This window comes from Maniola hyperantus, chromosome 12 (genome assembly GCF_902806685.2).
Source record: "Maniola hyperantus chromosome 12, iAphHyp1.2, whole genome shotgun sequence".
NCBI classification, from domain to species: Eukaryota; Metazoa; Arthropoda; class Insecta; order Lepidoptera; family Nymphalidae; genus Maniola; species Maniola hyperantus.
Window position 1 is genome coordinate 7,971,466 of NC_048547.1, and position 60,948 is coordinate 8,032,413.

The following is a 60,948-nucleotide window of genomic DNA, read 5'->3' on the forward strand; positions in this document are numbered from 1 at the left end:
AAATGTTCATGATTCTAGCGATTCATGAGACTGTTTGCAATAGGCAGCATAAATGGCCGTATTTTTTGTGACGTTGCTATCAAAAAATATGGGCATTTATGAAGCTTGATTTTTACAGTTACAGCTCTAAGAGATATACCTATGTATTTTATAATAAGTATTCATTTCAACTTGAAGCGAGCCTCCAAGCGTTCCTGAGATAAAGGGTTCTGTCTTGACAGACAGAAAGATTGCCAACAAAATTATCCTATAAGAATTCCTTTTTAGGTACCCTAAAAAGTTTTCGTTGTATTAGTCGTTTAATTAAGACTAGATAAGAGACAAACCGCAGTCGGGTTTTGTTATTTTTTACTTGTCTTCTTTATATCCATACTAATACTTCCATACTAATATAAATGTGAAAATGTGTCTGTTTGTCTGTCTATCTGCTAACTTTTCACGGTTCAACAGTTTAACCAATTTTGATGAAATTTGGTACAGAGTTACCTTACCTCGCGATGTAAGATAACTCTGTACCGAATTTCATCAAAATTGGCTACTTTTTATCCCTGAAAAGTAAAGAGTTCCCACGGGATTCATAAACGCCCATCCATTTAACTGATTTACATACATGAAATTTGTTACAGAGGTATAGCTTTGTCCCGGAAATTGACAAAGTCAACTTCTTTCCCCGGAAAATCAAAGAGTGTCCACAGGATTTTTAAAAAACCTATATCCAAGCGGACGAAGTCACGGACATTCTCTAGTTTGTAATAAAAATAAACTTAAATCCGTACCCACAATTTTTTTTTAAATTCTATTAAGCGCTCGATGCGCTCGATTTAGAAAACTTGTTATTTTCGTTTCTCTCTAGCTTGTTTGCTGTTTCTAATTAAAAGTGGTGCTTGGTTGCTTTGAAGTACAGAATACAACTTCACGGTGTGTGTCGAAATTTTTATTGTTTACTAGCAGTTGCCCGCGACTTCGTCCGCGTAAAATTTCTGGTTTCTCATGAGATCAGAAATTTTGACTCTGCAAAAGGCCTCAGTTACCTACTCACTCAGTCTCACCTGAAGGCACAGTACCCATAATACCTAAATGCCTATTTTCATATCTCTAAGTTCAAAAACATAAGATTTTCATATAACCTTTATATATATATGAAATCTTATATGAAAATCTTATCCCCCTTAGGAGTGTTAGAGACGTTAGGACGTCCGCCTTCTATTCGGAGGTCGGAGGTTCGATCCCGGGCACGCAAAACTTTTCGGCGTTACGTATGTGTGTTTTAATGAATTAAATATCACTTGCTTTAACTGTGAAGGAAAACATCGTGAGGAAACCTGCATGCCTGAGAGTTCTCCATAATGTTCTCAAAGGTGTTTGAGGTCTACCAATCCGCACATGGCCAGCGTGGTAGACTGTGGCCAAAAAACCTTCTCACTCTGAGAGGAGACCCGTTCTCTGTAGTGAGCCGGCGATGGGTTGATCTTGATGATGATGATGATTCTTGAAGTGTTTACCTACCTCCACGATAATAAAATAATAAAAATATAAAACTTGTTTGTTTTATAATATTTTTATAACCAAAAAAAGCTTCTAAAAAGAAACCTAAATAAAGTTTAATTTTCTATAAGCACAGTATAACTTATTTTATTTACGTGACGTAATTATTTATCTCAATCTAAATAATTCCAAATAAAGTAAACGCACCTAATGAAAATGTCTTTCTTTTTAATTAAGTTAAATTTTTCACGTCAGTCGACGCTGGAATCGTGACCAAATAACTAAGCAGCCAGTACAAACAGGTTCGATCGACAAAACAATTATTAAAACAACGTCGTATCTTCCGTGAATACCCAATTAGCTTTTAGCCGTTGCCTTGGGGTGAATAGGTAACTCGTGTATGGGAAACTACTGACCTTGTTTCATAACATTATATTGATTAATTATACACAGATTTGAGCTGTATTCAAACAAGGAACTCATTTTTATGTGTAGGCATTTTGTTTCTTTTTCATGGATACATTTTAAATTAGCTGCTTGTAGTTGGTTTGTTGGTTTATTAGTTTGTTAGTTCTAACTAATCTAAACTAAAATAAATTACTAAATCTCGATATGACCAGTTCTATTATTTCAAAACATTTTAAAAGATGTTTTGTTCAGAACATTAACGCCAATCCTTCTGTTACTGAAGTTCTACATAGTTTCTTCTGTATCTGTATCTTGTATAGTTTTCCAGTATATGTATGTATGCAATAAAGATTTCTAAATAAATAAATAATCGTAAACCTGCTGAGTAGGTACCTATAGATACAGTCAACCATATAATGTATCCCATCCAACGTTTTGATAAAGATGAAAAATTATTTCTTCCCGAATAAGGGGCTTCTGGCGACGATTAATCTTTCTACAAACCTATTGTTAATCTCGGTGGGTAGAACTTTTGTGTTCGGGCTGTAACTCAGAGCAATAGCTTTCGTAGCTTGCGTAGCTGTGATTTTTGTAAATCCTTTTACCTACCTCGTGAAAGGCAAAAAGTGTACAGTTGAATATAAATTCGCCAACATTTGTACACTTGATCTCAAAAATAGTCTAATATACAATTTTTTATGCATATCTTCGTTTTAGAATATCCTAAGAAAGAAGTAGAAACAAATAATTTTGACTTTAATGCCTATATTTTTTTAATGAAAATATTACACTAAAACTTAAAGCTTATTACTATAATAACATACATTCTCACAACCGTAATAATTTATGACCCAGTTCACACGTTCATATTAGCCCAACTACAATTCAATGCCAGTCTAACTTCATAGATAAATTCCATTTTACACTTTTTATCAAGCACTTCCTCAATTCCCACAGTTTCTCGGCTCTTTTGCACATTAGTAATATTTCCATTGAAATAATTTTTATAATTTTACCCAAGAGCTGGTGCTTATTTCGCTCAACGGTTGAGCCTTGCCGTTCAGCGAGGTAATAGCGCCAGTGTTTTGGGCACAATGCCCATAAATGACCATTTGGACGGCGTATATTTTTTGTAAATACAATTTTTTATTTTTTTTATTTTTTTAAGTGATTAATTTTTCTGTATGTTTTATAGACTAGAGATAGATTTTATTCTTAATTAAATTGAAATAATAATTAATATTTTGTATACGAAATGTTACTGTAGTTTTCTTACTATGTAATATGAACGAATTCATTAACCATTGCAGCTGAGCACAATATTTCACTGCTCTACAATTTCCGCGATGACACTTTTGTTGCGTATAAAATTAAATCGCTGTTCATTTAATATTGATTGTAACAGTTGTGTTTATCACGAACTGCACGAGGATAACTTTTTATTCAGTTACGTAAAACAATATTATAATATGAGGGCATTTTTAATATCACTTTTCCATATCTATTAGCATGCAATGCTTTTTATTACACTGATGAAAAATAGGAAAAAAACAATATTTGTTGAGTCGACGTTTAACAATAGGGTATTTTACCCTATTTTAAAAAGTGTCTTAATTTAATCCTAAATAAAGTCATAATAAAGTCAAAATTTTATTCGATTCACAGTTGCAATAAATATGTTATAATAATGAATAAGTAGATTGTTTTAATTACCTGGAGGCTAAATCTAGCATGAATATATTATAATCATTTCCATAAACACCTCATAGAGTTGGACTATTATTACCATAATCTCGTAACTACAGTACTAATTACAGTTGATTAAACAAAGATGACATAGTAAGTATAATTGATAATTCCAGTACTAGGTATTATTATTACATACTTTACTAGCTTATGCTCGTGACTTCATCCGCGTGGACTTCAAAAATTTAAACCCCTACTTCACCCCATTAGGGGTTGAATTATCAAAAATCCTTTGCCAAATTTCAACCCGATCCGTCCAGGAATTAGAGCTGTGCGTTGATAGATTAATCAGTCAGTTAGTCAGCCTTTCCTTTTATATATTTAGATTTGTACCACCACAAAAAGGAAAAAACAATACAAGATACAAAAAGCGGCCTTTTATCGTTTATTTGCGATCTCTACCAGGCAACCTTAGGATTAGAAAAATATGAGGAAATATGACTATTAATAATATTGTGATTATGAACAAGAAAAAAGATTTAAATGTGTTTGTCATCATTTAACAAAATATAGCAATTATTTTAATTTTTAGTCTACATAATATTATACTCATTTAATTGTTAACTTAGAAAGCGTATTCTACGTAAGTAGGTATAATGCGTCACAGGTTGACATAGCAATCGGGGTATGAGGCTGATGGACGCCCCGCACACCCGCACGTCACCCGCGCTCGCCCGCACTGTGTTAGCGCGGGGGCTGTGCACAAGCAACTTGACTGGTTTTTTTCTGCTGATCTTCGAAATAAGGCCACTTTTAGAAATATAGTGGAACAGTGATAGTGACATTTGTTTGTGGTCTTCACGGAAAGTTATTGTTGCCGCCAGGCAAACTTTAAATCCAAGTTTGGCTTCAGCCCAATTTTTGTGGGATATTTCGCAAGGCGTTTAACAATGTAAAGTATTGTATCAGAATATAACAGAGCAAAGTTCATGACAATGTGCAGTTGGAAAAACTATATTTATAAAATTAAAATTATACTATAGACTAGCTGATGCCCGCGACTTCGTCCGCGTGGAATTTGGGTTTTATAAATCCCGTAGGAACTCTTTGATTTTCCGGGATAAAAAGTAGCCTATGTCACTCTCCCGATTTTTATCTATACCCAGGCAAAAAATCGTTGCGTCGTGATTGAAGGACAAACCAACAAACCAACAAACCAACAAACCAACAAACCAACAAACCAACAAACCAATAAACCAACAAACAAACACACTTTCGCATTTATAATAAGGGTACCTACTAACCGGACATTATAAATGTAGAAGTAAGGAAACGCTCAAATAGCCGGTAATTTTTTTGTGTTATAAGTTTAGTGCGCGACAGGTCGAGATAGCAATCGGGGTATGAGGCAGGGGGACACCCCGCATACCCGCACGTCATCCCCGCGCCGGGTTAGCGCGGAGGCTGAGCGGGTGTGCGGGGCATTCCTTCCCCGATTACCATTTCGACCTTAATTTAAAGCTGTCGTTCTAATAATTTATTAAACGGAATCCAATCTAATCAAAATTCTGCAGCCATAGAGAAACCAGTTCATCATTCGTGGTCCAATAAATTTCAAGCTCAGCAGAATGTGTATCATTTATTGAGACCATAAATAAAATAAAATTTGCAAACTCTCCTGACTTCTTTTCACCTCTTTTCCATTTTGACGAAGTATCCATACTGATATTATTATAAATGCGAAAGTGTGTCTGTCTATCTGTCTGCCAGCTTTTCCGCCATCTTTCTAACTGATTTTGACGAAAATTGTAATCTGATAAATCCCGGGGAAGGACATAGGCTATTTTTGGTTCCGGAAGATCAAACAAAAGACAAACGAATAACGAGTTTAAGGGCATTATCTACTTTGTACAAAAATAGCTTATATGCTGGAGGCAGACTACTATGTATTTATCCCGAAAAATCAAGAGCTCTCGAGAGAAAATAAAATCCTAAATCCACGCAGACGAAGTCGCGGGTATCGCGGGTAAAGAATAAAAGACTAAAAAGAATAATATGCCTAAGATTAAAGGAAACCGAAGGTATAAGCTTAAGTATTTAGGGACGATTCTTATTACAGAGGTGACCATGGGGTCAACCTTGCTTAGTTTAAGATAAAATATTCTGCCGCGATGTCGTCGATATTAAATTCCGTATTTAAATTACGGCACGTTTCTTTTGTACTTAAGGATTCCTGTGCCTTCTAGGCCTCCGTATAATATAACAAATTTTGTCACACCTAAATTGAAATATCAAATAAGGCGATATAAAATATTGAGTTATGTACCTTTAAATCAGCCTAGTTGCCATACTCGTACATACTTAATGAAAAGAAGTTTAAAATATATCCTACTCATTTTTGAAAGCACTTCTGATATAGACGCATCAGTAATATTAATAATAAGTACGGTCTCTTGGATGAGAGGTTGCCGTATTACAAGTACAAATCGGTGCCGGTACTCAAGCGCGACGGAGTCTGGCTCTATTGGGCCCGGTCCATCATCACGGACAGGACTATTCTAGCGAATAAGCTTGACATCGTGGTGGTGGACCTGGCTCAGTCGAGGGTGTTTTGGTGGACATAACCATTCCGTATGACATGAACCTCGAAAAACCCAAGTATATTATAAAAAAACACGCTACGGATAGTTTGTCTGTAGACCCTTATACTATTTCAGTGTAATATGATTAATATTATTATTTTAATAAATAAAATAAGAAAAATCCGTGGCGTAGCTTAACCTGACGCCCATTTTTACGTAGAATCAATTACACTATGATGTTGTCAACAAGCTTATTGCGAAAAATCAGAAAGTTTATCAACTAAGTATCATCATCCTCTCATAACAGAAGCGTCATATTCAGGGAGAGTAATGATCGACATAAATTTCCTAGGACTCAGGCCTTCGTAACAATTTGAGACTGAGGGATCGAATAGTTTTTTAAATATTTAAACAGTTTTATTTAGCCATACTTTCATATATTTTGCCAAATCTTGTGATGGATTTTTGAAATTCTTCTGGACGGGCGGATGGAAGATCGCACACTTTTGTTTACATGACAATACATTGCTAGTACCAACTTTTAAATTTTGATGCTTTATGATCATCAGCCATTTTTCAGACTTATATATTATTTGCCAAGCATTGGCATTATTACTGAATTTCGAGTTCATAAACGTTAGTACTGATGCTCTAGGAGCTTAATATCATTATTAAAAACAGAATAAGTCAGAAGTGTTAAAGAAGTGTGAATGAGCTTTATAATATTCTAGATAAATTGAAAAATACTGAACACACCAAACCCACTAGCATAGCAGGGAGATGATCAAAGCTGCCAGCTTTACAGTATTGTTTAGAGTAGAGTAGGTATTATACCTAAATTATGAAAATTCAATAATTGTATGAGGTGGCATGACCTGATTGCGACATAATACATAATGAAATATTAAAGTAGATGTTTAAACAGCAATAACCTAATTTTGTAATTTGATTTTCAATTTGTTGAAAATTGATTAATACTATTTTAGCTATTTATAATCTCACAGGACGCATTAAAGTTTGGTCAGTAATAGTATTTAAGCCTATTATATTTAATTATTATTAAAATCTAAATTATAAATAATTTTATACCTATTGTGTTAGCTTTTTAAGGCTATTTTATATTAGCCGTAAAAGCTTTTCGCTTAGAACAATGGGTACGTATACACACAGGTGGCTACATACAGGTACCTATACTTAACTGTTGGTACGAGTACCTATTATATGCCTCAATATATTTAGAATAGATGCAAATACACAGTGTGAAACAAATACACCGCGTTAGCATACATTACTACCTATAGTAGTTTTAGGAAAAAAATCCCAAATTCATTTCACGCCTATTGTGCTGTACAGCTGCGCGATTGCGGAAGATTGACAGCTACAATGTCACGATCGCAATCACCTCTGATTGGTTGACGCTCGCTCATTATTGGCTACAATGCATTGTTGCAACAAGAATCACACAGCCAATCAGAACAATTGAGATTGTAATAATGATAGATGCCGGTTTTAGACAATCGCCCTACTGGTTTATAGCACGTATTCGGTCCACTCCACTCAAGAACATTATAATGAAGTATTTGTATTTCAAATTCTTGCTTTTTTAGGGTTCCGTACCTCAAAAGGAAAAACGGAACCCTTATAGGATCACTTTGTTGTCTGTCTGTCTGTCTGTCAAACCTACAGGGTAATTCCCGTTGACCTAGAATCATGAAATTTGGCAGGTAGGTAGATCTTATAGCTGACATTTGGGGAAAAATCTGAAAACCGCGAATTTAGGGTTAGATCACACAAAAAAAAATCGTGGTCATGAACTAATAATTAGTATTTACAACTTTCGAAGTGAGTGACTATATCAAATAGGGTATCATATGAAAGGTCTTCACCTGTACATTCTAAAACAGATTTTTATTTATTTTTATACATCATAGTTTTTGAATTATCGTGCAAAATGTCGAAAAAATACGACTGTAGTACGGAGCCCTCATTGCGCGAGCCTGACTCGCACTTGGCTGGTTTTCTTAGTTCTATGTAACTTCCTGCCTGTTATGCAGTTGCTGCAACTACCGCCTTGCCCCGTTCTGTGTGTTACAGGCTTAAGTTATTTCCTGTTGGTTGCCGTCGGGTAAACTTTGAATACAGCTTGGCTTGAGCCCAATTTTTTGCCGAGTGTGTCCTTTGCAGTGCGTTCAGCTATGTAAAGTATTGTATCAGAGTACAATAGAGCGATAATAATTTATGATACTTGAGGTTCCTAACAACTGATTTTCTTATTTATGAAAAATGCGGCGGCAAAAGTAGTTCATGCAGAGTTCGTACAATTTCGTGCTTCTATTTCTTTGCTTGAGCATCACATTCTAAATTTTAATGGTGTATCTAAAAAAAATGCGATAGTTTGTATACATGCGGACCATGATATTAACAAGCTTGTAAATTTTCATCTTTTTACGTAAATACTTATAAATATTCATATATAACAATTGCATAACACAGTTATTATAGTGGATGCCAAAATCAAATATTTACATTCCCTGTCAGGGTATTGCAAAATATATAATACTAATAAGTGATTCTCATTACTTACAACTAAATTAAGTAAAATATCATCTATTGGCCATAATAATAATAATACATCAATTTTGCATATTTCTTGAGTTATTCTAAATTTTTTACAATAAAATTAATATAAGAATAGAAATGTATAACCTAACCTAACCTAACCAAAAATAAAATTTTAACAAGATCAACATTTTATACTAATATATAATTTTATAATACCTATTCAATAAAAATTGACAGTAAAATAATAATAGTAAATGTAATATATTACATATTTATAAATAGTTAATTTTATGTTTTTCCAAGTAATATTATTTACTTATGCGAAAGAGTTTACCTTGAATATCCACTCAACAAGACAAGCCAATTTCACCGACGACGTGTAGCATAAACAGCTACAACGCGTAGCAGTTAAGGTACGTACGTAGCAACGTAGCAGCAACCGTAGCAATTAGCCTGCGGCATCAGTCGGTAAATATTAACACTGGTAATTATATCCTGTACCCGTAGTACAAGATTTTACGTCTCACCAAACCAAACCAAATTCGAGAGTCGAAATACTTCCGCGTATAATTACAGTAAACTGGATCTTAAATGCCTTGTTTTAAAGCTCAAGTTTGTCTACACTTCTACAGCCAGCGCTCCAAGCGGAAACATTGCGAAATTAAAATCAGTGGCATTGAATATTTGACTTCAATTCAAGGCTGTTTAGGTCCATTTTACTGTAACGCGAAAGTATTTCGACTCTCGAATTTGGTTTCGTTTGGTGAGACGTAAAATCTTGTACTACGGGTACTGAACGTCAGCTCCCTCGATATTCGTTACAGTGCTCAGTTGCAACCTGAATGCAAACTAATCCACTAGCCAAAAGCTCTGTGATAGAAAATCGACACCGATATAATATGTCTCGCGTAGGCCTAAATTTTCAATGATCACTTCGTCAATACACTCATATTATGGGGACTCGGCGCTGCTAGGATCACCATCATTATCGTTATCAACCGATAGACGTCCACTGCTGGACAAAGGTCTCTTGTAAGGGCTTCAACACGAAACGGTCTTGCGCCACCTGAATCCACCGGCTCCATGCGACTTGTTTGATGTCGTGTGTCCGTGTCCACCTAGTAGGGGGTCTACCAACGCTACTCTTTCCGGTATATGGTAGCTATTCTAGCTCCTTGTGACTCCAACCAGTCTATCGGTTATTTGTCTATTACAGTCGATATCAGGGAGCACGACAGTGCCCCGTCAAGACGAGCCAAACTAAAGGACGAGGCACTACCTACCTTTTCTAGATATTATCTACATACTTACATGGTTTCAACTTAATTAAATAATAATTTTGGGTCTATCTAAATCGCTAAAGTGAAACGATGGTCTCGTCATATACAATTTAGTGTAAAGAAACCTTGCTAGCTATTTCGTTTGGTTCACAATAAATTTAATGGAAAGTGAAATTTATTTAGCCACCCACTAACTTCGGGTTCGCTGACTACGTAAATGATCAAAAGATAACAATTTCTGTTTCGGTTAGTTTGTTGTCAAACATTATTTTATTATTATCATAATAAATGTTTAATTTAATGCTTATCCATATTAATATTCATACTTACATACCTACTACTTTTAATATTATAAATTCGAAAGTGTCTGTCTGTCACCTAGCTTTTCACGACCATCCGTTTTGACAAAATTTGCTACAGATGGAATCCGGAGCAGGACATAAGCTACTATCCCGGAAAACCAAAGAGTTTCCATCGGATTTTCGAAAGTCTAAATCCACACGGATGAAGTTGCGGGCATAATCTAGTTTTAAATGTATGATTAATTGTTAAATGTTACTTTGATTACTGACTACTTAACAAATAAAATTAATGATTATTAATTGTGATTATATAAATGTTAAACCAAAAAACATTTAGGTTTTCGCATACTATATTCTATTTCAAGTATACAATGAAGAGTGTACAAGCTAATTTATTAAACCATTAAAGCAATCTGGGCCAGGGGCAGTCATGGTAATTTATAGGAACATGAGAACATTAAAAACGCATTACGAAAGCATGACTTTGTGCGGAAAATCGAGCGGGCGGTATATAACCTCGAGTGAACTGCTACTGCTTAATAGAATTGTACTGTTTAAATTAACACGTTTCTTCCTACGCAAAGTAGGTATGCATAATAAATTGGTTTTCCTGTCCCGGCATCACTCGGGTGAATTTTCTGAAAAACCGTTTTTTGTTGGGGTACTTCATCAAGGAGAAACCCTTCATGCTAAAGTCCAAGTTTCTGGACTCAGTAGTTTGAACTTACTTTTTATATTTATAGAATAGCTAATTAATACCTACTCTTCAATAAAATTTGCATCTGCATATGATCTTTAGATTGCTTCATTACTTACCACTAGGTGAGATCGCACTCAATGGCTGACTTGTTACCTAACTGAACAAAAAACATTTGATTTTTGAAAGGTTTTTGCCTTTTCTTCTGATTCGTGGTTATTGTCACTTACAAATTACTCTTAGTAGAGTCATCATCATCGTCATAATCAACCCATTGTCAGCCCACTACTGAGCATCGGTCTATTCTTATGAGAAGGATTTAGCGCTCTGGCCCAGTGTGGCAGTGGCAGCGGATTAGCAGAATTCACACATCTTTGAGAACATTATGGAGAATTTACAGACATGCAGGTTTCCTCTCGATGTTTTCCTTCATCATTATAACCTTAGTAAAGTGGACTATTATTATCCCAAGAAAACTCTTACCATTATGTAATAAATGAAGAGTCACAACCCTAAACAATGAGACCATGTAGAGAGGGATTGTAATTGTGAGTGCTTTAATAATTTAATTAAAGTAAAACAAGGAAAGGAAACGGAGCAAAGATGTGATGATAAGACTCGTATACATAACTTCTCACTCGGCGATTGAACAAGCGTATGTTACTTACCAAGAGGAAGTTTCCCAGTTCACTGAACTTAGATGTAGCAGTAACAAAACAAACAGATTCAATGCAACCGTGACCAATGTACAGACAGTATTTACATGAACCTATAGCAGTTAATACTAGCAGTACCTACTTCTAATATCTACGCGGAAATACTCGAGCGAGAATAATTTTGCAATACCACAGTATTTAAACTGAGTGATTTCCATTATATATATAATTACTGTCTCGGCTGTACTCACGTAAAAGGACCCCGGATGGGTTAGAAACTAGTCGGGCTAATGTCGACTAAACACGTGAGTAAAGACGGGACAGATATTATATATAATACCACAGTAAGTAGTATTTCTACTTATATATTTTTTACTCATTACAGACGGTGCAGACACGCTTGATAGGAAGTGATGGTGTGGCCTCGGATGGGACGCATTTGCCTAGAAGGTGACTAGTTAATGTTGTTTTAAAGATACTAAGATTGTGATTGATAGGAAACAGATCGAAGAGCATCTGAGCACACTCCAAAATTATAACAATAATAAAGTTTTTTACTAACTGCAAAAGAACCCAGTATACCTACATGTTTATAAATTATACAATTATAAAAAACTAGCTGATGCATGAATTCGCATTTATAATAAGGGTACTGATTAAATAAAGTAAAGCAAAATAAACTACGTGTGCATAAACATATCCTTTAAACCAACAATAATCCAGCATGCTTTACAGCAATGATCAAAGGTTCTGAGGTTTGATCAAAGTCTGAGATTTAAAACCTCAGAATCTCCTAGGAGACTCATATACTGACTCAGGTGTTAGTACTTAGCAAAGCTATCATGGAGGTGACTGCAGTACTACATTATACAGTTTTTTTTTCTATTCAGATACAATTTAGCCCTTGACTGCAATCTGACCTGGTGGTAAGTGATGACGTGGTGGTGGTGGTAGTACAGTTGTTTAGATGCATAAAATAATTTCGTTGTCTCTTCAAATACTTTTATTTCCGTGATTTTACAAACTATTGTAACAAACAGAACTTAAACAGTAAAACCGTCTACACTGTAGATGTTCAGCTGCTCACAACCCATACCTATTTATTTGTGTGTATGTTTTATGTAGAAGGATTAGCGGAAGATATAATTTAATGTATAAGTAGTAAAAGCAGAAACTGACTAAGTGATATTAAAATAAGCATACAGCTCAAACTGCTTGATTTAGAAACTTGAATTTTCAGGCGTACGTAGGTACGTCCTCATATAAGTTTAAGTATCGTCATGTTAAATCTTCTTTATTAATTCACTTAAATAATAAATGTTTTGACATTGTATACACAAGTATTGTAGCAGGAACTGCTTCATATAAAATGTTCGTGATGTTTTGAATCCGTGCCTCGTCCGCGCCTCGTACGTGGTACGGCTCGTGCCCGCCACGTGTTGGCATAAATCATCCCTAAATCTTCTCTGTGTTTTGTTCTCATTATCAGTCATGCCACTAAACGTAGGTACGTTTTATACAAGTACGCTGGAAGACGTGTGCCATACAACATAACAGTTATTTTTGTACCTATTTGAAGCACCGCTCCGCTCGTACCGGGAGTTGACTCAAATTGACACAAAGTGTCAATTTTAATCCTAATTTAAATTTAAATTTTGTCTTCGTGTTGACTCTATGTTGACAGATGTATCATTACTAATATTTATGTATTCTGAGTATCAACGCCTATCAGCGCCGAAATGACGAAAATCAAGTTGCTTCAAAAACAGGTCGGCAATCGCAGTTCCAGCGTGTATTAATAAATGTCAGTAAGTCATATAGAAATATAATAAAGCTGAGTTTAAATTGTTACCAAAAATACTTCTCCGATCCACTTCGTGGATACCTAGACTGTTGCCCTGTCGCCTCTACAAAAAGCTGTCTAAAGTAATATCTGAAGAAAATGAATGCTATATCTAAGTGGTTAAGCTCAGCTATCATTCAAAATAAGTGGGCTCCATAAAACTCGTTATAATACTTTATTTCAGTTTAAGCTTCCTGCCTTTTAAATTATTTGTTCGTAAAAGCTGGAGTCGGTCCAAATTAAATTATACGCTGAAAATGTTAAGGCAAATTTATAAATTCGTACCTTTATATCTACTTCTTCATATTTTTTTTAATATGTTAAAATTAAAAATTTAACATCAGTTAGGTAATTTTTTGGTATAACTTCCTTATACTTAATTCTCAAAAGAAAATGTTACGTTACACTTTTTAAAATATAATTTATTGCGGGATTTTTATTTTTAATATAATATTATCTTTTATTATACCTAAGTCCTAAGTGTTATAATATAAATCCCATTATTTGTGATTTGTTTATAATTATTAGATAAAATGTGAAACTACTAATTATCACTTTTAATAAAATTCTTTCACCATTAGAAAGCAACTTTATCCAGAACTAACATAGGCTATAGATAGATATATATAAAGATACCTATAAAAGGATACCTATAGCTATATCAAACACCCGAGCAAAACCGGGCAAATCAGCGAGTTAACTATAACTAAAGTACAAAATAATATGTAGGCTTTAAGTATCTGCCAATGCTAAACCTCAGCCAGGTCTGTGTCGTGTACTAGACATATTAACATAAAAAACCCAACAAAGAAAAAGTACCTACTGGGGATTTCGGTTTTACTTATTTTCTGCAAAAATGCGTGATTGATCAAAGTCCAACCGGCTTCATTAATCTCTTTCATCAGTGAACGTGACGCCGACTCATTCCCAGAATTATGCTTAAATTGCTGATTTTTGATATCATAAAATCTATTATGGAAGCTGTTTAAAATCTGTTTGTCATAAATGCGTCATTGGTCATACTTGGTCGTGGATTTGTATTGATTTTCATATACGCGCGATGGAAATAAAATATTGACTTTACCACAATTCCACCATAGTCCACGCGACAGGTCGAGATGACAATAGGGTCTTAGAGAACTCTCCGAACACACACAGCCCCCGCGCTAACGCAGTGCGAGCGAGCGCGAGAGACGTGCGGGTGTGCGGGACGTCCCCCGCCTCCTACCCCAATTGCCATCTCAGCCTGTCGCGGACTATAATATGTACATCATGGGTTTGACCATGGTTTGACACATTTTACACAACCAACGCGTGTCAGTAGTGCCAGAATGGTAGTGCGTTTTGAAATTATAATGAGTAAATGTCGATGTTAGTGCTTACTATGCGTGTAATAAGCTAATAAGTGCTTCAATTATAAGGCAGTCTTAATTTTGATGATGATTCTTTTTGGTGTTTTTTTTTTTTTACTTTTAACTTTTAAAAATAATTTGCCTTATTATTAATATTAATTATGTAAAATGTATGCACATATATCGCAATATCGATATCATATTATTATCGCAAAATTTTATTATTGTTTCTTATAATAATATTTTAGAAACTGTGATAGCCTAGTGGTTAGGACGTCCACCTTCTAATCGGAGGTCGAGGGTTCGATCCCGGGCACGCACCTCTAACTTTTCGGAGTTATGTGCGTTTTAAGTAATTAAAATATATAACTTGCTTTAACGGAAACCTGCATGCCTGAGAGTTCTCCATAATGTTCTCAAAGGTATGTGAAATCTACCAATCCGCACATGGCCAGCGTGGTAGACTATGGCCAAACCTTGATGGGTTGATCATGACCATGATGATTTTAGAAACAAGATGAAATAAGATACTATAATAATTAAACTATGTTAGATACAGTTCCCGAATAACAAACGTAAATTGATTTTTATATAATATATTAGGTACTTACTATACAAAATTTCAACTACCTACCTTTACAAATTGGGCCTTGATAAAAATACATGGCTGACCCGAAAGCGAGTTTTGTAAGAGAAATAGAATTTTGAACATCGATCTCCGCTGTGGCCGCATAATATTATGTTTGAACACGAAAGAACTTTTTGTTAAGCCTTCGTGAAAATGTATACGTAAGCTCCAATATTATTATTGTTCTTTCCGAATTTTCCAGAAAGAAAATGTCTCTCAAATAAAATTATGCAAAACATAAAAGAAATAAAAATGGATATCTCAAACTTTGCCGCATATTTACACGTTGGTACCTCTATTAAAAAGTTTTGAAATTCATTAGATACTTTGAAAAGATTTATTGAAGTGAAAACTTCTTTTGCCACGTTGTGCGATTTTTGCATGGGTAAAACTACAAGGTCACGTCACCAACATGCTAATTATTATTGGCTATAGATTAATTAATCTTAGCTACTGGAAAATAATTTATATTTCTTCTCAATCGTTCACTCCATCTTAACAGCTTGGTTATATTTATTATATTATATGGAATTTTCCTTCACTGCTGCTCGTGCGATCTCCTTCCAGCAACTACGGTTGGTGCCCTCCACTCGACACGAGTTATTCGATGAGGCACCACTTTTCCTTGTAACTTGTCCAAAGAACTTGAGGATTCGGAACTGTACAAGCGAGGAAAGTCTTTGATTTATTTTCAGTTCTTTCAGTATGGATATGTTTGTATAATGTCCGGTGCGGTTTATTCGTCAATTTATATTGAATTGCATTCCGTTGCAGAGCGTTTTAACTACTCTATGACTCATATTATATAAATCAAAATATATCTAACTGTACAACTTCAAATATAGCTATAGCTTTAATTAAGAGATTAGGTAATTAATAATTATTACATACCTAATATTTGTTAATACAGTATCGCTTAAATTAGATGCCAATAATATTCCACTTCTTTTTATATTGGATTGGTAGGGAAAATAATAGAGAACTCAAGAACTGACAAACTAAACGATAATCACTAGCCATATTTTTATAAATGCGAAAGTGTGTGTTTGTTGGTTTATTGGTTTGTTGGAATTTTTCTTCAATCACTTCGCAACGGAGCAACGGATCGACGTGATTTTTTGCATGGGTAAGCGTTTTAAAGACCCATTTATCCCGAAAAATCAAAAATGTTCCCACGGGATTTTTAAAACCTAAATTCACGCGGATGAAGTTGTGAGCATCAGCTAGTAATAAAATAAAATAAAGGAAAAGTAAGAAATATTAAAAGCTGAGCGATATAGTTTTCGAACACTTATCCAACGTAAATGATTAGAGACGCATCTAAGGCTTCAACTCAGACAGATAAATTCTTTATTACCACATGTTAAGAATAAAAGCTAGTGGACGATCATGGTTTGTGAAATGCAGTCACTTACCGGATCCGAGAACGCGCTCCGATGATGGGGGCCCCCAAGATGCGCTGGTAAGGATTCAGGGTTGATGAATCTGGTCAAAGATGCTGAACTTCGCGTCTATAATTTTGGTTTTGTCGGCGATAGCCGTTCGCGCGGAGCGTTCGCAGTATGTGTGTCAACTTCGACTGACAGTTGACAGCACTGTAGTGTTGCCACTTTTGATAAGCGGCCACATTGGTAAACCCCGACCGATTGTAATAATGAAATGTAGTAAAAATTTGGAAAAGGGGGAACTGTTTTGTGCTAGGCTAATAAAATACCAAAAGTACGGAACACCACACAAAACATTTAGGTTATGCCCTCATGTAACATTCGCTATGTACTACGAAAATTGATTTCGTAGTTTGCTGTGCTACTGGCACTGTACTGACAGCAAGTGAATAGGTATCTAGTCTATTTCGTTGGTAAAATATACAGATAGGATCTGTGCTGGAGGAAGCATAATATGGCATGAGAATATAGCATACTAATTGTATTTTAGTAGGTAGATATGTATATTAAACCATAATATATATATCTTGATGGTAATACGCAAGGTAATACGGTAAGTCTTTGGACTTAATGTCCAAAGACGTAATCAGCTGGATTCCGCCTACGATGTTATCTGGTTTAAAGTACGAATATAAATTGAAAGTTGAAACCCATCGTCTATCAATATTCATAGAGCATCTTAGCTAGGCCTTACCATGCCGAAATTTTACGATGTATCAAACTATCAACTAGGGCACATTTCCGCGTCTCGACACTCCTCAGTAAACTCTGCCTGATCTTTATAAAAATCTATTTGTCATTCAACTTAGGTGAAGATTCAACTTAGAATGAAGAGCTTTTTGTTGCCCGAAGCTATTAGTAACGTGTGCAGCTAATGTTACGACGCAACTATTATCTAATCAGTGCTAATAGTGATATCTCCGACAAACACCCGGCGAAAATGAGCGTATTGGCATCTGCTACGTGTTCTTGCTGAAATGCCTCGATTTGAAATCGGCCTCCTTATGCCATCGTTACAAATCTCACAGTTGTTGTCAAGAAATTTTGCCAAGTTGTCAAGAACTTTAGAAACTAATATAATGCAATGTATGCGACTGAAGATGGGATGCAATGTTCAATAATGAAAATCACGGAGTACAAAATATAACATGAAAATACACAAGCTAACGATGACGATGATCGTCATGGATATGATTATTATAACGAACATCAAAAACTGAAAGCGAACTGGACACATAAAAAACTTCATTTGTACAGCTAAACGCTTGGTACCAGCACTCCACGCTTTCCTTTACATTGGTGGATGGTTTAATTTTCATTTACTTATTTCATTGAAAACATTTATATATAACAAAAGATGTCGACAAAGTCTAGTTATATTTTGTACGAATTATTGGTATCGTACAAAGAATAAAAAGTCTTCATACGTATTCGTAGTAAGACAAAATATTCTTTGTACGTAACTGGCTACGAAACACTGGTTTCGTACGCAGCCAAAGCGATTACCACTACAGTAAGTAGTTACGGAAGGAAATCGTTAATGTCGAGCTTCACGTATTATTGAATCGTCATTTCGCTACGAATGTCGCCGGCTTGCTCCGCTCACCACCTCCCCCTTTTCTACTCGTAGGTTCGCTTCAATCAGGATGAGGACCTCCATGCGGAATTTACCTATGAGAGATGAGTCGACAAAAAGCGGTCGATGAAATAGAACTTTTACCCTGTATTCAGTTATTTATTTATGTTAATTAGGACACGGATACAGTTTTATATTATCGATTACATATTAACTAGGTAAGTATACAGGTATATATAAGCGTCCAAGTCATTAGACCAAGTAACGCACCTTTTTATGAATCCTTTTATGTAAAATAGCCGGTTGTGTTTAACTTGCGATGGTAAATGAGGTAGAGAATATTGGTCCGTAAGACAAACACTGAGAGTAGAATTTTGGTTGTTTATTTATAGCATCGCGTGCTGCCTCTCCAATTAAGGGGCAGGCAAAGTGCGACGAGTGCACGTAAGCAGGTCGACGATATGACGCTAACACACGGCTTTCAAACAAGACTTTCCTTAGTTTCATGGGGTTTTTAGTGTTATTTACATTACACACGAAATACAAGTACATAAATACCAACATACCCTACTTTATTATAATACCCTGCTAATGAACAAAATACGCATACCTACCCAAGTTTATTCTTCTGTTTGGATTCGAATTTTTCTTTACAGTCATGAGAGAAAAGACTTCTACAACACTGATGCTGAACCTGATTGATGACTCTGGTTTAGAACTTGTGTCTGGTCGACGAATTAAATAATGTGAAATTCAAAAATATTTCATGTAAGTATCTACTTAAGTTTATATACGACTTCCGAAAGGCGCAGAAATCCTTTGTGATTGAGGATTAGGTACTTATACGCTTTTATAACATGATTCTTAAAGTATTCTAATAAATAAATTTCTTAATGACAAAGTTACATGGAAACAATCGGCTTTGCAACCAGCTGCCCACACGATAGTGTAATAATTACATTAGTAATATGTTTTATTGTATATTTATATAAATACTAGCTGATGCCCGCGACTTCGTCCGCGTGGAATTAGGTTTTTAAATACCCCGTGGGAACTCTTTGATTTTCCGGGATAAAAAGTAGCCTATGTCACTCTCCAGGTCTTTATCTATACCCATGCCAAAAATCACGTCAATCCGTTGCACCGTTGCAACGTGATTGAAGGACAAACCAACAAACAAACAAACAAACACACTTTCGCATTTATAATTCGGGTACTGATTATATTGCAGCAATATTATGATGACTATAACACGACTCATTCGCTTTCAAAATAGTTTTATTACAGACATTTTTGTGTTGTGAAATATACATAGAATTGAAATTATGAAGATAGATAATATTTTCTTTTATGATTGCGCGCCGGTAACTTTAGGGTTTACGTAGGCGGAACATTTTAGCGAGTCGCTTTGTTTCTGTTTGCGATGAAAAAAGCCATTTGTTGAACCTGGCTTGTTTTGCGAAACCATGCAATACTGAAACTCTATGGAATACGTATTTTCTGTTTGACGAAACTGTCAGCCACAGCATTTTTAGAATTTTTTTAAACAATTGATGATTACATGATATTTTTACTAATTGATGCCCGCGACTTCATCCGCGTGGATTTAGGTTTTTAAAAACCGGGATTTCCAGGGTAAAAATTAGATCGATCGATCGGTTCCGATCCGTTGCCCCGTTGCGGCGTGATTGAAGGACAACAGACTGCTAACAGACCAACAAACAAACACACTATCACATTTATAATACCTATGAGTAGTGATTTAGGTAACCAGATACTATTTACACCAGACTATTTTACGTATCAAATAATATACCAAACAAGCTAGCATGTTCATATTAATTAATCATGATTTATAGGTACCTACGAATTTATACGAAAAAGTTTACGTGTCGGTTGATTTTTATTAATGTAGGCCTACCTGATTTTGGCAATTAGACTTGCAAACACGAAACAAACAATGAAAACGCTAACTGACACAGCATAACAAATACGATACGGTAAAATGGAACTCAATTTACATTAAATTACGAAGAAAACTAAATGAACATTCATATTATCCCGTACAATAGTTTCACAATGTCGCTCTCACAAAACTAATTAGCGCTAAACCGGGGGTTTCAAATCGAACAAAACCACTGCAGTTACGTTTTGGAGATAGGTACTATTAGCATAATATAACTTTTTAATCGACTTTAAAACGTTTGTAGGGTTCCGTAGGGTTTGTAGGGTCAGAAGGAAAACAGGAACCCTTATAGGGTACTTCGTTGTCTGTCTGTCTGTCTGCCGTTCTGGTTCTTTTTAGAAACCTTCATTGCACACACAAATACAGCAAAACAATAGGTAGGTACAAGATACAGAGTCCCTATTTTTATATAATTATTTTACGGTCCATCCGTTTAACCGCTTTTGATGAAATTGGTACAGAAATATGTCGCATCCCGGGGAAGGATATAGGCTACTTATATATATATATATATATATATATATATATATATATAATTAAGTTTTTAAAAATCCCCTGGAAAATCTTTGATTTTCCAGGAAGAAAGTTGAAGATGAAGAAAATCGAAGAAAATTAAGAAAAAAATCGAAGATTTTCCACGGGATTTTTAAAAACTTAATTCCATGTGAAGGAAGTCGCGGTTTTTATATATTTGATACATATATATTTGGTGCAGAGATAGCTTGCATCCTGAAGACGGCTCAAAACTACTTTTTATCCTGGAAAAGCAAAGAGTTCCCACGGAATAAATTAAACCAAAACGTACGCGGTCGTCGTCACGGTCATCATCATCATCATCATAATCATTATCAAGCGGTAGACGTCAACTGCTGGACGTAGGTCTCTTGAAGGGTCACACCACGGTCTTGCGCTGCCTGGCGGTGCAAGACCGTGGTGACCTTCGCGGACATCACCTAGCAGTAAATAATGGGTTTGGAGCAACGGCTGTCGCGTAACACACACGCGTGTCCTTCCCCGGAAAGCAAGGTCTCTCTGTACCAAATGTCATCAAAATCGGTTAAGCGGATGGGCCGATGGGTAGAAATAAACACAGAATATGTGCTTTGCGAAATAGATTTAGCGAATAGCCAGACAAATTTTCAATCTCAATTCCATTGACAAAAATGTTACGGGCAAAATAGCCACTAGAATTCCTGCCCTGTCTGTGCTACATTGCTACAACTATTGCGTGTCTGGATTTTCCAGGTCGCACGAACGACGAACGTCAAAAAATAGTAACGAATGCTTACATTTTTGATGGAACGTCCACGAAATAAAAATGTAAATGTATTATAATGGAATCATCATCATCATGATCAAACCATCGCTAGCTCATGATTGAACTTGAGAAAGGTTTTGCCATTAAAACTCACGTAACTCAGAAAAGTTAGACGTGGGTGCTTGCGGTATCGAACCCCCGACCTCCCGAATAGAAGCATTAGTCTTAACCACCAGGCTATCTCGGCGTTATAATGGAAAAAAACCAGCCAAGCGCGAGTCAGGCTCGCGCACCGAGAGTTCCGTAGTACAGTCGTATTTTTCCAACATTTTGCACGATAAATCAAAAACGATGATTCATAAAAATAAATAAAAATCTGTTTTAGAATCCACAGATGAAGCCCTTTCATATGATACCCCACTTGATATAGTTATCTTACTTTGATAATTGAAAATACTAATTTTTAGTTCATGACAATTTAATTTTTTTGTGTGATGTAACCACAAATTCAGTTTCGGTTTTCAGATTTTTCTCCTAATGTCAGCTATAAGACCTACCTACCTGCCAAACATGATTCTAGGTCAACGGGAAGTTCCCTGTAGGTTTCTTAACAGACCTTGTGGTCATAAACTAATAATTCGGATTTTCGATTTTCGAAGTAAGATAACTATATCAAATGGGATGTCATATGAAAGGGCTTCACTTGTGCATTCTAAAACAGATTTTTATTTATTTTTATGCATCATAAGTAGTTTATGAATTATCGTGCAAAATTTCGAAAAAATACGACTGTAGAACGGAAACCTCGTTGCGCGAGCCTGACTCGCACTTGGCCGGTTTTTTTATAATATTCCTTGAAGTACGAGGATGGTTCTTACGGAGAGAAAAATTTTAAAAATTTGAATTGACTGTTAGGCGGAACGAAGTTCGCCAGGGCAGCTAGTTATAAATATATCAAAAACTATTGCGCCCAACAAAGAAACCATGCCATTGATTCTGTCCGGCTCAGTGAACTTTCGTAAATCATGATTTTTATATCTTTTTGCACATTCAATAAAACCTCTACTAAAAGCTGAAATATTATTTAAAATATTGTTTTCCATAGAAAATAATGTACTGTAGTTATCTATTTTAAATTCTCCTTTTCATCATGCTTGAGTAAGTAATTTGGTAAATATAATTATAACGTTATAACTTATTTAGTCTTCCATCAAATATTTATACTACCAAATGACATTATATAAATGATGGAAAATAAATAAGCGAACGAAATCCAATTACGTTTCCAATTTAGTTCTATCGTAGGTACTTACAAGATTCCAGTGATTGTTTGTTCAAAAGCCTCTTAATATGGACTTCATTGCTGATAAGATTTATACTGATCATCACTTCAAAATTTAATTTATTAGCCCGAATATAAAATTTTCAAAGGGCATTTATAATCACGATCAAATTTCCGAATCTCTTATCTGAAAAAATGTCTTCGAATGAAACTAAATCACCCGTGAAATTATTTTCCATCTTACCTAGTTAATATTATGTAAAGTGAGTGGTGAGATAGGTTAATTTGGTAATCGGAAAAGTGATAGTTACAGGATGTATTTTTGTAGTATTCCGTGGCATAGAACAGTTAAACTAGGTATTAGACATAAGGGAAAGGAGTCAATTTTAAACAAAATTAAACTGCATTCAAGTACTTTCATAGCTCACGAATCGAAAAGACTCATAAACGGAATTATATGCATAATCTAAATACAAAAAGGAAAAGCTGACTGACTGACTAATCTATCAACGCACAGCTCAAACTACTACACGGATAGGACTGAAAGACAGGCAGATAGCTATTACAACCTAGATATCCGCTAAGAAAGGATTTTTGAAAATTCAACCCTTAAGGGCGTAAAATCCTTATTTTGAATAGGGGTTTGTTAATCCATGCGTACGAAGTCGCGGGCATAAGCTAGTAATATAATAATTAAGAAATACCCTCATAAAAAAGGCAAAGTTGATTTCACGTCCTAAATAGGAAGTTTATTGTGATGTACCTGCCTATTTTACAAACATAAATCTGACATGGACTTTGAAGCTTTTCTGTTGTTGTTCAGTTGTTTGAGTTTCGACCGCACAAACTACAAAAGCGAATGTGCCGACAAATATTAATAGGTACCTGGTCTACGCGTATATTTACATAAGAAAAATTAAATCTGGCATGTGATATCTACTCGTGGGCTGGTGACATATACCTACTTACATAAATGCCGGATAGCTATAAAACTCTAATTTCTCGTCATTAATTAGAAAATACTATCTACTTACTAAGAATTAAACTTATTTAATAATAATAATAATTCTAATTTTATTAATGCTAATTTTCATCGTACATTACGTGACTTTGTTATAATAATTATAATTTTTTATATTTTATTATTATTAAATTGAATATATTACAATAAAACTTAGAGCTAGCCTTATCTAATTACTATAGAAATCATGCCCGCGTGGAATGGTGCCAAGAATACTGGCTGCATTTACGCGCTGGACAGCCAGACTGATCATACCTATTATAAATTATTATCTGCTAAAGTATCACACAATTTTCCGACATATTGTAGGCAGGTAGGTACGTGATGTACATATATTATATTTTTGTATTTGAAAGACAACTACAAAATAGGTATCTAACGTCATAAAGCTTCTATGATCAATGTTATAATTTTCACAACCTACAGGTACGCGACAGGTCGAGATGGCAAGCGGGGCATGACGCGGTGGGGCGCCCCACACACGAGCACGTCATTCACGCTATTTCGCACCGGGCTAGCGCGGGGGCGGTGCAGGTTTGCGGGACGTCCCCACCCCGATTGCCATCTCACCTGTCGCGTTACCTAGTTTATCACAATCGCATTTCTAATAGGTAATACCTACTCTAAAAATAATGGGGTCGAAGATTAATCGTCATTTCATTTTCTTCCTTTATGATGTCTGGAACATTTTAATATGCCGCGTACTTCAAATATCTCGGAAACGGTCGCATTCCTCGCCACTTGTCGAACTTCCAGCTTCCCTAATACGGGCAATCGATTTATCCATAAAGGCTGAAAACAACATAACGTGTGACCGCAGCGCAGCGCGACAGCAATAGCGGACGTATCACGTAACACGAGTGTACAGTACGCGGCAGAAAGTAATGTACATCGGCTATTAGAATGACCTTTTGGCTTTGTAGAGCAGTGTCTCTGTCACTTATACATATATTATGAGGTTTTGTCGGTCTCAACGACAGAGACAATGCTCTACAAATCTGCTATCACCTTCTAAAGGGTGATGTACATTACTTTCTGCCACACGTACTGTAGCTAAGTAGATACTTAACTGATACACACGATCCACACCTCTACCAATCAGGTTTTATAAAACAGATGATGGCCCTCGACTTCACATGGGTTAAGGGTTTTTTTTAAATTCTGTTTGATTTTCTGGAATAAATGTAGCCTATCTATTTCCGGGATGCAATTTATCTCGAATTCATCCACGTGGATTTTTTTAAGATCCCGTGGATGGGTGTCTCTAATTTTCCGGGACAAAAACTTCGTCACAAATTCCGTTCACGAAATGCAAGCTATCTTTGCACCAAACATCAAAATCGATTAATCAGATAGGCCGTGAAAAGCTAGCAGACAGACAGATATACGCTAAATAGTATTAGTACCTATGTAAGTATAGATTATGTAGATGGGTAAGTATTAAGCTAGTAGGTCTGGTAATTTAAATCTGATTACTATTATCACAGAAAATATGTATCTTGTTGGAAGTTATCAGTCTGTTATAAAATCGAGGTTATGAAGTAATGAACGCTACCCGCACCACTCAATTTTTCGCTCAAAGTCATGTTTCGGTAATGTGTTTTTAATGTTCCGATGTTTTATAAGTCATCATAGCTATTTCTGACCCAAATTGCTTCAGTGACTATTTTATACATTTTATGAATATACATTAGTAAAAACACATGAAACAATACGAAGGGTAAATTACCGACTAGAAATTTTTAGTTTTTAGTTGTCGTCATCGTTCGCGATGGACGCTCACAGCTGGACTTAAGTATCTTGAGGGGATTTCTGCTTCCGCTTGTGTCAATCCGCCCCGGAATTCGTTTGATGTCATTAGTTCAACTATAGAGAGGGAACACTGCGTATTCCAACAAAGAGCATAATGTAACTGGAACACGAGCGTCACATCGGTGAGTACGTCAAGCCGACCAACATTGCGCACTTGTGTAATGAATATAACTTCAAACACTGCTGTAAGCTAAGCTGATTCCCAATCATTCCCACTTTCGCGCTGCAGTGGGAAAAGTGTAAAGGAATGTGTCTCTGGTCAGTAATGTATCATTGTGATGTACTATAATGCTCAAAATCGAATTCCGAATTGTTTTAATACAATATGTTAATGCAGGTTGATTCGCTAACTCGTTGTTCAGCACTTAATGATAGCCACCAAGCTCATTTGACCATTGCTTCTTTGAGTGATATTTTTGTATTTGATAATTTATCGTAGAAAATCTTCAATGGATTAAAAATAAATGTTGGATATTGAGTTAGCGAATCATTCTACTGGTCAGTTAAATGAAATCCAAAATTCAAGATTCAAAACAAAATTTTAGCAAATGGAAAATAGGTATTAAGTATGACAAGTTTTATGAAAGCCACTTACTGTGAATGATAGCTAAGCTCAGCCACATAAAGTACCTTTCCGTTTCGTTTATAAATTACGTCAATTTTACAGCTTTTCTATCCACGCATTCAATAAAGTCACGTTTTCAGTTTGTGAATAGCTGGAATAAATTTTAAAGCAACGCTCTACAAGCAGCTGTGAAATAAATAAATTAAGTAGTTTTATTTTACCCTGATCCCATAATCTGATGAGAAACCCAAAATCCAATCAACTAAGTGTATTTTGGTTGCCATAAAAAATTCACAATCAGCGTATATTTACGCAGTGTCTCCGCGATTTAACCCTAGAATACTAAACTATCGTAAAAATTACGATGGAAAAATGACGATTCCTGGAAAAAACAATGTTAACGTCGTCGCTGCGCCCCCCACCAATGTGCCATGCACTGTCATTATGATCGGGTATCATTTTATGTGTTCACTTATAGCAAGAGTGTCGTAAAATTTACGAAAGTTTATTGATTACGTGACTGTTGAGCAAAGGTAAGTGTACTTAATTTTATCACGTAGTTATAAGAATTTTATATTGAGTACAGTTAATTTTTTGTTTAATGTATATCTTCATTACTATTTCTTACTAATTATATTTGATTATTTTGTTTCAAGTACTTTATAACATCGTTTTTAGATGTCTTGAAGACTTTCAGACTTTGAGATTAGCCGGTTGTTGGACGTGGATACTCGTGATGATGATGACGTGTTACGTTAGCAATAACTTCAGAAACAAGAAAAAGCAAATCTAGACGCGACTTTGTTTTGGGAATTGCTGATGCCTCAACTGAAAGACAGTACAAATATTCCTACTTTGCGGCTTGAAATAAAAGAGGTTATAAAAGGTATCTCAAGTTGTTGAATCTGTTCCTGAAGCGGCAACAATTCAAGAACCAAATTTAAGAAAAATATGTATCTTTGGTCCATCCAAGTCAAAAATGATAATAACTAAGTTAGTAAAAAAAGTGAAATTAAATAAAACGCTACTACTAAATTGATAGCGTTCATGTATTTTTAGGGTGTAGATATAAGATAATAGTGCGATAACATTGAAAAAACTCCAGAATTTGTTGCTAATACCGCGCTATTCACCGTGAATACAAAAACTTTACATTTTTGACCAATGAAAACATGAACTAGGGAAATACATATATCACGCAACAAACGCTGTTTTTCATTTTGCATGTCTCAGTGAACTTTTGTTAAATTCTTTTGTATTGTTTTTGAGTGCATAAATATGTACTTCTACAAAACGCGTTCAACATCATAATATTTTGTAAATTTCGTGTTATTGCCTTGTCTTTGTACCTCGATACCTTCTATATTCCGTTTCATTTTATTTTAATATTAGGTATTGATACCCTTAAAACTCTAAGGTCGATTAGACAAAAAACAAAAACATAAAAATTGAATCTTGAGCGTAGCGAGGAATTCAAAGGCTCGAGCTCAAATGAGTTTGCAATCGTGCGAAACACACAACTTTTCATTTCATTACGTTACGTTACGTTTCAGCTTTATTGAATAAACAATGTAATGAAGTTCGTTGAATTGTAAACTTTTTTATTGTTCTAAGAATTTTAAATTTGAATTCCGCACCAAAAAAAAAACTTTCTTACGCCCTATTAATATAGAAACTTCTTATTGAAATTTCCACGGCTTAGTCCCTCTTGTATCAAGCATCTAGCGTTTTCCTCGCTGTGCTGTGTAATATTTGATAACGAAATATTGTTGTTGTATGTTATTAAAATATATTTACCGTATAAGCAGCGCGTAGATTAACTTATCATAAAACTAAAAAAATTCATCATAAAACTTCCATAAAAATAATTGTTTGACAAAGAATGTTATAGCAAACACGAAAGCAAAAAAATTGTAAAGAAAAAGATAAAGAAAGCTCTGTCGTTGTGGGAGCGTTTATAATACAACACAAGAAAAATATAACATTATGTTAGGAAATGTTATGCGGTTAAATAATGTTATATAACTGCTGCTTTTGAAAGAGAGCAACATTTGAAGTTTTTTAGTTACCAGCCCCATCTTTTTAGACTAATACATTTTGAAGTAGTCTCTCAAAGAGTATTAGAAATTTAAAACGAAGGTAAAGTTTAAGTATCTTACCCCGACAGCCTTTCGTAAAACGGGATGACCCAGATCTTAATTCAGTTACGGGACTCAGGGTCTGTACCCGGCAATAGAAAATCAAAAATTATATAGGTACCTGTTGTAGCTAACAAGACGTCTTTGTTTTGCCGAAAATTAAGTATATCGTTATTTTCATACAAATATTTCTCTCTTTTAGTGTAAGATATTATCTAGGGAAAACAAGTCGTAACTGGATGGGTGACCAAATTTGAGATCTAAATTTGACCTTTTGCTTTTTTCGTGCCTCGGAAAGCAGGTTAGGCCCTCAGTCCCGGTAATTATCACTGATTTCTGTAAATAGCTATTAGCTGTAAAATCTAAGAATCGAAATTTCGTTCTCTTAATCGTGTTGTATGCGGGAAGATTTGGGAACCCACCGCAATATTATCCCAAGAAAACTCCTACCATTGTGTGATTTATGGTAAGGGGTAAAACCCCCAGCAACGAGGAATACTACACAGAGAGAGGTGTAAAACAATTAATAACAAAGTATATAATATAGGCAACGATAGGCATGCCTCAATTGACTGAACTTCGTTCTTAGAACTGTAGGTAGACCAAATACATTCAGAAATGTAGGTACGTTAAAATATTAGCGGTAAACGAAAAGTGACTAATGAACTAAAACAACAATATTTGTAGCTGATGAAATGATTTTTATTTTCACCCTAAGTATATACTTCTTTTGAGTAAGACCTTTCAACGCAACGGTTTAGTCTGAATTGAAAATAGTGATGAATGATACATTTCGGGACCTAAAAACCAAATATGCATCCCAGATAAAACGTATCCATTGTTATGACTAGGATATGATTCAACTTCGCGGCAGGATTTATCGCATTGGGTATCCGACAAGCATTCAAACATACTTCCTGATTTATTACATTACTTAGAAAGGGTCGAATGATTACGCAACTTAGAGAACCAATAGTTATCAACTAACACCTACAGGTGAATGTTATGAAACGGGTAGAGCCCGGGATAAACCAGCTTAGTAATATAGCTCTATAGAAAAAGTTGTCCCTGAAATCTTGATTAACCTATGAAAATATTGTCACAAAGTGTATTCAGTTTTCGCTGCTTTGTTGCCCCATATCCACAATTTTCAGAAGGCGACGACCTCGCCTTGCCTCGTGTTGCTTCCGGTAAGCTCCACTATAGCACATATGTGTATGAATTGTACATTTATGTGCAATACATACACTAAAGTGTTAGTTTTTTGTCCAGATACAAAGCAAACCAGACACGATGTATGGCGTGCAGCTAAACTGAAGAGTGTGGACGGCGAAAGCTCGTGTGGTCTCCGCTTACAACGGGTGTAGGCTTTCAAAAGACATGCTTGCAGAAGTATGGAATCAAGATTATATTTTTTAGCAAGTAAGTCGATTCTATTTCAGGCAATTTTTTAAATTTTTCTCTCCGTAAGAACCATCCTCGTACTTCAAGGAATATTATAAAAAAAGAATTAGCGTAATCGGTTCAGCTATTCTCGAGGATCAGCAACACATTTCGCGATTCATTTTTATATATAGATAGAAATCAAATTATTTAATGGACGTCAAAAAGAAATCGTAGTCGCGAAGCCCGAATTATAAAGTTTGTAACCACTAAATCAATAAGTACAATAATTCCTGTAACAAGTTACCAAACTCAATAACAACATAAATAGAAGCCAACATTGCAACTAGGTAATAGATTTCGTAAACTTATTTTATTTAATTGCTTTCCCTTGGGCTGGGGCAGGATTCCAAGTTTCTATTGACTGACAGGCAACTTAACTTACTTGATATTTATGGCTTAATTAATCTTATTATATATCAAATGTTTTATTAGAGAAAGACCTAAGCAAGGAGTTATCGTCTTTAAGGAACCAAAAGCTTGATTTGCTATAATCCGCTGAAACAGACAAATCTGTATGGTATACAACATGCAGCATGCAATATGCATACTTGTTGCAAATTCAATGTTAATTGAGGCTAATACCACAGAAATACCATTTTCCAACAAAAGCTTATTCGTTTTTCGAAAGGCGAATTCAAATACGCTGAAATTAAATATGTTATGTACATATTATGTGCTCCTTCTATTATCGTTACGCACTAATTCCACCCTAGACCTCAGTGTCTACAGTACCTACAGACCACTCAATAATAATCAGTAATCACAATATTCACACAGTCGCCAAGCATTGTCCGTGTGTGAATGGTCTCGCCACAGCTACCTGAAATTGCGCTATAACTACCACAAATTAGTGAGAATTGGTGGTCACGATGTAGTCAGCCGCTTGCAAGTTGCATGGTGAAAATACCTTGGAGCAGCAGTCAAACTTTATTTACTTTAACCCCCGGTTTTAATTATTCCGCATTGAAATCGGTCCATCCATTTGAGAAGAATTTACCACCGGAATATGATGGCCGCGACTTTATCCGCGTGGATAGGTTTTAAAAATTCCATGGAAACTCTTTGATTTTCCGAGATCAAAAGTACCTATGTCCTAATTTCCCAGGATGCAAACTACCTCTTTGTACCAAACGTCAAAATCGGTTAAATGGGTGGACCGTGAAAAGCTACCAGACAGATAGACACACTTTCGCATTTATAATATTAGTATGGATAAGGCTCAAATCGTTTAAATGTCCCTTTTTGTGCATCGAGGTTTAAAATATAGCTTTTGCCACTATTTTCGTTACAAAGAGAGATTTTCGTATGAATAACCAAAGTCAATAGGCAAGCCACGAGCACGGTTCGTTGCGGTCACCATTCAAATAAAGTTTGCGCTTTGTATGCAAAAGCCGCATCCATACAAAGCAATGTTTTAGTACAAAGTTTCTAACAAGGTCCCAATTGGTTAAGTCGTGTACTCCGGCTTCACCGTTATAAATGATGTTACAGAGGAATTGATTAGGTACGCTTTTAATATATCATAGGGTCACCAATTCACACAATTCAATTAATATTTTTATAATTTCTATGATAGTGTTTTACCTACACTTCTAGGAAATTTCTAAATAATTTTAGAAATTGCGGATCCAGCAGTTCCATCACACGTCTCTAGCAGCAAGCGAACCGTGGACGTCAGGGCGTCTCGGGCGCGATCTTAGAAGACGCAGATTCGAATCCTGTCAGTTCCGCAATTTTTGGCATAGGTGTGTATTTCAAAATTATTTAGAAATCAATTAGTTACCTTGTACCGACGAGCATTTTGATTGGCAATGACTTTTGCGTGGCCTCGCTTTACTCCTTGTAAAGTCCTGTCTACCTGAGAAAATTGATTCAACAGAAAAAAAATTAGAGTTTTGATAATGTGATTCAAACATATAGCATATTATTAGAGCATGTAAGGACGTTGGTCGTGCGCCTGATCTCTTTCCTGTATCCAATTGCCATCGCATCAGCCACTATGAGAGAAGAAAAAGTGTAACTGTGTTTGCGCACTCACATGACGTGTACTAATATTAGCGTAATCTCTATTGAAATTCTTCTTCTTCTTCGTCGTGACACTCTTGGCAGAGTGGTCGTGGTCATCACGAAGTAACATTTTTGGGGGCAGATGTTATATGCCTCACGAGCATTCACCACTTCTCCCTGCTGGCCGATGGTCTGCTGGTCTGGTGCATTCGGACCACAGTTCGCACCGTCCACAGCGGACTTGATTTGGTCCATCGCGTAGGTGACCTTGCTCGCCCTCTGGTACCCTCCAACTTTAATATTGAAATTATTGAGACTAAACTCCTTTAATTCTGAAAGGATACCCAGCCCATAGTGGGCCGGCAATGGATTGACATGATGATTGAGATTAGGCGACATAGCAAAAATTCTATTAGGAACTAGCTGCCCCGGCGAACTTCGTACCGCCTAACAGTTTTTAAATTTTTCTCTCCATAAGAACCATCCTCGTATTTCAGGGAATATAATAAAAAAGAATTAGCTTTGAAATCACAGACACGCTTCAATGTCATTTATTTATAAAGATGGGAGATATTATGAGAAAACTGAAACTCTCATAAAATAATCTGCTAAAAAAGGGATTACCATTATCATTCCCTATATTCAGTAGTATTTACCTACAAAGACTTAAACTTAGATGTCTCGCCCCCTCTTTGCATGGGTCACCTATCTATTGTGTTTAATACAATATACTTAATAATAAGTATTATAAAAGGTCCTCGTGAAATGTTTTTTTAATAATATTACGATTACAATGGTGAAAACTGCGTTAACAAGAAAACTTTGAAAATAGAATACACAGACTGAGGCTTTTTGTACCTATTGTAATTGGATAATCATTAGCATCATCATCATCAACCCATCGCCGGCTCAATACTGAGGGCTGGTCTCCTCTCGGAACGAGAAGGGTTTGGATGACCACGCTGGCCAAGTGCGGAATACATAATTGGATATTTAATACCTATTATATAAGTACTTATTTGTAGGAGAGATCTACAAATAAAGGTGTCTGTACCACGTACGTATCATTATTTAAAATAGAAAAATGAATGCAATTTTAATTTACAAACCTCTTCTTTGGTTTTCTTAAAGTATGGTATATCTAGCACTTTACTAATGTGGTGTAAATCATATCTTGAGAATAGAAAGTCCATGGTGGTAATCAATGGTCATCAATCAAACGTTTTCATCGCCCAATCAGGAGTCCCACAGGGTTCCAACTTGGGTCCTCTCTTTTTTAATATTTACATTAACGATATTACTGAAATTTTTCATAACAGCGATGTAAGCCTTTTTGCTGATGACTTAAAATTAACTCGAATAATAAAAGGGGATGCTGATGTACAATTATTGCAGGAGGATCTTTATAGACTATGTAAATGGTGTAAGTTAAATAAAATGTTCCTAAATGTTGACAAATGTCTTCACATTAAATTCACGCGAAAAAAGAATAAGATATTATCTGCATATTATATTGATGACAGGCGGTTGGTCGAAGTTGACTCAATTCGTGACTTAGGTGTTGTTATAGATAGTAAACTGAGTTTTATCCCTCATATTGACAAAACCCTGAACCTGGCAAATAGATCACTTGGATTTGTTCTTAGATGTACCAAAAACTTTAAGAAAAGTACTACTATAATAAGACTTTTTGACTGATATGTACGAAGCAGACTAGAATATTGTTGTATGATCTGGTCACCGTTCACTAAAGTCCAGACTAAAAGAATTGAGCGTGTCCAGGAACGGTTCTTGCGACAGCTTTCTTTTCGTTTTAGATTAAACCTTCACAACTATGAACAAAGACTTGCTTTTTTCAAAAAACTTAGCCTTGGGGATAGAAGAAATCTAATAGCCATGACATTCTTGTTCAAGCTGTTTAATAACAAAGTTGATTGCTCTGAACTGCTTTATAGATTTGCGATTAAAGCACCACGCATGAATTATCCGCGGCACCCTTGTAATTTGTTATATGTCAGGTATTGCAGAACTAACTTAGGTATACATTCCGCCAGTCCTCGAATCTCTGTTCTCTATAACAACAGCGTGCGTCTACAGAGTGAAATAGACATATTCTCTAATAGTTATGCTCAGTTTAGGCGAAAATTTCTAGATATAGTATTAAGCAATAGGTGCGAAGTGACGATTAAAAATAATTAAATAAGTATTTACATACAACAAATATTTGTATGTAAATAATAATCATTAATCTGTATTTAATATGTAATCTAATTTAATTTTGTTAATTAGCTTTAGGAAATGTATGATAAGTTTATGCATGCTGTGGTTGCCTATAATAAGCTTGTCATTTTGTGAATGTATTTTAAATAGTTAAAATTGTTTTTGTGACTGTTTTTGTAAATGACTAAGCTGTTGGTAAACCCATTAAAGAAAATAAAAAAATAAAAATAAAATAAGTATGTTTAGTATATTTTATATTAAATAAATTATATATGAAACTACATAATTTATTTCCGTAAAAAATCATAAAAGAAGTTGTTGGCGAACACTCGCGCTGTGGTTCTAACTTTACTCTCTCATCACAGATTTATAAACTTTGTAGCTATATGCTCCGGTTTACGGTAGGTACCTACATTTTGTTGTTACGGAACTAAAGTGGAAAGCAAAATGGGGGAGAAGCAGTGGTCGGGATTACCTAAGCTCTGCCATATTTTAGAGTAGGAATATTATGTACACTCTAAACAAATTAATTCTTCCAATTTTATTTAAATAGTATTTTTGAGTATTACTTAAAGGATGATTTTATGCCAGCACGTGGCGGGCGCGAGCCGTGTCTCATACGACGCGCGGACGAGGCACGAGCTTTAGTTTTAAGTACGTATTAACTAGCACCACTATATCATCTTACAAATAAAAATTTTGACAATCAGGAAGCGTAAAATTTTACCTATTTTGAATAAATAATTTGAGTTTGAGTTTGAAATTCAAACGAAGTCGTGGGCATCAGATTGTTTAATAATATTTCTGTATAATAGACATCAATGCAACCCGTTGTCATTATGTACCTACAAAGTCATTCTATGGATTGTTTTAACATCAAAGAATTTACTCGTTGGTGTTGAAAAAAATAAGTACCTACTTAGATATCAACGCGGCAGAGCCTTCTTTAATAACGAAAACAGTTGGTGAAAATTATAACTACAATTTTATCCCAGATGCTTGTAATGTTTGCGGTAAGTACGTATTATTTTGTTGATTCTATGTAAGAGACACTTAAGAGTCTCTTGGTACATACGATACGCTTGATCACTTTCAAAGAATTGCCATGTTATATTATATATGAAGGCTCATACAAAAGTGGCATGTGATGTGGTTTAGACATGGCGTGGAAAGTGGCCATGCATTGGACATGAAGAATAGGCATAATAATATTATGATGCTACACCTCGTGCGGAAGGATCTGGGAACTCACCACATTATTATCCGAATAAAGCTACGAGAATAATAGAAAGAGGTCACGACCCTCAGCAACGTGGAATACGATCCACAGAGACAGAGATACTTCGTACACCTTGGAAATGGCGATGCGCGTCCAGTGTCCCCTATGTATATTTAATTCCGTACCGCGTACGTACTTGATATATTACCTAATATTTATTAAATAGGCGACAGTGTGCACAACTTCTATGCCATATCTACGCCTTATTTCGACCTTTATTTCGACCATTACTTACCGCTAAGCGTCGTATTTTCTCCACGAAACTGATTTATAGGACGTCAGATATTAATTAACACGATAAGCATAATATTTTCCTTAAAATTTATTTATTTTCAGAGAATCTTTTTTTAGGGGAAAGTTAATTATAATAAGGCTTTTAATGTTAATGCCTTCTGTAAAAGATGAGACCAATTAACACAATATAATAAGCAATATATTTTTGGTTAGTGAAATTATTATACTTTAACCGTGAACAAATTTTAAATCAGTAGGTACCCTTATTATAAATGCGAAAGTGTGTTTGTTTGTTGGTTTGTTGGTTTGTCCTTCAATCACGTTGCAACACGGATTGGCGTGATTTTTTGCATGGGTATAGATAAATACCTGGAGAGTGACATATAGGCTACTTTTTATCCCGGAAAATCAAAAAGCTCCCACGGGGTTTTAAAAATCTAATTCCACGCGGACGAAGTCGCGGGCATCAGCTAGTGATGAATAAATTAAAGTATTTATAGGGCGTATTCATTACATACATTCAAAAATTAGTCAAGTGAGTGTTCGAACATGCATAAGTACTGTAGTAAATGTACACGTAGTCATGCTAGTGCTATAACGAAAAACTGCTTTAGAAACCTCATCATGATTATACTATCCCTATTCAGTCAGGTGTCACTCAATTTATTCCATTAACAACTAATATCACTGGTATTTGGCCTCGACGGGATCAACGAGATAGTTATCACGTGAGGGAGTTTGGCGTCTTGTTTTTCATATTCTGAAAGGACCCTTTTTTTTTCAAATATAATATTGCTCTATGTCATAGTAGCGGCACTATCTAATTCGCTCTCATAGCAGTAATGGGGTTCTATAAGTGTGTAAATTTCAAGTACAGTAGTAGTTTATTTTTAAAATGGTACATATATAAGAGGATAGACGGACAGACATACGCATGGATAAGACGAAACTATAAGGGTTCCTGATAAAAAGTAGCTCCAAACTGCGACTAGGTAAGTCCTCGTAAAATTTGCCTGTTTCATTATCCGTGGGATTAAAATATTTCCCCGAAAAAAAAATTGCCTACCCTGTGAAACTCTTTGATTTTCCTGAATAAAAGTAAGTAGCTTATGTTCGTCTCCAATGGAAATATTTACCAAACGTCAAAACCAGATAAAAGGATGGGCCATGAAAACGTAGCAGACAGACAAACACACTTTCGCATTTATAATATTAGTATGGATATGGATTACTTAGACGAATGTTACCTATTAACAAGGGAAGTGGTACTAAAACATTAATTTCGATAGATTTCGCAAGCGGAAAGCACATAAAGCTCAAAGGCAAATTGGATGAAACCGCAACCGCGAAAACACGTCTATTGACTTTGAAATATATTTTCACTTTGTGACAAAGTTGTAGTTACTTAGCTTGAAAAGGGAAATAGTTTCTACCATGCCTCTGCAGTATTTGACATTTTAAGTATTACACTTTGGAGATCTGAAGTATACATTGAACTCTGTCAGCATTCCTAATAGAGAGAGAGCCAGCGCGTGCCAGACCTTCGTTATTTTATAAAAGCTGAAAGTACCTCTGCGTATTGTCCCCAACACAGGGAGGAACGATTAGCGACTATGAAGTTTCGATCATGGGGGCTTTGGGTGATGACAGGTAATAATTTTTTATATTTTCTTCGGAATAGTACCTACCAGCGGCGAAGAGTCAATATAACACGATTCCTATCGGCTTCCCTTTAAGAATTGGCATAATATAGCGTAAGTAGGTACTATTCACATAAATTCGGTAATACGTTCGTAAATACAAAGGTTCGATCGTCACAAATGCTAATTTTTTTTTTGTTATTAAGTACTAATTTAAGTTAAAAACATAACAGCTAATGTAAGTAACATACACCTACAGTCCTACACCATACAAGCCGTAAAATATCGGATTCCCTAGTTAGATTTTTGCGTAGTATTTATCTCTTTCATTTCCCTAGCGAAAGCGAAAGGAGCGAACTAGGTCTGTCTCGCTCTACGGTCGACTAATAAAGAGCACACCAATTTAATCTGGCCCAGTAGCGAATACGAATTTGGAACTCTGACAGGTCAGACAAATTTGACGTAAATAACTCGGTTGGATCCGAGTTACCCTATAATACCTCCAAATTAAAAATTATATTAATAGTCAGGTACATGCTACTATTTTGAGTATTTTGTATTTTGAAGGGTGATTTGATATTGATACATTTGTTTTTGTGAAGCGGCCATGCTTGTTTGTTTTTAAAGTTGTTAGTGGTGTTTTATTTTGATATAATAAATTGGGGATGTGATTAATAACTTATAAGTGTAAGTTCACGGTAATTTTGATTCAGTTTGGTAAGCCAAAATCAGAAATGGCCTTAATTCACATAGATTGTTGTTTAACAGATTTCTTGTTACGTAACGATAGTAATTTTTCTAAATTAAGTTTTGAAAACAAAAATCGAACAGCTGATATTCTTTTAGGTAAGTACGTTTCCGGCTTCCCTTTATCAGATTTTCACCCTTCGCCACTGGTACCTACCTATTAGAAATCACGTAATACATAAAAAAAAATTGATACATTTTACGTCGCTTCAACCAATAGATGTCCACCACTAGACATACGTCTACGTGTAGTACCTACGTAGCTAGTTACCACCCTACCGGCAAAGTCGTGCAGCCAAGCGATTTAGCGTTCCTGTACGATGCCGTGTAGAAACCAACAAAGGGGTATGGGTTTAATAAAAACTGCCATACCCCTTCCAGGTTAGCCCGCATCCATCTTAGATTGTATCATCACTTACCAACAGGTGAGATTGCAGTCAAGGGCTAATCTGTATCTGTAAACTAAAAAAGTCTCTTGCATAGATTGCCACGGGTCTTGGATAGCAAGCATTACTTTTCAGAAGCTCACAAGGAACATTGAGCTTATTGTTCTTTGTATTTTCCCAGATCATCATAAAAACTTGAGTTCATCTGTCTACTTTAAATAAGAATAGTGTAATATAGGGAAAATCTCCAAACGCTGAGTTTTCAATACGTGGTTCCCAATCCAGCACCTAGAAACTCCAATATTTATGGAACGAGTTGTAATCGGTTGCGTTGAGCTAAGGTTCCGCCCATTACCACTTCAGCTTGGCGAGTCATCAAAACGGGTCAGCCCCATTTCTTAAACAGTCATACACAAACTTGAAATCTTCTTCATAATGAAAATACTTGGGCTTTTTTAATCGGGATTATAAGTTTGTACTGGTGACAAGGCTCTATGACGATTATGCTTAAATAATTTCTGAACAAAAAGCTGCTGTGCGTCGATAGATCAGACAGTCAATCAGATAGTCAAGTCAGTCAGTCAGTCAGCTTGTCCTTTTATATATATATAGATAATAACACTTTAACGAAACGTTTATCTAGTGGTTTGAGGTGAATTTCAAAGCCCAGATTAGAGACAATAAAGTCGTGTGGAAGTGTGACCCCAAAGATCATTATGCGGGATAATGAGCTGTCCACTCAGCCTCCCTTGTAATATGTAAATTGAATTCGGTTTTCTTCTCTACATACACTCGTTTTTGTCAGCAATTCCTTTATTGTTTGATATTTGCATTTTAAATTTATGCAAGCACACTTTCGTTGTGTTCAGCGGAAAAGGTTAGGGTTAAAAAGAAGACTTCAAAAAATTTAAACTGTCTGTTACCTGCGATTTCATTACTGTAATTATAAAGATAAATCCACGAATTTTTTATCTAACAAATAATATTGGTATATTTAATGATGATAATTGCAATACTTAATAATTATTATGTTAGTTAACCTACACCTACACTTAAATGAATCCTATTTATCCTCTCCTCATCCTCTATACATCCTACATAATAATTATTCAGAACGTGACTGATTTATTTCAAAATATTTACTTTCCCCTGCAACTTAGCCTAAAGCTTGTCCTAGGAGCTAGAGGTAGGCACGACAATGGGCAAAGGGTATAGGATCGGATTTAAATACAATCCCTGAAACCTGAAACTATTGAGGTTCCTAAAGCGCATTATATCCTGAACAGATTTTATTCATTTTATCTACCCATTAGCTAATCTAGAGTACATAACGTCTATATCCAACTCGGGAGGTCTGGGGTTCGATCCCAGGCACGCATCTCTAACTTTTCTGAGTTATGTGTGTTTTAAGTGAATATGATACACTTGCTTTGACAGTAAAGGAAAACATTGTGAGGAAACCTGTATGCCTAATAGTTATTCATAAAAATGTTCTCAAAAGTGTGTGAAGTCCAATCCGCACTTGGCCAGCATAGACAATGGTCAAACCCCTTTACAATATGCAAGTAGACCCGTGCTCATTAGTACTTACCTACGCGACTAGTACCTAGTAGTATTCGCTGGGTTGATGATGGTGACCTAACATATATACTTACCTAAAATAATATTATTTAATAGCGAAATAATATAATAATAAAAATATGCGAAGCTGGGGGGATCGGCTGCTAGTGTTTATTATGTGATTTATTTATGCTAGTTTATTTAGGCACAGGATCGAAGGACTAATATAACAATACAATATAAAAATTGTTTTGTGCGATCTTTCATAATAGAAGTCCTTGTCTAGACTTTCTTAACAATAAATTTTATTTTCCTTATCATAAAATGGAATGGAATGGAAATTCTAATATTTATTAGCAGGTAGGTACTCTAGTCTACACAACTTCTCTTGTATGAGAGTCTCATCACTCACAAGGTGGAGATCGATAATTATGTAATAAGGCCGTCTATGCATACTTAGCTTACTTTAGCTTTAAGTTTTCTATATATATTCTTGCTTTCTCTGTGTTGCGAGAAATAAAGGGTCTCCAAGAGTTTATACGACAAAACTCAATAGATAGATTAAAGTTCATGTACAGCAGAGTTATATCACATTTGGTCGTCGTTGTCGACATGCAACAGCGACGCGGTTATGTCGCTCTATATCGGATACTTGTCCTGTTCGGTGGTGCTGGAGGTTGTTACTCGAACACTGCATAGTTACATACTGTACATGTTCCTACCTATTCTGATATAGTTCTAGTTACGTTCATCACGAGTTTCATCAGGATATTGTTGCACGTGGCTTAATATTCTAATATAGTACAACCGCCGAAAAAAACCTAACTATCATTTTTACAGACCTAAGTATTCAATGACACCCCACTTGCCATCCATCGACTATTATTATTTATTTCTTCCAATATGGCATTTAGTGGGCGACTTTAATATCACTTGGAAGATTAAGACAAATCTATAAGTGCAAGAATCATTAAAATCGGTTCATACGTTTAGTCTCTAAGGATAAAAAAACATATAGACAGGTGAACACATAATCATTCTACGTTGCGAAATCGGGTAGTAAAATGTACAAACGTACTGAATGAAACTGTGAGAGTTTCTTATTTTATTTTATTTAAAATACTTTATTGCACACACATTGTACACAGGTACAGAGAAACAATATAAGCTACAGAAAAAACTATAGAAGAGGGTGCAAAGGCGCCATTATTGCTAAAGCAATCTCTTCCAGGCAACTTTTGCTGAAAGAATAAAATGACCAGAACTTTTCTTACTATGAAACCCTAAAAATTTACTTTACCAAACCAGCTCATTGTTATTTAAAACTAGCTGAGTCTCTACAACTTCACTCGCCTTTATTAGTGATGTTACAGAGTAGGTAATAGTAAAAAGAAAACCTGTCTTTATGCAACATCTCAATTTTCTAGACCAAGCCACTTGAGCTGTAGGACGTGATATGCGAATCAGCTTCCAAAATAAATAAAAATAAAGATAAATATTACTTTAATAAGTTATTACTTAATAGGTTTGACTGTTTTGTCTATTTCTCTCGTCCATGGTTTTGTCTTTCAATACATCAACGTTTACCTACGGTTTGGTCCAATTTAAATGCGGGCTATTCGAAGGTGATAATTATAGTCGAAGGTGTGTTAAATTGAGATGGTTAGTTGTGTTTGATGAAAATCCGTTCAGCCGATTAAGGATTATCAGCTCTTTTCTCAACCGTTGTAGGGTCTTGTATTCCATTCCATACTAATATTATAAACGCAAAAGTGTGTCTGTCTGTCTGCTAGCTTTTCACGGCCCAACAGTTTAACCGATTTAGATGAAATTTGGTACAGAGCTAGCTTACATCCCGGGGAACTAGGCTACTACTTTTATCCCGGAAAATCAAAGAGTTCCCACAGGATTATTAAAGACCCTAAATCCACGTGGACTAAGTTGCGGGCATCCTATAGTATATTATATAAGTATATACTAGTACCTTAGGGTACCTAGGTACTGCTGCAAAGTTAAAACAGTTAGTTTGGTACCTAGGTACCCACAACGGTATAAAAGGCACGTTTATTAAATTTAATTAAAAACATTATTACCACAAAAAGCACTGCAGGCGTCACAGCAAAGTGGTTTCTTGGAAGATTATGCTAATTCTATTAATTAGTGTCTACCGTCCTTAGCCGGCACCAAGGAGAAAAATACGTTGGCTGCCGGTGAGTTATAGCCGCCATTAATATTGTCCGCACTTTCCCTCGCTAACCGCCTATTTACCAGCCTGGAACTAATCCGAACTGTTAAGTAGCCCTAAACGTTGAAGACATCTGGGACAAGTATTGTATTGAAGCAAGTGTTCTTTACGGAAGTCCATGATATAGGTACAAGGAACCAAAAGTTTAATTTTCTATAATCAGCTGAAATAGACAAATCTGATGTGTGTGGAGATGTAAGGTCTACATCTCCTGACGATGCTCCGGTGTCGGAGTGAAACCAGCGTCGAGTGTGTTTTAGAGGATTTGTGTGGTAGGTATTGTGTGGTGGTGGTGCGTGTTGCTAGCTTGATGACCGGCTTTTCCTGCATGTTAAGTAGGAGGCCGGCTGGTGGATGTTGCATGATGTACTTTGGCTCGCTTTTCTTCACAACGCAACGTGCAACACTGCATCTACAACCCTAAACAACGGGAAACTTACGGGAAAACTTATTTAGTAAGTACTAGTGACCCGCCCCGGCTTCGCATGGGTGCAATGTAGATACTAATGTGGTGTCATTGAGGTGTCTCGGAAACTCTCAAATGAGAGGATTTTTTTCCGACCTTATTCACGTTATTTCAATTTCTCTAGGGATCTCTAATTTTTTGAGAATTAAACTATAGCTATAAACCTTCCTCTTGAATCACTCTATCTATTGGTGAAAATTGCATTATAATCCGTTGCGCAGTTTAAAAGATCTACGCGTTCATACATACATATACAGACAGCGGGAAGCGACTTTATTTTATACTATGTAGAGATGTAAATTCTTCCCGGAAATGATTCCCGGGGATCTTTTTGATTTCCTGGGATAAAAAGTTGCCTGTGTTACTCTCCAGGTTTTTAACTATATCCCTGCAAAAAATCACGTCAATCCGTTGCGGCGTGATTGAAGGAAAAACCAACAAACCAACAAAGAAGCACACTTTTGCATTTATAATATGGGTAGTTATGTAGGACCAACGAAAGATAGGTAGGTATTGAAAGAATTTTAAATGGAGTAAAATGTAAATTGGCAAAGTTGCAAGTTGTGCGAGTGGCGAGAAATTGCATTCTGTCAACGAGGAAAGGCGCTATTTTACATGGGACGGACAATATGATGACTGCACTGAGCACATTCACTCCCTGCATAAATTAGAAAATGCAAGCTAAATGCGATATCAAAAACTTTCACTCTATCCAACTCGTTGTTTGTTTTCTATACTTATAAGTTAAAATTGAGATTGAGCTTTATTATTAGGTACCTACTTATCTACTTACTCATTTTATAAACCAGACCCCTTTCACGTCCACTTTTAACGCCGGCTTCACACGTTGGCCCCAACGCTGGCCCCAACACTGTTCACCCAACGTGTGGATTGGGAAATTAGTTTCACCAACGTTGGGGCCAATGCTATAATTTCCTGATTCACACGTAGGACAACAGTGTTACATGGCTGGCGTTAGCAATATATATCTTACCAATAATAATATTCTCGTTGAAAGTTCCTGTAATATCTATTATTATTTGCTGTGTGGTAGGTACTTAATCAGTACCCTTATTATAAATGCGAAAGTGTGTTTGTTCGTTGGTTTGTTGATTTATTGGTTTGTCCTTCAATCACGTCGCAACAGAGCAACAGATCGACGTGTTTTTTTGTATGGGTAGGCACTAGGAATAGCTGAAGACCTGAAGAGTGACATAGGCTACTTTTAATCCGGGTAAATCGAAGGGTATCCACGGGATTTTTAAAAAAACTAATTCCATGCGAACGAACATCAGCTAGTAAAAGAATAAAATTCATTTTTAACTAATTCACGATGTAGGTAGTAGGTACCTACCTAACTTCCAAAAAGCTCCAGCGTATAAAATTGACACAGACAAATTATATTTTTAAAATTTTTATTGAGGGCATTTATCAAAATAATACTTTCTCAAAAATGATCTTAAGCTGAACAGACCGTGAAAAAAGAAGGGTTGGCTCGGATTTATGACGATATTTAAGCGCCATAAACATGCCATCGACCAATTTATCAGTCTGCTTCCAACTCAAGTATAAATGTGATGAGCTTTCTTCAAAGTCAAAGTCAAAGTCAAATGATTTATTCAAAATAGGTAATAAATTACGCTTATTGATTGTCTGGTATAGTGTTAGATTTGTAAGATATAGTGGTGATAATTATAACGCAAACTTAAAACTAAAGCTACGAGGGTTCCAAACGCGCCCAGGTCTGAGAAGAGCCCACAACAAACTCAGCCGGGTATTCTTTTTATTATCACCACTTTACAAAATTATTGAAACTTATTAGAACTATCACAAAGTCGTTAAGCAACTCATTCCCAAGCTTGCTTATCATTTAAATAATCCTTTACATTGTAATAGGATTTTTCAATTAGTTTACGTTTTATGAAAACTTTGAACTTGTTGAGAGACATCTCCAATATGTCTTCTGGAAGCTTATTATAGAAACGTATGGAATTACGAGCAAATGAATTGCCAACTTTACTGAGCCTAGAGGCGGGCATTACAAGTTTATTTTTATTTCTAGTATTTATATTATGACAGTCACTTTTTTTTTTAATTTATTTATGTTTTTATGTACGTACAGTAAATTTTCAAAAATATATTGATTATGCACTGTCATAATTTTAACTTCCCTAAATTTAGTTCTCAGCGACTCTCGTGGCCCCATACTGTATATGGCTCGAACAGCCCTTTTCTGCAGCACAAAAATAGAATTAATATCAGCAGCATTACCCCATAATAATATACCATATGACATGCTGTGAAAGTAACTAAAATATACTAGTCTCATCTTCAGTCTTCATTTTACATCCTTCTTCTCAAGCAGCATTTTTAAGGAAATAAGTTTAAGAGCCGTAATAGCCTAGTGGTTATGGTCCTCTTATTCGGGAGGTCGGGGATTCGATCCTGGGCACGTAACAACTTTTTGGAGCTATGTGCGTTTTAAGCATCAAGCAATTAAATTATTATCACTTGCTTCAATAGTGAAGGAAAACATCGTGAGAAAACCTGCATGCCTGAGATTTCTCCATAATGTTCTCAAAGGTGTGTGCACCGTGCAGTCTGCCAATCTCCACTTGGCCAGTGTGGTGACTAAGCCCTTCTTATTCTGAGAGGAGACTCATGGTCAGTAGAGACAGGCGCGCGGCGCGGCAATGGCTCAGTGATGATGATCATCATGTATCACCTATCGTCGGTCCACTGCTTGTTCGAAGATTACAGAAGTCAAGTATTTGAAGAAATTTGAAGAAGAAGAAATTGTATGCAATAGTAGGTGATGCTGCCCGCGACTTCTTCCGATTAGGGTAGATTAAGGGTTTTTTTTAAATCCCGTGGGAACTCTTTGATTTACCAGAATAAAAAGTAGCCCATGTCCATCCCCGGGATGTAAGCTAACTCTGTACCAAATTTCTTCAAAGTCCGTTGAACGGTTGAGCCGTTAAAAGCTAGCAGACAGACAGACTCTCGCATTTGTAATATGGATAGTACCTACCTAATGCCTATTGATTATTACGTCTAGCCAATACTTGCATTTTGTATTTGCAACCTTGGATACTTAAATACTGGAAAAATGTTAGAGGCATGAGGATAACATTGCATCTCAATTCGAACAAGCAGCATAATCAGCGAACATCGCATAGCAAAAAAATCGAGGGAATTGCAAATGAAATAAAATCCTTTAAAAATGTAAATGTTAACTTGGAAGTGGCGGGAGTAGCGGAAAATTGCATTTTGTCAGCAAGCAACGAGAGACGCTATTTACACAGACAATATGGCGACAGCACACTCACGAGCTGTATAAATTAAACATATTAGAAAACTAAGAATGCAGAAACGAGGCATGCAAATAAATCAAAAATGTCGCTGTACTAGTAATCTATACTTATACATAAAAAACCGGCCAAGTGCGCGTCGAGCTCGCGCAACGAGGGTTCCGTACTACAGTCGTATTTTTTCAACATTTTGCACGATAATTCAAAAACTAAATGCGATATAAAAATAAATAAAAATCTGTTTTAGAATGCACAGGTGAAGCTCTTTCATATTATGATACCCCACTTGATATACCTAGTTATCTTACTTCGAAAATTGAAAATACTAATTATTTAGTTCATGGCCACAATTTAATATTTTTTTGTGTGATGTAACCACAAATTCACGGTTTTCAGATTTTTTCCCTAATGTCTGCTATAAGACCTACCTACCTACCAAATTTCATGATTCTAGGTCCACGAGAAGTACCCTGTAGGTTTCTTGACAGACAGACAGACTGACAGACAGACAACAAAGTGATCCTATAAGGGTTCCGTTTTTCCTTTTGAGGTACGGTACCCTAAAAAAGGCTTGTCCTCACTGACAGACTGATCTATCAACGCACAGCCTAAACCGCTAGGATCAGAAACATGAAAGTTTGGGAACCCCGCTAAGAAAGGATATTTGCATCCAAATATCCTTAAAGGGGATCCTTAGTAAATAGGGGATGGAAGTTTGTATGAAAGTCTGTCATTTTTAATGTTACATCGATGGAAATTGGTATTTAGCCTGATACAAATGATAGAGACAAAATATCTCAGTGGGCGCTAACCATTTTGAGACACCAACCAATCACAATCACAAACGTATGTTTTCATCATCATCATTCGAAATTCAATTTAAAAATGTTTTCAAAAAACATTCGAAAATTCAATTAGACAATGAGACAATAGTTTCGTTTTCTAATTGACGGGTTTTTAAAAATCCTGTGGGAAATCTTTGATTTTCCGGGATAAAAAGTACCTAGCATAATATTATGTTCGTACCGGAGATGTTAGCTAACACTATAGTCTGTACCAAACATCAAAATCGGTAAAACTGTTAGGCTGTGGAAAGGTAGCAGATAGACAGACAGACACTCTTTCTTTTTATATATGTAAGTATTTAGTATAGATTTTATAAAAATAGTGTATGGTTAGCATTTTTAGAAGGCATGTTTATCCCGTTTAATTAGTGTCTGCCACCCTTAGCCGGTTCCGTGAAGAAAAATTAGTCGGCTGGTGTTGAGTAATGGTCGACATTAATATTGTCCGCACTTCCTCTCGCTAACCGTCTCTTTACCAGTCTGGAGCTGTTTACTCAAACCTCAAACCGCTGAAACAAATTTTTAAAACATCCGTGACAAAAGAAGTTCTAATTAGAGCTTTAACTGGTTTTTTTTTAAATTGTAAGTTCGTAGTTATAGCAAGTATGCATTATGATAATAATCCATACTTTCATTCTGAGGTTGTGTGAAGAAAAGAGGTTGTGCTTGTCTGTCTGTCAATCAGCTTAGCTTTGCACAACAAATTCTAACGAAATTTGGTACACACGTAACTTGAATCCTGGGGATGGACTTTAGCTACTTTTTGTCCCTAAAAATTAAAGAGTTCTGAGAGATTTTGCAAGTATTTAGATTGTCCCCCCACTGGAAATGATTTTTAGATATTCCACCCACTAGTGATCGAAGCTGGGGTGGGTCAGTTAGTAAAAATAATAATCAAAATGTACGTAACAAATTAGTAGACGCATTTTTAGCCTCCGTACTAATTTTAAATTATTGTTTCTATTCGTGTTGTACGCTAATTAGCGTCCAGTTAGCATGGACGACATGGCAGTGGGCATGTTGTTTGACCGCACAGTTGTAGGTACACAGAGCGTTCCTGTGTGGTTAACAATCAAACATAGAATATTCTCTCATAGTACCTCTGCACTACCAAACTTTGACATACATGTGCCTAATCATCATGATTCCTGTATAAAGATAGCTACTTCTCGAAAGTCTTCGTCTTCGAAAGTTTCGAAGAAACTTCACATACGATTATGAGCTACAGATAACATATACTACTGAGAGACATCGAAGCCAAATTTCCAAATCGGTTGAGTAATTAAATCGGAAAGGAGTAGCAAACAAACAAATATGCACACTTTCAGAATGTTTTAGGACGGATGAAGCTCAAAGAGTCCTAAAATATTCCACTACAATAAAAAAGCAGTTCACACTGTTAAAAACGATAATAGAAAAAAACGACTTCATCTACATCTTATAATAAAAACAGGGGAGGCAGCGATTTACGCAGATATTAAAAAGCCATCAAACAGTTTATCAGCTGCTCCTTATCTCAAATATTGCTGCGATCAAATTTTATAGGAGGAGTCTGCTATAACTTCAATCAGTACCTATTTTCAAAGAAAACAGGACAGCACTCGTTGCTCGAATAGACCATTCTCTATAACTTGTCCCTTATCGTCATGTTGGCGCCGTTATAGTTCAAACAATAATCAACCCTAAATTCTAAAGAATAAAGCAAACCAAAGCAGTAGTAGCAACATGACGCCAAGGGACAAATTATAGTGAATGGTCTGTTATACCCAAGTCGCGTTTTAATGAAAAGTAGAAGAAGTAAGAAGACCTGGGCGCGTTTGGAACCCTCGTAGCTTTAGTTTTAAGTTCACGTAGTAATTATCACCACTACCTAAACGAGTATCTTACAAATCCAACAACCGACCATCAAAAAGAGTAATTTATTACCTATTTTGAATAAATTATTTGAATATAACATTTTCAAAAAAAACTGCGTAGTGAAATTCGCATTGTTTATTGTTGCCCAAGTCAAAATAATTATACTACTTACACAACTATATACATATCAAATTGTAGATCTTGTGTTTTTTAATACTGTTAAAAAGTAGCTTCTTTCTGCTGAATACGTTGTTTCACTTCTAATATTTAATTTACACAGGAGATTCTTTTTACTACGGGTAGTACGGGCGCCATGTTGTCTCCCTGTGTAAATAGCGTCGCCTGTTTAATAGCAGACAAAATGCAATTTCTCGCCATGCTCACCATCTTGTTTGGCATTAACATTTTACTGCACTCCTTCATTTTTCATTTAAGTACATCTCCCTTACCTATAGGTAGCTCTATTTTTCCGCCGAATCCAACTCGGCTGGGCAGCATTCGGGAAGCTGCGAGATGGCTTCTCGTCCAAAATTTCTGAGAGCTTTTAGAAAAAAAGAAGAATATTAGCCATGTTAAGTGAGTATAATAATGCCCTTTCCCTTCCAACGAAGCGAAAAGCTTGTGCTATGAGTGGGTACGACAATAGTGCAACGGGTGGGGCTTGAACCGCCGACCTTTCGGAATTCAGTCCACTCCTTAACAATGTACATAACATTGAATAGGCTACTTGACTCATATCTAATTTCGTCCAATAAATGATTATTTATTATAGTATTTTGCTTAAGAAAACGAAATATATCAATAACAATTATTAAAAACGCAGGATGGATATATAAATCCAATTTAAGAAAATACAGTTTTTATTTTTATTTGAAACGCAGAAAACGCTGTCAGCCATGATGTGACGTCATTAAATATGTAAACAAAGAAATGTCATCCCTATGTCACGCGGGGACTAACGTAGTATCCATATATATAAAATTTAAAGTCCTGACTAACTTATATATCAACGCACAGCCTAAACATCTAAACAGCTGGTCCTAGATACATGAAATTTAGTGCGTGTGTTCTTTGTAGGTAAAGAGAAGGTATCCACTAGGAAAAGATTTTTTGAAATTCCACCCCTGAGTGGGTTAATGGGGGTTTGAAATTTATGAAGTCCACGCGGGTGAAGTCACGAGCATAAGCTAGTTTTTATATATTTCTAAAAACTCATAGTAAACGTAAAAAAATATCGTTTTCTCTTTATAAATTGAATAAGTTATTAAGTAAGACTTACAACAAAGTGATCTTTGCAAAAATAAATTTGGGTTGAAGTCGTTAGTCATATAGGATCCCTTTAAGCAAGTCTTCGCGTGTTACGTATATTTATTTCACTGGGCACTCTAATCCACAACTTTCCTGTGGTCTTTATCGATGCGTTTTTACATTCTCGGATGATACAATAACGATATTTACTATATTTTTCATGTAAACTAGTATAGAAGTCATGTTTATTAAACTTTGGGAGGTTATGCTGTTGTTTACAAATGCATGACGTCAGAGCACAGATAATCTATCGGTCAAACATGGCCGACAGTGTTTTCAGCTGTCTAAGAAAAATATATTTTTAAATTAAAGTTTTACGGTTTTTAGGGCGCAAAAAAAATATAGTGTTAATTTTTTTGATCTAACAGGAGAAATATTAACCATTTAAGACCAACTTTAAAAAAGTGTCAAAGTGAATTATGTATATAAATCCTGCTGGTGCAGTCGGGTAAAAATATTACTACTTGTATGTTAAATACAGAATAATTGTTATTATTTATCCCCTCATTTATGCCATGCGATTTCTGTTTGCTGTACAGATTATTACATTCGCATTTAAAACTGTTCACACTACGGGATATAAATCATATTATATCCCGTAGTGAGAAAGGAGCTTCATATTATTGATAGACTAGGAATAATAAAATAAATATAACTCGCTTAAAGTTTTATTGAGTAAAAAATATAGGTAGGTACCTACCTACTTATTGATAAATAAATATTAACTAGTTGAGGTTACAAAAATAACTGACATTAATTATTGTTTACTCGGCCGGCCACCTCGAAAAGAACCTTGAATTTACTAACAACGATATATTTTGATGGTCAACGACTGGTAATTTGTAATAGTTTATTTGAGTAAAAACGTCACTAATATCAGATTTTCAACTTAATTTTACAAGTTTTTCTGATTCTTGCCAAAGTTTTTTGGCAATTTCTGGATTTTGTGATGTCTTTGATGGTTTCTTCTCTCGACAGTCACTAAAGTACCGACCACTAATGTCTTGCACTTCTGGTGCCACAGAAAGATAAACTGACGTTTGTGATGCTTCCCAGACACTCTGATAAAGAAAATTAAGAGTAGTTTGAACTAAATAACGAATTATGCTATTTTTAATGTTCCTGAAAATATTTGTAGCAGCAACACCAGGGTGAAGAGCATTAACTGTCACACCAGTACCTTCTAATCTTCGACTGAGGTCGAGTGTCATCAAATTTAAATACAACTTGCTGTTTGCGTATACTAAATAGTCACTCCAATATTTCTCCATGTTTAAATTTCTAAAGTCTACTTCTCCATACATATGTATTGAAGAAGACACATTAACTATTCTACTTGGTGCGGATGATTTTAAAAGTGGTAGCAAGAGATTTGTCAACAAAAAAGGGCCGAAGTAATTTACTTGCATTCCCAAATGATTTCCGTCTTCCGTTTTCTGGTTCCCAAGGCCACCAGCGCCGGCGTTGTTGATAAGAACGTCTAACCTTGATTCGGTTTTATAGATGCCATCACAAAATTCACGCACGGAACGAAAAGTAGACAAGTCTAGATGACGATGTATAACATTCTTATTTCCAGTACACTTGATGATTTCTTTTGTCGCTTTCTCGCCTCTTAAAATGCTTCGGCATGCAATAATCACTCGAGCTCCACGATCGGCCAAATTCTTAGCCGTCTCGAAACCTATTCCGCTATTACCGCCTGTCACAATCACTACTTTTCCTACCATATGAGCACTTGACCGACAAACACCGCATGTTAATTTCTGATAAAGTTTAAATGTGAATACGGCTAACACAAAAATAATTGCAATTGTCCATATAACCATCTTAATATATTTATCACGTTTCAAGTACACAGCTACAAACTTGTCACACGGCGTAACGTTTAGTTTAATAAATAGAATAAATTATTTTATCGTCGGTCGTAGATATAGACATACATTATCTACTATGTCATCACTAGCGGCAGCCGTGTCTCCTTTCGTAGTGGAACGGGCTAATAGATAAGACGATCGTATATCTACGCAGACAGTAGACAACAACACTAGGCATTGCTATGAAAGTGTCCGAGTATCCGTGTCCTCAATATTTACGGCACCAATGAGTCGTCAAGCATGCGTACACGTCGCGCATTGGCGTTTACAAAATTCACTGAACTAGGTAAAATCGATTAAGTAGGTAGGTATATTGATTTTCATTCTTATTCTTTTTATTTAAGTATCACTTTTCACTGAAACTATTGGGCCTGTATAATTTTAATGAATCCCACGGATAGGCTTTGGCAAAATTTATATGATTTCTTATTCAATAGTGTTTATATTAATCAAAACAACGTCAATCGTAGGTATGCAGGCACGAATGAGGCACGATCAGAAACCCGAATAACAAGTAGTATAATATCTACTTGAATACCATTAAATCCATAGGCTTTAAACTTTAATGATGAATCTAATGTTAGAATTTCTATTTTATTCAAAACCATTAATTATTAGGGTTCCGTACCCGGAGGATGCCAACGGGCCCCTATTACTAATTAGCCTCCGCAGTCCGTCCGTCGTCCGTCTGTCTGTCCGCGAGCCTCGTGAACCGTGGTACCTAGGTAGAGAGTTGAAATTTTCAGTGAATGTGTATTTCTACTGTCACTTCAACAACAAATAATAAAAAAGGCCGTCATTAAAAAAGCGTCATTTCTTTTACGACGGTACGGAACCCTTTGTGTGCGAGTCCAACTCGCAATTGACATTTGTTTTAGTTTCAAGCGCTTGATTTTTAGGGTTCCGTACCTCAAAAGAAAAAACGGAACCCTTATAGGATCACTTTGTTTTCTGTCTGTCTGTCTGTCAAGAAACCTGCAGGGTACTTCCCGTTGACTTAGAATCATGAAATTTGGCAGGTAGGTAGGTATTATAGTAGATATAAGGGGAAAAATCTGAAACTAAATAAATTATTAATATGATATGAGTAGTGATTACAATTACATATGCAATTGCTCTTAAAAATAACAAAGGCAGCTCAATGTTTATGTTCGCACGTGAGTGATCTTTACGTAACTACGGGCTACGGCACAGCCCAAAGGTCCAAGACTTATGATTTTAAAAGTCTATGTATGTCGGTATGTATATGTATGTATGTCTGTTTTATGTTTATATATTTTGTATATTTTGTTCCACCGTAACGCCATTTCAACCACTGTACGCAAGGCTTTCTCAAGCCCGTGATATTTCACCATCAGAGGATTGGGATGACGTAGCTTAGATTGAAAAGCCCCTATTCGTAAACTCATCTTTATGTTGCGCCACATAAATGGCGACATTCAAAATGCCTAATTTCTTAAAATATGGCTGAGCTGGGGTAGCTTGCGGTACGTGGGCTAATATTCGGACTGCCTGCTTTTGAAGTCTAAAGGCGCGCTCCCAGTCTCCACCACGTAACCATAATATCAACTCCATACTGCAGCAGGCTTTGAATGATGAAGAGTAGCACGCACAAGTTGCTTTAGTGGATAAGGTTGACGCCACACGTCTCAGAGTGAAGCATTATCGATATGTGCATCCCATCTTAGACCGTCATCAATCTGAATGCCTAGAAAGCTTGACTCTGAATGGTCACAGACCAACTATACTGGTACGCTTTCAACTTGCGTCGTGGCCAAAATTCCGTGCCGCTGAGGTTTGTTGTAAGTAGCACAACTAACGGATTCCCGCGACTTGCGGATTTATATACTTATTGTTTAAAAATCACGTGGGATCTCTGATTTCCAGGAATAAACAGAATCATTATATCCGTCTACACTCTACAGGAAGCAATTTCGTGAAGACCGCTTCAGATCTTGAAACCTGAAAAACTTACAGACACACTTCTACATTTTTAATAATATTTTTCTTAAATATCTACTTCATAAACAATTAAAAGCCAGTTTTTTAATTACAAAGGTTACGTAAATTCATACAACTTTGAAACCAGGCTTTAAAAAGATAATATTATGTTTGACTAATAAAAAGTTAAGATTATTATGTTGAGCCTTTAGGACAAAATGTCCTCTTTTTCACTGAGTTCGTCCTCTGTTTTGTATTTTATGTCACGGTAGGGCGGATGTACTTGGACTGGTTTATCTGATATACTGTAAGTAATTACTGCCATGTTATTATATTTTTATACCTACCTAGTTAACAACAAAATAATATAGGGGAGGTGTACTCAAAGTGACCACAGGAGACAAAGCGGTCACTCTTCCTTTTTCAGTTATTTGAAATGATAACGCGACGTATTGCCACTTTTGTCGCTTATGGAACCTCCCACTCCAGTACTTAGTGTTGGGAACGATGGCGTGGCTGCAGTAAGTAAAATATTTTTTTACCTGTTTTGTTAAAAAAATGCAAGATAAGTTCATCCTGTTTTGATCATACCTCTTTGTATTCAAATCCTTTTATTATATTACTAGATGATTCCCGCGACTTCGTCCGCATGGATTTAGGTTTTTAAAAATCCTGTGGAACTTTAATTTTCCGGGATAAAAGCCCGGGAAGCCCTTCCGTGGGATGTAAATTATCCCTGTACCAGTCAAAATCGAGTGAAAGGATGGGCCGTAGAATGCTAGCAGATAGACAGACAGACATACTTTCGCATTTATAACTTAGTATGGAAAAGTATGGATCTTCTTATCGATTTGTGCAAAATTTGCTCAATCATAAATGAATGAGAGTGTAAGCAGTAGATTTTTAAAACAAAATGGCCGATTAGGGTAAAGTGGCCTTTTTTTTGCAACTGAGTATAACATGCTGATATTTCGATGTGCAAGAATTTAAATTTCACATATTATCATAAATTTAATAAGCTCCATTATCCAAAGAATTTTATACTGCTGGACAGTATAAAATTCTTTTGGACAATAAATCGCGTGATAGGTTTTCTTTACTCAAAGTTACGGCCATTACGCACTACACTTCCGTCATCAGAGTTCTATCAGCCATCCGTGAGAATACCAGCGATTATCTACGACTATATGTCATAAGCTACCCCACAAAACAAAAAGCAACGCATTTTCACGGACTCAGATCGGATGAGTGCGTAACCGCCGTTACGGTGGCTTTTTTGAGCACACCTCCTCTAACCTTTGTAGGTACAAGGTCACTACACACTAATATTATGTAAACACGTGCCTGCCTACGTTTAAATGTATAAAATAAAAACTGTGACGATTTGCAAAGTTAAATAAAAAATTAATACACTCTGTTGCTTTGAATTCGAGTTCTTAAAAAAATATCTAGGATACATCCTAATCGTAGACACTGTTTCGTAGTCCGCATTTTTTTTGTGTTTTACCATGTTACTAGGTATACTTAGGCTTATTTCTATAAACATATTATAATAAATTGACATGACACAAATAATATTTATGGACAAAGAGCCAGCGCGTGCCAGACCTTCGTATTTTATAAAAGCTGAAAGTTTATCTGCGTGCTGTCCCCAACACTGGGATGAACGTTTGTTTGGGTTTTTTTGGATCATGGTAGCTTTGGCAGATAATAAAGATGTAAAAAAGTATAAAGTCTAATTTTTTTGACACTTAGTATCATGACAACTCTCTGCCAGACATGCCCTTCAAGTTTTATTTAAGAGTGTCTGGTAGGCAAATGTAGCAAAATTGTTTACTGTCAAATAGGAAGATTTCTTAAAAACTGGGTTTTGGTCTGATTACAAACATTGCCATCTGCGTGTGACCGAAGTTTTAGGCACAACTTGTAAGTAGGTATTTCTATAAAATAATTTCCATTTATGTCACATTATGTCGTAGTTCGTCCACCTTATATAATAAAATACCGCAGGCAATTTTCCTACATTGCAAAGAGATCAACCGAGGCCGCAATATTTGCACAAAAAACAATTGACTAATTAACAATAATTAAGTATTATTACGTCTTCGGTTGCGTTAATAAGATGACGCATGAATTTATTACTTTTCGATCTCAGTATTAAGAGTTATCTAGTATAGTGATAACAAGCGCTATGTTACTGGTGGCGTTTATTGTCATATTATTAATAATTAAATTCCTAATAATTATTTGGACTTATAGGAAAGTATCGAGTGGAATGTGCAAGTTCAGTGGGCATTTAGTCGGAAAGGTGGTGATAGTGACCGGTGCTAATTCAGGAATAGGCTTTGAAACAGCAAAAGATCTAGCTCAGAGAGGAGCTCGAGTCATTTTAGCCTGCAGGAGTTTGGAACGAGGAGCATGTGCAAAGCAAAAAATAATAGCTTCTTCAGGAAACAAAGACGTTCGTATTCTTCAACTAGATTTGGAATCTTTCACATCAATAAGAAAGTTCGTCGATAGTATTTATGAAACTGAAAAACGACTAGATGTATTGATAAACAACGCAGGAATGTATGTGACTGATAATAAAATGACAGACGATGGGGTGCTTCGAGGAATGCAAATTAATTACTTTGGACCATTTCTTTTAACTTCACTTCTACTACCGTTGTTAGAAAAGTCTGCGCCGAGTCGCATAGTCAACGTTTCATCGTTTTTGTATGCGCTAGGAAGAATCGATTTTGATAAATTAAATGTGGAAAGCTGCAAACATAAAGTTTATCGAAATGCAAAACTCTGCACTATGCTTATAACTACTGAACTAGAACGGAGACTCAAAGGAACAGGAGTTACAGCTAACTGTTTACATCCTGGCGTTGTTAGCACGAATATGATATCCAATCTTAATAATATTGTAATATTGACAGTTTTAAAGTTGCTTCAATCATTTTTCAAGAATTCGTGGGAAGGAGCTCAAACTTCTATATATTTGGCTGTGTCGCCTGAGGTTGAAAAAGTGAGTGGAAAGTATTTTAAAGACTGTCAATTAGCAGAACTCACACCCAAAGCACAAAATATAGATGTTGCTCATAAATTGTGGGACGTCTCAGAGAAAATTGTAAAATTAAAATAAGAATTTTAAACATGTTATCACTTCCACAGATTATGAATAATCATGAATGATTGGGTATAATTATTATTAAACCGAATTTAAAATTAATTTTAGATTAATTAGTTAGAATAATTGGCATGTAGGTACTTAATTCAGCTCGCCTTATTCAACGACTACTAAGTATATTATTTTATTAAATGCTCCCATAAAAATTACTGAATCCAATTCCTCAATCCTGATGCTGCCGGGTGACTATCCGCCAAGTTAGGGATATTCAGGAACTGTTGATGGTTAATTGATATTTTGGGGTCGATTTCTAGTTACTTTTTATTTTCGCCCAACTTTAACATAGGTAGGTAGGTATTGTGTAGAAATATCTTTTTTTAATTTGTAGCTTTTGAAGTCGGTTTTGTGAAAAAAAAATTTATCTTAACCATTAACATTAAAATGTCTTACCAAAAATATATTATAAAAATATATAATACTTCGAAGTCGCAAACGCTACCGTCATTTTTTTCTTCAATTTTTTATTTTCTGGGAGTGGTATTAGAAATCACGTCATGCATTGCCAGTCGTAGGAACCCACGCCCGACACCCTTGAATGTTAATAATTTGTTAAACTTTAAATGTGTCTGGCAGGGGGTTACCACCATATTAAGTGTCTGGCAATGCATGACGTAATTTCTAATACTATTCTGAAAAGAATATTAAAAAAAAATACTTTATACTTTGACGTAAGATTTTTTACACCTTTATTACCTTTTATCTCTCAAAGCCACCATGATTCAAACAAACATCCGAACAAACGTTCCTCCCAGTGTTGGAGACAATACGCAGATAAACTTTCAACTTTTATTATAAAACAAGAAAGGTCTGGCACGCGCTAATGAGAATATAAACACTACAATGACACTACATGATCACTACGTGCCAGGCCAAAAATAAATAATAAGGGCTTCTTGATACACATTCTAACCTTGTTCTGATCATTCTAAGTTGAGGTCTAAATGTCTAAACCATAAAGCTCAACATGATGGAACGTCATACATGTGACATTGTAATATAAAATGACATCTCACGCGCCATTTTAATTTTATGTGTCAATTGTCATGTGAAAAGTACGATTTCAGTCCTTATTTAAAGGTGAATCGTACTTTTGACATGACAGTTGACTGAGTTGATAGAGCTAAAATGGCGCGTGCGAAAGTCATTTTGTACGGACCATAATATATTCCATGTTGTCCACATTTAGTCACTATGCATTGAATTGAATATTTGCCTTAAATGTAAATCTTCTGTTTTAATTTTCAATAATGCAGTCAAATAATGAATACTCGCAAGCAGCTTCATATTTTTGGGATTGCTTAACATTCAGCAAAGATTGTCCATTTTCGAATTCAAAATTACTGTATTTTGGTATTGCATTGACAGGTCTGTACAGCGTGTTCATGCTTATGATAATAGCCGATCTAAAGTTCTATTGGTCCTTGGACCAATTTCAGCAGCAGATTGATTGCTGCGTAAACTTCTTAAAGAAGAAATTGAAATATGTTCAACTGAATCAGCAAAAGTTGATGAGTACACAAGAAAGAACTGAAAAACAGTTGAAAAGAAGCGAAGAATGCAAACGTATCGTAAACATGCTCCGAGGTAATCTTTCTGCTAATGCTAGTAAAATAGGATTTCAGGCAAATGTAATAGAGAGCACCCAAATTGAGGGATCCCCGGATTGGAGCGATGTGTGGCGTGACAGTCGATTGACTGGTGATTTTTCTACGTAGAGTTTTTATAATAATCTAATATAATAATCTTCGTTATGGCAGTCATAAAACTAAAAAGTCAATATCCTATGGAATTTAGTACCTACCTACTTTTAAAAAACTTCATTAAAACGCATTCAATGTGTTTTTTTATATTCTTAAAATATCAGAAGCTGGACGAACGTTTGTACAACCCGCAGAGTACCTATCATAAATTTCCGTCCGGGGAATCTGAGCTGATGGGTCGTTAGCTATTACTATTCTGGGGTTCAGATTTATATGTTTCTACTACCAGATCCAAAATGTAAATCAGATTTAATTGAATAAAATCTAAATCACATCTAAGTAGTAATTTTTTCAGTAAGTATCTACCTAAATACGCGACAGGTTGAAATAGCTATCGGGGAGGGAACGCCCCGCATACCCGCACAGCCTCCGCGCTAAACCAGTGCGGGCGAGTGCGGGTGTGCGGGATGTCCCCCCCGTTTCATACCCCGATTGCCATCTGAGCCTATAATTTTTATGGAGGTACTTATAATTTTTTTATGTATCATACATAAAAAAAATAATAATTAATTAAGTACGCATCAATTTTCAGGTGAGTTCCAAGTTACTTAATTATAATATAATTTTTTATTAATGAGGCTATTTGTGGCATTTAAAACAAAACTACTTTAAATCATAGGTACCTACTTGAAATATTAAACAAATTGTCGTTTTCAAGGTTCCGTACCCGAAGGGTGCCAACGGGACCCTTTTACTAAGCCTCCACTGGCCGTCCGTCTGTCCGTCTGTCAGCGAGCTTGTCTCGTGAAAGGGTTGAAATTTTCACAGAATGTGTATTTCTATTGCCGCTAAAGCAACAAATAATATAGAAATCTCAAAATGGCTGCCATGAATATTTTAAAAAATATGTTTTTTTGGATGATACGGGGTGTGGGAGTACGACTCGCACTTGACCGATTACTACTACCACGGAAGAGAAAGAACTGTTTTTTCTGTTCCGTGACTACTACGATGCTTGAACGCTTTGATGTTAAACATTATTTAAAGTTTTAAAACGCCGTCGTATGCTACGTTGGCCTTCGACATGTTATTTCGTTCCGAGCTGAAGTATGCGTGAAGTTTAAATGAATCTGGAGACAGGGCGAGCAAAGTTAAGCAATTAAGAAGACTTCAAGCCAGATTGCTAGCTAAGTTCTGTTTTCCGTTGCTAAAGCTAAAACTATCGCTATTACAGCTACTGTGTATACTAAACCTTGAGGAACGTTTCGAAACCGCAGGGAATGCAGCAGTCTTGACTCTTGCGCTTCCTTAGTTTATCTAATAAGTACCTACCTAGTGGATATGCGTGGGTTTAGGTACGAAAGATAACATTACAAATCTTCAGATAAGTAGAGCTCATATATTTTAAAAGGATATTTTTTCTACCATAGAAGTAAAGAAAAATAATACTTAGGTATATTTATATTTAACTAGGGTTAATCTCATAAAACTGACTTAGCCTATTGTAATAATTATTATGTATCTAGATTCTAGGTACTTAATGAGGTGTATTAAATTTTTATAATTATTCTAACTTGTTAACAGCACGGTTTATAAGCTACGACGTAAATTAGTTATATTATAGGTAGGTAGGTAATTATAATGTAACTTCTTTAGCCATAACCACTGCAAATTTTCCTAAGTATTAGGTATAAGGTACCTATATAAAAGGTCGCGACCCTTGGACTAGCAAACACGCTTTTATGGGCAAAAACGTAATTTAAAATAATATGTCAATATTGACGTCAGAATAATGCTTTTAATATGCTTCATTCGCACATACCTACTATACCACTACTACTAACACTGCTACTACCTAACGACCAAAATTAATATTAAACCCTGACTGACATGAGCCTATAATACAAGATCATAATATGCCTACATAGTGGCCATAGGTAGGTACTAGTGGCGCCCCCAAAGCAAGTTTTTATATTTATGGTCAGGCTATAATACCTAATCAATCAATCCGTAATCTACATTGATATAAAATTAGAAGGTATCACTGGTATAAACTGTCGATAAGTTTACTTAGCGACGTTGTTAATTGTCAAAAAAACTGGCCAAGTCAGACCTCGCTTTTTTAAAGTTCCGCATATAATTATGAAAACATAATAT

The 60,948-nt window shown here is 35.7% G+C and overlaps 1 protein-coding gene and 1 pseudogene across 1 annotated transcript; one reads left to right on the forward strand and one right to left on the reverse strand.

The window, feature by feature from the left end:
• Positions 1-50,827: 50,827 nt before the first annotated feature.
• On the reverse strand, positions 50,828-52,275 carry LOC117987332 (retinol dehydrogenase 13 pseudogene; annotated as a pseudogene).
• A 3,713-nt stretch (positions 52,276-55,988) lies between these two features.
• On the forward strand, positions 55,989-58,814 carry LOC117987333 (retinol dehydrogenase 14-like). Its single transcript, XM_034974334.2, has one exon. The coding sequence runs from the start codon at positions 56,105-56,107 to the stop codon at positions 57,044-57,046; it is 942 nt and encodes a 313-aa protein (XP_034830225.1). The 5' UTR covers positions 55,989-56,104; the 3' UTR covers positions 57,047-58,814.
• Positions 58,815-60,948: the final 2,134 nt, after the last annotated feature.

Excerpts from the sequence above, each read along its gene's own strand:
- LOC117987333 (XM_034974334.2), top strand. The coding sequence starts at position 56,105 with ATGTTACTGGTGGCGTTTATTGTCATATTATTAATAATTAAATTCCTA.